The 54,026-nt window shown below is 34.4% G+C and overlaps 4 protein-coding genes across 5 annotated transcripts; 3 read left to right on the top strand and 1 right to left on the bottom strand.

The window, feature by feature from the left end:
- Positions 1-22: 22 nt before the first annotated feature.
- On the bottom strand, positions 23-4,880 carry LOC115971153 (histone deacetylase 2). Its single transcript, XM_031090881.1, has 13 exons — positions 4,619-4,880; positions 4,494-4,549; positions 3,223-3,340; positions 2,935-2,997; positions 2,507-2,575; positions 2,253-2,419; positions 2,064-2,128; positions 1,938-1,984; positions 1,513-1,557; positions 1,372-1,422; positions 1,110-1,196; positions 872-959; positions 23-320 (listed from the first exon to the last, which is right to left on the bottom strand). The coding sequence occupies exons 1-13, from the start codon at positions 4,847-4,849 to the stop codon at positions 229-231; spliced, it is 1,179 nt and encodes a 392-aa protein (XP_030946741.1). The 5' UTR covers positions 4,850-4,880; the 3' UTR covers positions 23-228.
- Positions 4,881-16,145: 11,265 nt separating this feature from the next.
- Positions 16,146-19,705, top strand: LOC115971137 (calcineurin B-like protein 9). 2 transcript variants are annotated; one of them, XM_031090854.1, is made up of 10 exons: positions 16,146-16,316; positions 16,421-16,586; positions 16,934-17,016; positions 17,601-17,660; positions 18,395-18,503; positions 18,593-18,645; positions 18,792-18,872; positions 18,958-19,070; positions 19,216-19,308; positions 19,397-19,705. In XM_031090854.1, exons 1-9 carry the CDS (start codon positions 16,296-16,298, stop codon positions 19,268-19,270), a joined length of 741 nt encoding a protein of 246 aa, XP_030946714.1. In that variant the 5' UTR covers positions 16,146-16,295; the 3' UTR covers positions 19,271-19,308; positions 19,397-19,705. The 2 variants fall into 2 exon arrangements, with proteins under 2 accessions (XP_030946714.1, XP_030946705.1); XM_031090845.1 differs by having other exon boundaries at positions 19,216-19,705.
- Positions 19,706-28,569: 8,864 nt separating this feature from the next.
- Positions 28,570-32,757, top strand: LOC115977920 (calcineurin B-like protein 9). The gene is made up of 10 exons (XM_031099950.1): positions 28,570-28,643; positions 29,918-30,092; positions 30,560-30,642; positions 31,320-31,379; positions 31,702-31,810; positions 31,901-31,953; positions 32,071-32,151; positions 32,233-32,345; positions 32,492-32,590; positions 32,683-32,757. Exons 1-9 carry the CDS (start codon positions 28,641-28,643, stop codon positions 32,550-32,552), a joined length of 738 nt encoding a protein of 245 aa, XP_030955810.1. The 5' UTR covers positions 28,570-28,640; the 3' UTR covers positions 32,553-32,590; positions 32,683-32,757.
- An 8,231-nt stretch (positions 32,758-40,988) lies between these two features.
- On the top strand, positions 40,989-50,001 carry LOC115975011 (calcineurin B-like protein 10). The gene is made up of 10 exons (XM_031095639.1): positions 40,989-41,112; positions 41,231-41,405; positions 47,629-47,711; positions 48,319-48,378; positions 48,741-48,849; positions 48,939-48,991; positions 49,109-49,189; positions 49,271-49,383; positions 49,524-49,622; positions 49,724-50,001. The coding sequence occupies exons 1-9, from the start codon at positions 41,101-41,103 to the stop codon at positions 49,582-49,584; spliced, it is 747 nt and encodes a 248-aa protein (XP_030951499.1). The 5' UTR covers positions 40,989-41,100; the 3' UTR covers positions 49,585-49,622; positions 49,724-50,001.
- Positions 50,002-54,026: the final 4,025 nt, after the last annotated feature.

Raw genomic sequence — 54,026 nt, 5'->3', positions numbered from 1 at the left:
AAAATGTTCACTAAGACAATAATAATGCCTACAATTCTCACTTATTTACTAGATGTTGCTCTCAATATACAGTCCTACCAGTAAGTATCAACAGAATGAAGACAAAAAGAGGACTAATCACAATTTGTAATAATTATTTACAACCATAAGATTTAGTGATCAACTACACAAACTGATTTTGGATGCATATTTGCCTGGAAACTCATGCCACGAACAGTGATGAATACTTCAGGCGTTCTTACCCAAATCTATCAGGGATTTCTTTGAAAGGTTGATCATGGAATCTGCTATAACTCTGGCACTTGACTTCATGTAACCACCTGAACACATGCAAGGCTAAATGAGCAAATAAACATACCAAACTTTCCAAGAGGCTAAGTTGAGTTGAGTTGAGTTTTCTTTTAAATCACAACAGACGAGAAAGTAACCAGCTACAAAGACCTGGTGAACCATTTATTTCCTTTCTTTTTTCCCCTTTTAAGACAAGAGACAGGAGAAAGTATCCTACAATGGCAACATTTGTGGATCACCCATGGAGTGACACAACAAATTATTTAATTTAATGGAAATTCCAAAGACAACCCCTTCACAGTCACAGGTTCTAAGTGCTATATGCACACAAAGAAGTGCTGGTCAATCAGGAAAATCTATTAACCCTCTGCAGGTATTGGGTCGTCTTCCTCTTCTTCTTCTTCTTCTTCTTCTTTTTTTGTGGTTTTTTTTTTTGGGGGGGGGGGGGGGAGTTTGTCTAGGCCAAGATCACATAAACATACAAGTACAGAGGAAAATTAATATAAGGTTGTGGGCTTTGCTAAAATAAGCCACTCTCTTCCATCCTATAACACATTTGAGAAAGAGATTGAGATTGGACCTGATGTGAGCATGACAATTGGAATGTTCCTCTCACGAGCAAACCTAAAAACTTTTTCATCCCTATTGGCAATCCCATCAGGACTGATCTGCACAAAGAAGCAAACTTACAACATATAGGAAATAGGTGAATGTAACAACTCTGTATGCATATATATTAAGGACTTATTCTTGTTTTTATACACACTTAAGGGAGATATCAATTTTGTGCTGACCAAATGGATCCAAGGAAAAATTACCTTCAATCTGCCTAAAGGATCTCCATCTAGAATATCAGTTCCAGCATTGTAAACCACCAACTCAGGATCAAACGTATGCCCAGCAACCTAATATCCACATAAAAAAATCTCAGAGATGCAAGAAATGTAATCCAGGAGGCTCTAGGTCATTAATAATGGGAAGCTTTAATGTAGCACACGCTGATAGGCCAATATCTCCTCATAGTATTATATACGAAGACAGAAGAGGGCATGTTGAAGACAGAAATGGGAACATATATACCTCCAGTGCTTCATCTAATTTCTTCAAGTACTCATTTGTTGTGGTCCCACTCTATTCACATTCAGTAAAAGAAACAATTACAGTAGGTCAAGAACAAAAGCAACTACAATCTAATTTTACCATGAGAGCATGACTGCTTACCGCTACTTCAACCTTCTGATCAATGTATCTCCTTGCCTCATAATCCTAATGAACAAAAAGATTTAGAGGAAAGAAATGATGTAGGAGTTATCAGTATATGTTTAACTAAAATTAATACATAATCCACAAATAGTAATATAGGAACAGATGGAGCCAAAAATTAATCACAGAGACCAATAAATAAGTTTGATAGAAAAAGAAAAGAAAAGATCTCATGCTTTATTCTCTAGTCCCAAGGCAGTGGACTACACAAAGGTAGGGTACACTATTTCTCCCTACCCTTGAACATCAGCTAAACAATGTTCCAGCAGGGTAGCTGGCACCATATAGTAAACAAATGAGATTAATATTTTAAAGGAGGTAATAGAGAGGAAACAGAGGTTTGATCTAAAAACTCTAGTAAAAATTTACAGAAGGCAACTTACAAATGGATATATGCCAGGATTGTACATATCCAGTATATAGACTCGTCCTGTTAGTAAAAATTCTATCATCAATATTCCAAAAGACAGTGAAACTGAACCACCATGAGGAAAAATAAGTAACCATACTGTCATTGGCAAAATCCAGTTCATGGCCATTTCCTTGATGTGCATCAAGATCAATTATCATCACCCTGTAGAAATAGCAACAACAAGGAGAAAGTCCCAGCTCCAATTTAATTTCAAATGTGAATTAAAATTCCTAACTTATAATTACAAGGGCTGCAACTATTTCATCTGAACTGCAACTCTTGGTACCTTGATATGTTTAACTGAACAAAGGCATAGTGTATGCAAAGAGAAACGTCTGCATAGGCACAAAATCCACCTCCTTTTTCCCCACAACAGTGATGAAACCCCCCTCCTACATTGATGGCCCATCCTCGTTCTTTTGCAAGCTTTGCTGCCAAAATAGTCCCTCCCACCTGCAGCAATGATCTACATAACCCAATTCTGCAGGAAACAATAACATGAACTATGAAAATTAAATCTCAGGTGGATGATGACTTTACCTGATTGCGAAATGGGTGAAGAACTTTCTGCTGCACAAGACAGTTGGGAAATAGTGCAACAGGAGGGACCTATAGTATGGTAGTTCAGATAAGCCGGTGATCTGAGCAAATAACAAAATAGTTTGCAACTACGAAACCCCAACTTAAACCAATAAATCATTAAAAAAACATAAAAAATTTAATTGGGAGGTCATGGATATCATAAAACCGCTGTCATGTGGAACCAAGACTATCTGTATTCTTTCACCTAGCACTAAATCAGTGTTATCTTTTTAACAAGTTCATGGAAGTCATCTCCAAAAAAATCACATCTTTTTTTTCTTTAATAAAATTTAGGAAAAGCATACGATCTTCAATAAAACAAATTAGCACTCATAAGAAAGTATTTATAGATAACAAATTAGACAAGGTTGGATACTACACATTACCTCAATTATCATGGCTACATTTGCACTACTCTTAAGACTATTCAAGTATGATTCGGAATGCACCTGTTCAACAAGAACTGATCAGCTAACATACAGATACCAGAAATAATGCATGCTACTCATCTTACACTAATGGGCATCCCAAAAACTTCTTTTTACTCAAGTTGCACATCTCAAGTAATACCATCAGTTTAAAAGATCAAGAAATACAATATACAATAGCATGCTTTGAAGTATTTGGTAGGTCCAATCCCAAATTCACAATGTCCATGCTAACAAGGAAATTACCACAAGGAGATCATCCTTTGAAGCTTCCAGAGGCTCAACAATACAACTTCTGTGCAAAGCACCATCAGAGACAAGGAATCGACATATGCGACCCCATTTAGTTGAATCAAACGGGTGCCTACATAAATTAAATGTAGAAACAAGGCCAAGATTATAATTAACAACTCAGATCCACACTTAAGAACAAAGCTATGAAGATTCTATTTTTTTTTTTTCAATGGCCAAATTAGCTCACAAATGATCAACTCATATTCACGTAAAAATTATGCAATAAAGCATGCCATACTATTTCTACAGCTAGGGCAACAATTAATAAAGTTTATCAACGACTATTTAACATATAAAGAAACAGTGTACTGCTGATTATAAAGTATTATGCACACGGTTTTAAGCCCACAGTTGACATACTAAAAAGATTTTGAGTAAACTTGTCAAATTATTGGTCAAATCTCTTAATCCCCCATCCTCTTGGGACCACTCAGTCATTACCAGAAACAATAGAGGTCATTTTCTTAGGATAAGATGACTTAGTTTCCAATCTGATGCACACCAAATGATCAATATTTTAGAACCCAACACAGTTGGTTTTCTGCCTAAGATCTATAAACTGCTATAATAGGACTTGCAGTCGTTCTCCAGAAAATAAACGGGCCAAGAAAATCATTGGCATGAAGCACCAAAGATTAATGCTTTCAAGTGTAGAACTAATTCAATACTGTATAAAAATTCCCTACTTTCAAGTGATATGGATGCAAATTTTTTCACAAAAAATTCACAAATGCTAAGTTAGTCGATTGTGAGTGATGGAGAAAAAATGGTGGGTCCATAAATGTCAATTGTGTCTTTAGCATTGTTGTTACTTTTATGGTACACCCATCACAACTTGCCATCTTAGCAGTTGTGGAATTTGTTTTGTCATTAGACTTACTCATTCTATATCATCTCAACCAATTTCAAGAGCTCACAAATGCCAAACCTTTGCCTCAAAGATTCCATTTTGTTTTCAAAAGATTTAGGATTTGTGTATTTCCCATCTCCATCCTAATAGCCCCAGTTTTCAATTTGCAAATTAAGCATAAGAAGTGGTGCTAAAGTTTATTACTTTGATATATTTATCAACTAACACATTTATCATACTACCTAAAAATTCATTATCATAAAAATATAAAATTTAGATTAAAAAAAAAAAAAAAAGGCTAAATCAGCAAATATCAAATGCTAAACAAAAATCTCACAAACATGAGAGATCCAAAGAGCTTCTTCGTTCTTACAGCTTCTCTATGCCGAGAAATGCTATATCATACGACGCCGCGTAAATCACAGGAACCTGATTGATCAAACAACCTTAGTCCAATAAAACACACACGTAGGAATATATGAATGTATAGGGTTTTACCTTGGAGAGAGGAACATCGAAGTAGAGCTTGCTTTTGAGAATTCGGCTTCGGCGAAGAGTTTCTTCGTCGCTATCGGACGAAGCAGAAGCTGAGGACGACATTGTTGTTAGAAGATAGCGACACAGAGAGACTGAGAGAGTTTGATTCTGAGGAAGAACGCGAAAAATGGCCACCGATTCGCACAGATTCCGAGTTGACTCGGTTGGAATCGGTGTGACTCGGTAATTCATGTTTTTTCCGACTCGGATTGACACTGTTTTATTTGGCGGTTTTCTAATTGTGGATCTTTGTAAGGCACGTGATCATCGAGTTGACTAATCGGACGGTTATTATTTATGAGGTGTACTGCACGTTTTGAGTGGCGCGTGGGTTTTGAAAACGGGAATTGTGATGAATAGCAAGCTTGGCTCTACGTGTCTATTTGGATGACGTGTCACTTGGTGTATGGTGACGTAGTTGGTTACTTGATTATCTAGACTGATACCAGCCCAGCAAAGCCCAGCCCACCAATATTGGCGATTTGGTGGGTTGTTAGCTGGATCGGACCTTGTTTATTTGGGCTAGGTTGGCCTATCAAGTTTTAAAATTAAAAAAAAAAAAAAAAACAAATTTACTGGTTTTATTTTTAGTTTAGCTTGTTTACTCCCTAAAGGCATATAAATAATGCTACATCATTATGAATCTCTCTCTATCTTTCTCTAAAATGATATTTTAAATAAACGCGGGTGAGGGATATAGTGGTTGACCTTCTTCTTCTTGCCATTAGTATTTAAATTCAATTGATCGAGTTGCAATTTGCCCTAGAGTCACGAGGTCATTCATGACACTGATGACAAGGTTTATATCGTAAGTGGGAAGTGACTAACCACATGTTCTCACCTTTTTATCACGCACAAAAAAAAAAAAAGTCATTTTAAATAACGTGACAATTGGCACTATATTGAAATTGTAAAAATTAAACCCTCTTAATGAAATGAACCGTCTCCATTTGCTTTAAAATTGAGAAAGTCATTTCTTATTTGGGTCAACAAGCAAGGGCCATATTGTTGGCAGTGTCCAAAGCTAATTTTTTGGGCTTGCCAATGTTATTTTTGAAGGAGATGCTCTCCACGTTATCCAACTCATTCTTTGACCAGCTTCTCTTCCTCAATGTCTATTGTGTCTTATTATAGAGGATATTATGTCAGTTTTTGTGTTTGGCCACACGATTGGCATTTTTATCATGTTCTTAATCTTAGATATACTCATCAAGCAACTCACATAATTGTTAGTTGAGTTTCCATATGTCATGTACAAGGAACCATTCCCATTGTAATTCCAAAAAGTTTTTTGGTATGTTCTTGGGAGATAAATGGGGGAAGGTTCCTCCCCTTCCATTTAAAATGAAGTTTCTTATTTATTAAAATGTTCAGTTAATGCCTTAACGGGTATCTTTAGAACATTAATTAATCAACAATTTTAGGATAATATTGATATCATTTTTATAAAAAATATAAAAAGTGTCAAAAATATCAGTTATTTCTTCATTTTCTATAAGAAGTTTTTAAAAAATATTTCATAAATAAATACCTTTAGAATATTTGTTAACAAAATTCTTTATTAAGAAAAAGAAGAAGAAGATTATGACGACGAGGATGATGATGATGAGAAGAGATGGAGACATCTCATGTTGTCAAATTGTGAATTTTGTCCATGTATACAAGGCAAAATTGTACAATATAGTGAAAGACATGGGAGAGGCTCTGTACTTCAGTACTTGTAACCAGCTACAAGTACAAAGAAACCACATTCAGTGTTAACAAACCTAGGGAACACGTAACTTTTTTTTGATTTTATTATCAAACCAACGCAATAATTGGATCACGTATACGCTAATTGTTAAGTAGTCAAAATTAAGATCGTTGTGGTACATGCATATATGCCGTATACTGGAACCTTTCACAGGATTAAGCATTTGTCCAAATTAATGAAAACTCAATTTGATATAATTGTAGGATCAAGCATTTGTCCAAATCAATGAAAACACAATTTTATCAAATACGATTAGAGTTAAATATGGGAGTCTGTCTAATTGATAGGTATGTCTGCAAACATTGATGCCTACTTGTTTTGAAAATGGACTTTTCGTCTAAATTTGTTGTGGCTGTTTTTTGGGTGCAGTTTCCCCGACGTGTGTTGATGGAGGAAAAGCTGTACTCTATTTCGTAGCTTTTCTATTATTTTTTTATCATAGAAAAAATATTTGTTCTAAACTAGTTAGAAGTTATCTTCTTTCAATGAATCATATGACTTGATTAAATAAGTATATATTTATAGTTTTATAAGTTACCACGAGATGAATGAGAAAAAAAATAGCTCCAAACTAGCTTAGATTTTGGAACCAAACTTTGTTCTCCTTCATATATCAACTACAAGCCAAAGTTAATTTCCACCAAACCACTTAATTAAGAAGGATACCACCATCAAAGCATCTAATTCTACCACCAAACTAGTCCCTAAAACTCAGCATCCGTATTCAACTTAATCAATCAAGATTCGGAGGAATCCAATCAAACTTTCATAGGCACCACCAAGCTATTAGATTTGGCATTGAGCATAAAATTCAATGGCTCTATGCAAACAGAGTGAAGGAGACAACACAGATTGAGAAGATGCTAGAAAAATTGGAATCCAATCAAACTTTCATAGGCACCACCAAGCTATTAGATTTGGCATTGAGCATAAAGTTCAATGGCTCTATGCAAACAGAGTGAAGGAGACAACACAGATTGAGAAGATGCTAGAAAAAATGAATTGTTTCTAACTTTTTATCAAGTCAAAGACTCCAATGCGCTTTTCCTAATAGCTATTATATCTATACTATACTAATTATGAATTGCCAAAATTTTCCTACTTATCTGTTTTCTATCAAATCTGAAAAATGATAAAACAATTGATCATTCGACGTGACAAAATTTAATCCACTTATTTTATTGACGGGAATTTCGCCCACATCCGATCCCAAAATCCAATCCACTTATTTCATTGTGAAGGGATAATTTTTTAAGAACTTCACAAGAGAGTTATTATAAGAACTCTAAAGAGTCCTTATAATCCATGTCTCAAACTCCTTTCAAAATTTCAATTATTAGATTTTAGCAATCTAATCTCAAACTTGTCTAGCTTATACTTTTTTTTTTTTTTGAGGAACTTGTCTAGCTTATACTTGATTTAACAAATTCAAACTCTTTCTAAAAGTTAATGACGAATTAATTGATTTTAGCTAAACATAATCGATACTATCTTCAGATTTGTGAAAACTAAATCTTCACTAATAAACATCATCGATACTATCTTCAGATTTGTGAAAACTAAATCTTCACTAATAAATATCCTGTATTAATTTCACAAACAAATCAAAAAGATACTTATCTTTTCCCTTATCAACAAATTAGTTAGAAGCAAGAGTCTTACACTCATATTGTTGAGTTGTTTGTTGAGCAGGGCGAAAGGGTATAGTCAAAGTTGTTGTTAGCAGTTTTTAGTTGCTTTTGATTTGTTTTTACTGCTGGTATATTGTGTTTGCTGTTTAGATTCTTTAGAAGCCGCGAGTACTTTGTAAGCTTGTTTTGGGTTGAACAAAATAATCAATAAAATATGGGGGAAAAAAATCAAACTCAATCCTAATTCAATTAGTTAATTAACCTAAACTTCTGTCGAATAATTTACTGTAAGCAGTTCACTAATCAAATTTTGAATTCTCAAAAAGTTGAAAATAAGGCTGGTTCATGTGGGTCAACCCAGTGAACCACTCACATTAAAATATTTTAAATGCATAAGACCCGAATTTGTGATAAAATATTTTGTATGCATTAGACAGGAGGAGGTTATGATATAACCTCTTTTTTTTTTTTTTTGAGAAACAAGGTTATGATAAAACCTAGCTAGTATGTTATATATTTATATATATAATAAGTTGTGGTATGACCCAGTATGCTTTATATATATAATAAGTTATTATATGACCTAGTGTGCTATATATATAATGAATTAAATTAAATGAACTTAAGGTGCTGATTAAAAATTTAATTTCTTCAATATAGTTCTCACATTATAACATACCGATGTACCATACCGATATTGTAACATAGAAAATGCATGGGACCACCAGTCACCAATCGTTAATTTATTATATTTCCTTACAGCTCCTTTCTTCCTTAGCCGATCTGGTCAGCAAATGCATAATATTCCAAAAGAATTAACTTTACACGCAAACAGTACCTACGACTACGAGCCGACCACACAATGAGTGCAAGACCCGTGTGGTAGCTGACAATCAAATGAATCAAATCTCAATCTTATCGACTAGTGTGTTCATTGTTACCATTTGAAGATCATGATCTGTTTATGAAAGAATTAACTTTACACGCAAACGGTACATACGACTACGAGCCACCCACACAATGAGTGCAAGACCCGTGTGGTAACTGGCAATCAAATGAATCAAATCTCAATCTTATCGACTAGTGTGTTCATTGTTACCATTTGAAGATCATGATCTGTTTATGGATAGAATTTATATATTATTTTATCTTTCTAGTAATGGGACGGTCGAAAATGGACTTATCAAGAACTTTGTAATTCAACTAACACTCCATGCCATTTTTAACGAAGATATACAAAGTCAAAGATTCAAATCCTTTCTCTCCTCCCCTCTCCCAGGTTATTGCACACTTCTGCAAGATCATTTTCAATATAATAAAAGTAACAAATGTCTAATAAGTCAATCGCATATTTTAAATACCACAAGGACTTAAATTGTTGATTTTACGTTATATTTAGGGTCTGTTTGGATTGAACTTATTTTTGCTAAAACTGAAAACTAAAACTGAAAACACTGTAGCAAAATAATTTTTAAATGTGTGAATAGTATCGTGTGACCCATTTTTAATGAAAAAATTGCTAAAAAGTGAAATTTATGAGTCCGTGAACAGTGCACAGATGTACTATTCACTGCTGACTTGGTCAACAACTGCAACTGAAGAAAAAAAAAAAAAAAATGCAGACAAAACGCAAACGCCATTTTCAGTCCAATCCAAACCACACCTTAGATGTTTTGATAAATGAAATGATAATGACCCATCTCACATAAATTTCTCTGCATTTATGATTTAACCCTTCGAGCTTTGCATTTTTCTTTTTTCTCAATGATTGATATGAATAAAAGGGAAGAAGGGTAATATTCTAATCCTATAAGCATTTAATAGTTAATACCTACAATTTGTGGCATAAAGTTTTCTTTGTACTTCAAAATATATTAAAGGGATTAAAAATAGTTAAATAGCAGGATAAATTCTTTTGAATGTTGTTGATGGTTATTTTTGTGAAAGATTAACCTTGCCTTTTGCTTAACAACATAACAATTGTAAGGACTCGATTCGTAACGAACCGTAGCAGTGTTGGGTTCGCGCGTAAAAAGGCCCAAACAATATCATTTGTAGAGCGTGGGTTTGGAAGGTTAGGCCTTAGTCACCAGGTGGTGGGTTTTTCGTGGTGTTCATGCGTGGTTAAGTTTTCTTCACCCCTGGAATCTTTCTCCTGGAGGTGGGCTGGGAGGCTCTGGTTTTTTGCCATTTTTCCCAGCCCCTTCCCTAGGACACTTATTTTCCCTTTTATACTGGCCTGTGTTCGCTGTCCTTCGTCCACGTGTAGGGTCAAACTTTCCTAGACTGATACTTGTCCCATCAGCCTATACCCAAAGTCGTTGGGGGTGGTTGTAAAAGCCAAAGAATGCGGCTCTGTCAGGTGCAGAGCATTGAATGGCAGTAAGGGCAGCTTTCCCCGGATATTTTAGATTTCCTTTCAAATTTAGTCCTATACCGTTTTTGCCCCTCTCTTCGGTGGGACTTTGGGTTTGCCGAGGACTGAGCGGTTCTCGGCGGTATCTTAAGGCTATCCTATACTCTACATTATTGGCCTTAGGCCACAGCTCTCTTCGGCTTGGGCCTTTGGACTCCCTACGAGTAAACGGGCCCGGCTCATAAACTATTGGGCCCCACAATAGCCCCTCAAAACCCTGCTGTCCGACCTTTGAGTTGGAAAGGTGGGTTTTGGTAATACCGAGCCGTTATTATGGCTCATTTAATTTAGCCCTTCATTGATGCTGGCGGTTCTCCACCTGCCCAGAAAATATATCGGTTTACAGGGTGTTCCCCTTAATTTACTCTCGACACGCTCCTGCCGTTTGGCTGTCCAAGACGTGCTTTTAATGACTTCCCTTTACGAGACTCATTTACATTCGACGGTTCGTCTGATGAGGTGGGGAAGCGGAACGGACACATCTTTGTTTTCAAATTCTTTTGGAAACCCGAACGAATTTAATACCTTCTGTTTTGCCCTTCCTATAAGAAGACAAGTAGGAGGCTATCACTTTCGTACAGAGACCCTTTTATCTTTCTGAGATCTGAAACCCTTAGCCTTCCTTAGCGTTTACTTAACCCAACAGTTATACACCAAATCATAATACGTTCACTATAACGAGTGATGAAGGAACTATACCCCTCCTCAAAGCATCATGTTCTAATAAAGCTCGAAATGGCTCGGTCAGGGCAAGGATGGCGGAGACTTAAGACTTGTCTCACCTTCCTTTCAGCCAAAATCTGAAGCAGAGACTCGTCACGTCAAACTTCCGACGTGACTGAGTCGAGGACACCCATTATCAGTACCAACCGCTCTCTCATGAGCATACCTAACATGGCACCAATGTGTTAGGAGTCAGGACTGAGGCAGGGACCAAGTGCCCCTGCTTCTTTCTCTCTTCGTTCACTGGTGTCTCCTTTCGCCTCTCTTTCTTAGTCTTCCCAGCACCAGATCCATCCTGGCGCTTTTCCTTCTCCCTCTTTTACTCATTCTTCTTTCTTTTCATCTCTTCCCTCTTCTTCTCCTCCTTCTTTTCGTTCATCTCCTCCATCTTCTTCATTCATCTCCTCCATCTTCTTCTGAGGAAGGTCCTTCTCTCGATATGGGCGCTACTGAGGCAGGGTTAGGAAAGACTTCGGAAACGAGTTTAAAAAGAGATCTAACTGTTTACCCAATGTATTGCTTTTTTTATGATTTTGGCAATCTATATTTTGTATAGGCTTGTTTAAGCCCCTCTTTGTACGTTGTAATACATCTTTACATTAATAAAAATTGTTATCATTTTGCTTTACATGTTCTATCTCTATATTCTCGAAATAATAACGCAATGCAAAGATATACACCCTTGTGAATTCTTTTTATTTTTAAACCGTGACCGACGTCTAGGACCAAAGCCTCAGTTAAATAAAAAAGGTCTTGCTCGGCGTTTATAAAAACAGTCCGGTTTAATAATACTGAATCGAACGAATGATACTTAGGGTTGAAACTCCCATTAGTCAGGAAAAGAAAGGGCATTATGATGAGCTTACTAAGTCGGCCCGGCACAATACCGCCGACCTTAGAATACACTAATTGGGGCCCTAATCTTTTATTTGAAGAAAAGTGCGTTATTATGAATTTGCAAGTGCTGTTCGGCGCAATAATATAGCATTTGAATCGATGACACTTAGGGCCAAAATGCTTGCTAAGAAAAAGACATCACCATAACCTTAATAGAGTTGTTTGGCACAACAATGCCGACCTGTAAAAAAAACGATACTTACCCCAAAATTGGCCGAGATGGTAGCTCAATGCACGATGCAGTGTAGGAAGTAACCATCCGAGGACATATCACCCACAAAATGACCAGCCCCCTAGGCTACTTAATAGTGACACGTTTCAACATTTTCTTAACACTCCTATTGGCATTAACCTTTTACAGTTTTTGAGCCGAGGACTGAGCGACTTAGAATTGTTATTAAGTAGCCAACCTTACAAAAACTCAATCTTCTTCTCATCCAAGAAATTGGCTGCCAAGGTAGTTGGTTTCCCCATAGGCTTGAGTCCGAGGACTATGCAATGCCTTGGTTCTGTCCAAAACCTAGTTTTCCCCATCCAGGTAGTTGGTTTTCCCATAGACTTGAGTCCGAGGACTATCCAATGCCTTGGTTCTGTCCAAAACCTAGTTTTCCTCATCCAGGTAGTTGGTTTTCCCATAGGCTTGAGTCCGAGGACTATCCAATGCCTTGGTTCTGTCCAAAACCTAGTTTTCCTCATCCAGGTAGTTGGTTTTCCCATAGGCTTGAGTCCGAGGACTATGCAATGCCTTGGTTCTGTCCAAAACCCAGTTTTCCTCATCCAGGTAGTTGGTTTTCCCATAGGCTTGAGTCCGAGGACTATGCAATGCCTTGGTTCTGTCCAAAACCAGTTTTCCTCATCCAGGTAGTTGGTTTTCCCATAGGCTTGAGTCCAAGGACTATGCAATGCCTTGGTTCTGTCCAAAACCCAGTTTTCCTCATCCAGGTAGTTGGTTTTCCCATAGGCTTGAGTCCGAGGACTATGCAATGCCTTGGTTCTGTCCAAAACCCAGTTTTCCTCATCCAGGTAGTTGGTTTTCCCATAGGCTTGAGTCCGAGGACTATGCAATGCCTTAGTTCTGTCCAAAACCCAGTTTTCCTCATCCAGGTAGTTGGTTTTCCCATAGGCTTGAGTCCGAGGACGATGCAATGCCTTGGTTCTGTTCAAAACCCAGTTTTCCTCATCCAGGTAGTTGGTTTTCCCATAGGCTTGAGTCCGAGGACAATGCAATGCCTTGGTTCTGTCCAAAACCCAGTTTTCCTCATCCAGGTAGTTGGTTTTCCCATAGGCTTGAGTCCGAGGACGATGCAATGCCTTGGTTCTGTCCAAAACCTAGTTTTCCTCATCCAGGTAGTTGGTTTTCCCATAGGCTTGAGTCCGAGGACTATGCAATGCCTTGGTTCTGTCCAAAACCTAGTTTTCTTTTAGCGCTGGACCTTGGCTTTAGGGGAGTTAGCTCCCTAGCCAAGCCCCTAGAATTATCCGTGCGATTAACGCTACCAAGCGTAGCCCCTAGCTAAGAAGCATAGCCCCTAGCGGAACTTTACCCTAAAACTCTATAACCAGTTGTCAGAAATGACAAGGGAACTCTCTCGACCCACCGCCTATGCCAACACACAAGCCTTTCCCACAGACGGCGCCAATTGTAAGGACTCGATTCGTAACGAACCGTAGCAGTGTTGGGTTCGCGCGTAAAAAGGCCCAAACAATATCATTTGTAGAGCGTGGGTTTGGAAGGCTAGGCCTTAGTCACCAGGTGGTGGGTTTTTCGTGGTGTTCATGCGTGGTTAAGTTTTCTTCACCCCTGGAATCTTTCTCCTGGAGGTGGGCTGAGAGGCTCTGGTTTTTGGCCATTTTTCCCAGCCCCTTCCCTAGGACACTTATTTTCCCTTTTATACTGGCCTGTGTTCGCTGTCCTTCGTCCACGTGTAGGGTCAAACTTTCCTAGACTGATACTTGTCCCATCAGCCCATACCCAAAGTCGTTGGGGGTGGTTGTAAAAGCCAAAGAATGCGGCTCTGTCAGGTGCAGAGTATTGAATGGCAGTAAGGGCAGCTTTCCCCGGATATTTTAGATTTCCTTTCAAACTTAGTCCTATACCGTTTTTGCCCCTCTTTTCGATGGGACTTTGGGTTTGCCGAGGACTGAGCGGTTCTCGGCGGTATCTTAAGGCTATCCTATACTCTACATTATTGGCCTTGGGCCACAGCTCTCTTCGGCTTGGGCCTTTGGACTCCCTACGAGTAAACGGGCCCGGCCCATAAACTATTGGGCCCCACAACAATTATTCAATTAATAGCTTTGATCCTTAAGCAAAATATGACCCTAGGGATGTCCCAAATTTGATATAAAACCTTGTCATCAAGTCTTACATTAACAACTCTTATTACTACCTCAACCTAAGGGAGTTAATCTCATACTGGAGGCTGTATCGATTTGACCAGTGGAACGATATATTTCGGTACCGGTCAATACTGGTGTACCGTATCGAGTTTAACGTTATTATATATATATATATATATATATATATGGAGGTATGTGTGTGTATTATAATAAATATAAAAGTTTACCATAAAACATTACCTCAATTCAGAACAAATTATTCATGATTTTAGACTTTAGCATCAATTAAAAGAAGAAAAAAAACACAATATAAAAAATAGAAAGCTTAATTGTTCAATGCATACTAAGAAAACAAATAATGCTAATAAGTTAATGCAAATAAGTTACCATTCTGCCCTTATAAAAATTCAAAAATTACAAAACTAAAAAAAAAAAGAGCTTTTTTTTGTACTAGCTGGTACACTCAGTACTGGCAGGTATTATCCGAAATTGACCGATATGATTGGTATATAGCCGATATTTAAACCGGTATGAAACGTTGACGTTTTGATATCAATATAGTACATAACAGCTGGTATCGTTATGATATCGACTACACTGCCTCAACCACCAGACTTACATTACTCAAAGTCTAAGTCATATAAGAGCAAGATAATATAAATGGTGTCTTGGTGTACGGATAGCACAATAAAGTCCCCTCTCTCTCTCTTCTTTACCACCTCTCTTAAATTCTTCATCCTGCTGTATGTATGAAATGATTAAGACTTAAAACATTATTCATATTTTCCTATCTTTTTCTTGTCTAGCACTTTTGGGCTTCTTTTTGCGATTCTTCACTAGCCTTTACTTGACAAGTATAGCGAATTTTAAGCTTGACTCTCTTTGTTACTCTTATTGAACCCAAGGGGTGTTTGGGCCAATTTCCATTAGGCCAACAAATCTCTTACTTTGGAATAATGCTCCTTATGGAGAGAGCATTACTTTCAAAATAATTTTCCTATCGATATCAACCTAAGAAGCAACAATGAATGCAATAATAAATTCAAAAGTATAATCAATAAGGTAGGGATCATCAAAACAACAAACCATTTAATATAAAGATATTTTCGATATTGTTTATTTGAATTTTGAAGGAACAACTTTTATTTTTATGTCTCTCTAAATTTATAGTTATCACTTAGATTTCAGTTAGACTGAAACTTTTGTTGCCCTAGTTCGATTCTCACTTAAGTAAAAAAAAAAAAAAAAAAACCTCTAATAAAATGTAATGATAGAGTAATCATCTTGCAGCAAATGTATCCATATCCTAAACCGATCTATATCAAGAACAAAGAATTACAGAATTTTCCTCTGGACCAAGTAGAAAGGACAAGTTTTTCCCAAAAAAAAAAAAAAAAAGTGGGAAGGACAAGTCTGCTTGGAGTTAAATATTAATATATGGACTTTTTCTAGTGCCACCCACACACGAGTCGTATGTTGAATGGGGTAGAGAATTGGGAAAACGATGGCGTCAGAACTCAAAACGTGGGGAACAAATCCACAGAATAAAAAGACATTGGCATCAACCTCGACGGAATCCCAAGTTTCCATCCATCAATAATTCTCTAAAAAATTATTAAATATTTTGAGCGGTATAAACATATATTTTGTCATTAATTAAATTTACAGTAAAATTTATAATTTATTTGAAATAAGAAATCACGCATTTATGGCACTATCTATTTGTCAATAATTACCCCACTTCTCTTTGTCATTCCTTAATTACTTTATTTCCTCTTACATCGTTTCCTACAAATCTGAATCTATTCAAATGTACGAAGTACAACTACCAACTCATCAGACTCAGACCTCATCAAACACGCACAGCTTTGTGCAATCATGGAAATGATGGATTACTCGGTAATAATAATATTATAGCACCTTAGTTTTGCAGTTGGGTTTGTTTTGAGAGACTTTTTACTGTTTTGTATGCAATATGAACGTGTGTTTTGTTTATTGATCAGGGATCGAGTTCTTTGACAATTGGCGAGCGTATCTGTGCGGCGTTTATACCGCTTATAGCGATATTTGAGGTTTTGATATTCGCTTTCTCCGATTGCTTTGAGCCCCGGCAACCACGCCTCAAGAAATGCGCCGGAGAGATACCTCGTTTAGCTAATGAAACCATCTGTAAGGACTTTGAAGTTCCTTCAATCCATTTCATGACTTTTTTTAAAAACTTTATTTAATAATCATACGACTTGTTTAGATAACTCAACTAGTCATAAATACTACATGTGAATGTAACGGGTCAAAAGAGATTCCTTCAAACTATGTCTAAAAAAAAAAAAATGTAATTTTGAATTGATGGATTTGCTATTTTGCTTCATCGGATATCTCTAATTGTGAGTGTTTTGAAGGAGAAAATCTTTTGTGAGACTGTCTTCTCATTAGACAATTTTTCGTTTTGAAGAGGTTGTTGGAATGTGCAATGTGGGTTTTGAATGGTTGTTTGTGGTTGTTTGTTAATGATGCAGTTACTATGAATGAAGTTGAGGCATTATATGAGCTGTTTAAGAAGTTGAGTAGTTCAATCATCGATGATGGGATGATTCACAAGGTAAATAGATTTTGATTGTTGGGAATTCGTCTGTTTAAGAAGTTGAGTATTTGGTCTGTGATTGCCATAAGTTACTTTTTGTTTCAATTTGATTAGTATTTTCACAAGAAGTAATGTGTTTGTGTGTTTTTGGGATGAAAATTGAAAATACTGCTTGTGTTGTGTTAGTTTATGATTAACCAAGGGGTAGTATGGTTTTTCCCTTTTCATGGGTAATCAGCTGACAAATTCATTGATAGATAGCATAATTAGGGTGACCCAAATTATGAAAAGTAAAGCTAATACTTCAGATTGAATGGACCAATATGCGTCTCTTGCTTGGACTTTTATTGGGGGGTTAAGGCTTGGTTAAGAGGAGGAAAGGTCAAGTGTTTCTGGAGTCAGTGAGACAAATCTATCCTTAAAAATTGGGTTTTTTCTAATGATATGAACTAATTTTTCTTATGAAAGAACAATCATCTTCCAATTTGAGTATGCAGTGGCATTCATTGATAATTTATGTACACATTAACATTTATCACAGTCACTAGGTTTAATTTTTATCAATGGTTGTATAGCTATAATTTATATTTGTTATCTTGTAGGAAGAGCTTCAATTAGCACTGTTCCAAACTCCAAGTGGTGAGAATCTTTTTGTGGACAGGGTAAATGGACTGGAACAACTTTTATCTTCTTCTTCTACTCTCTTCCCCTTCTGTTGTGAGCATTTGGGAATTGATTCAAATTTATTGGTTGGTTCCTTGGTGGTATGAAACTATGATAGTAGTAACAATTCAACAGTTGAACTATATACTGATAATTTTTAGTGGAACAAAATCCACATTGAAGATTCTTTTTTTCAAAAGAACTTGTCCAATGCTTTAGCTGTAACCTCCAGATAAAAAACTTGTCTTATGCTTGGCACTGTTCAAAACTCCAAGCGGTGAGAATCTTTTTTTGTGGACAGGGTAAATGGACTGGAACAACTTCTACTTCCTCTTCTCTCTTTCCCTTCGGTTGTGAGCATTTTGGGCATTGCTTCAAATTTATTGCTTGACAATTCAACAATTGAACTATAGTAAATTTTTGCAATGTTTTTAGTAGAGGATTATTTTTTTACTCTTTGATCCTTTGATTTTTTTTTTTTTTTTTTTAAAAGTCGCGTTTACTAGTTGCAGCTGTTTTTTATACAGTTACTAGTTGTTAAATTTTGAACCTATGGTGGCACGCTTGATGCTAGATCCATTTATTTTCTATCTAGTTACTGAAATTACATGCCAACATCTACACAAAAACTTGAGAAATTAAATGTTCTTTGTTTTCTCGTGATGTGAATCCATAACAACCAATTCCTTTCTTTATTAGTATATATATTCAACTACTTTTTGTGCTTTTCTAGATTTTTGATCTTTTTGATGAAAGGAAAAATGGTGTCATTGAATTTGACGAATTTGTCCATGCACTCAGTGTCTTCCATCCCAATGCTCCCATGGAAGACAAAATTGATTGTAAGTGTTCAAGAGACAATCTTTGTTTTATACAATTGAGTGCAATTCATGGATCTATCCAATCTTTGTTTCTTGTTGAGTTCTTGCAGTTGCATTCAGGCTGTATGATCTGAGACAAACTGGGTTTATTGAGCGAGAAGAAGTAAGTATACTCTGTAGTCTTTGGTTCTATAACAATTATTGTCAAAAACTAAATTGTAAGCCATTTTATGTTCCTGAAGGTACTGATTTTTGAAACCTTGAGTGCATATGTAATATTTTAGCTAAGCAGCCTTTGGTTGATATCAGGTTAAGCAAATGGTAATTGCCATTTTGATGGAATCTGATATGATATTGTCAGATGATCTTCTTGAGGCTATCATTGACAAGGTAAGCAAGCATATATCCAAATTTGATTGTTCTAATTTTTGTCATTGTTTGGAACATACTAGTACTCATAAGATCACTGTTGCAGACATTTGCAGATGCTGATGCCGACAAGGATGGTAGAATCAATAGCGAAGAGTGGAAGGATTTTGTTTTTAGAAACCCAAACCTCTTGAAGAACATGACTCTTCCTTATTTGAAGTATGCAACTTGCACCCTTACATGCGATTTTACCCCCAATTAATTCTTTTACTCTTCTTTGAATCTATGTGCCCAACTATATTGTTGATTCCATAAATCTTGAAGAAGTACTGACTGTGCTTGTTAATATTTGTACATACTGCAGGGATCTGACAACGATATTTCCGAGTTTTGTTTTTAACACAAAGGTTGAAGACTGAGAACCTAAAGTTTTTCCATCAACAGAGTCCTTATAAAGGTGTTCTAAGCTATAGTTCCATGCAGTGTTACTTTGATTGGCAAATTCAATGAATTTTGCTAATAAAAATTGTTTTGAATCATGACAGATTGTTCATCATTGTTCATTACCCCTAAAAAGGGGTAGCCGCTATGCTTTCTTTGGTGCAAAAAGGCCAGGAGAAGCTTTATAATTAAGCAGCACCATTCAAAGCATGCATTGTTCAGCCTGCAAAGAACTTACTCTTGTAATTAGTTTGTATGGCATTGTTGCCTCAAACTTTAGCCTTTTGGTTACCTTGTGTGTGTGTGTGTGTTTTTTTTTATCCTTGGGTAATCAAATGCTGCTGATTGTGTACAGAATTTGTCTCGATTCGTATAATGTTTATCTGATGCAATTTAAATTAGAGCTTGAAGAAGTCTTTCTTTAGTGCTTTTGGATGACCATTTTGCTGATTTGCTAATTTGTTTGAAGTTGGTTAAAGTATAATTTTTTTTTTTTTTTTTAAACTGGTTAAAGTATAATTATTCACAGAAAAAGTAAGGTTAAAAAAAAAAAAAAAAGGCGAAAACTACATTTTCGTCCCTATATTTTCACGTGTGCATTTTCCATTTGCCATGTGTGCATTTTTAGTCTCTGATGTAACGGCAGGGACAAAAACGAGACGCGTTTTTTAGGATAGGAGCTAAAAGCAGTGAAAATAAAAGTTAGGGACCAAAGTGGAAATTGCATGAAAATGTAAGGACGAAAATGTGGTTTTCGCCATTAAAAAACTTAGACATAGTGTGCGTTTGGGAACTGAGTCTGCATCCAGTGTTTTTGCGTTTCACATTTTCCTTTCCTTTTTTTTTTTGATGCACGCGTTTCACTGTTTCAAGAAATAAGAGTACTGTTCATGCACTGTTCACGGGATCCACAATCACTTTATTCAGAAAAAAAAATTAAAAATGGGTCTCACAAAACTATTCACACATTTAAAAATGATTTTACTACAGTATTTTCAGTTTTCAGTTTTCAGCAAAATAAGTTGTATCCAAACGGACTCATAATCAAATATACTAACCGATCAATTAAAGCATGGCCAATATGTCGAATTCATCCTGAATATTCCTTGATTTTCTTATAGATCATGTTCTCTTTTGTGGGCCTTTGTATATGTGAAAAATTACATTTTCATTGCATATATCTCAAATTTTTGTTTTAGTTTATTTTATGGATATCTCATGAATTTGGGGATTATTTACACGTTTTCTAGCCTTAAAATAAATCACTTCTCAAATCATTGACATTGCGTCTTCAATTATTTTCTAGCTATGTCACTTTACTGACTTAGTCCCTTACGTAATACTAATAGATTCCTTGAATTATTCACCATTTTTTATTGCTGAAGGTGAATTATTCACCATTTTTTATTGCTAAAGGTGAATTATTCACTATTTTTTATTACCAATCTAGAACTAATTGAACTTCTATGGTATTTTAATGCTGCACGGCTCATCATAGGGATTGAGAATGTTAGAGGCTGTTTGGATGGCCTATTTCTGTAACTCAATTCTCAGTTTCCATAATTCATAACTCAAAAATGGTGGAACTCATAGCTCAATATCTGTTTGGCGTACGATAACTCTGTTTCCATCACTCAATTATTTGATTTTTGAGTTATGAGTTATGGAAACTGAAAGCACATTTTAGCTGTTTTTAGTTTCCAAAACTCATAACTCAATGACATTTCCGTAAATAACACTACATGGAGGGACCCACTGTTAGTCAAAGTCGCAACTTTTGATCATCTTTTTTTTTTCTTCACTAGGTTCGGTGTGTGCGTTCATTTTTTTTTTTTTTTTTGGGTTCAGTGAGTTTGGGTACTGGCAAAAAAAAAAAATTGCACCGAGTGACAATTATGGGACCCACAAATAGTGTGAAAAATATTGAGTGATGGAAAGTGAGTGATGGTGCCAAACGGGTGTGAAAAATTAAGTGATGAGTTATGAGTGATGAGTTATGGATATTAAGTGATGAAAAAAATTCATCCAAACAGCCTCTTAATCTCTTCCTTTATAAATATGACATGTAGTTATAGGTTATGGCTGCATGTTGAACTAAACATGTGATAGAGCACAAAAAAAATTATTTAATCTTTACCCAAAAAAGTACAACACGGCAAAGCTTCTTACTAAAATTCCAAAATACAAGCTTTTCAAAGACTCTATTTAAACATTGAAAATTTTTGTTTGGAACATACCAAATGTTAGGTTCTAAGGATTTATGATCTAAATATATTAGAACTTCAATATGTAATGTTGATAAACCATGATCAAAACTTAGAGTCTAGATTTAAGCTGCTCAAAGTAATTTATGTGTAAAGTTGGAATTGAGTAATTGCAAAAAATTACTGTTCAAATTCTGCAAGGCTCGATTGATCGAAAATTAAACTCGATCGATCGAAGCTCGTGTAGAATGCTTTTTTTGCAGAATTTCCAACTCAGCCAAAGCCCATATGACATGTGGAGTTTTATGTTTTGCTTTAAGTATAAAAGGAAAAACTCTAGCCACATTTTAGAGGTTGTTGATATGCTATGTGTGTGAATCTCTTGTGAAATCTAAAGGTGTTTGCCTTTATATACACTTAGAGTTATGAAGATCAAGATTGATGTCGAGAGCTTAGTGATCGCTTCAGTTGCTGCATAAAATGCTTAAAGAAAAACACAAGTGGGAGTACTTGTGGTTGCTGTAAATCCAAGAAAGAAGTAATCTGTGGACTCGAAGCTGTCACGTGGTCGTGATAATAAGTTTTCTACTCGAGATAGCAATAGAATGTTAGTGGTCTAAGTCGCTATTGTAAAACTTCAATTCTTTCATAGTGTATCTGTTTTACCTTGAGGCTAAGTTAAATCTTCCCCAGGTTTTTACCGATTTGGTTTTCTTGGGTTATCAAATCATGTGTTATTTATTTTCCATATTATTTACATGATATGATTTACTTGTGTTAACCTAGATTTGAATAATTTACCTAAGTAATCACTTAGCTAAATAACTAAGTTAAACAACTTGTGTTTTAAGGGGTCTAAAGACGTACAAGTGGTATCAGAGCGGGTTAGCTCTAGCATTTAGATCCTTTGATCTAAGAGTTGATTCTTGACCCCTGTTGTCATGGAACACGGTCACTCTCTTGTGATCTCACCTCATTTTGATGGGAACAACTATGCCTATTGGAAAGTAAGGATGAAAGCATTCTAGAAATTTATTGATGAGAGAATCTGGAATTCCATTGAATATGGATGAGAGAAGCCCACTACTCCTGTTAGTGAGTGGCAAACTTCCGAGAAAGAAGCAGCCACTTTTAATAGTAAAGTCATGAATGCTATTTATAATGCTGTTTCTAAAGAGGAATTCAATAGAATCTCTAATGTTGAGATTGCTCATATTGCATGGAATATTCTCCAAACTGTGCATAAAGGCACAAAGGCAGTTAAGATTAACAAACTACAGCAGTTAACTACTAGATTTGAAAGTATTAGATTGTCTGATGATGAATGTTTTGATGAATTCTATATACTAAACTGAATGATACTGTTAACTCTGCTTATAATTTGAGTGAAATCTATGATCAACCTAAGATTGTTAAAAAGATACTTAGATCCTTGACTGAAGACTTTAGACCCAAAGTGACTGCCATAACTGAAAGCAAATATTTGGACTCCATCCCTGTTGATGAACTTGTAGGATCTTTCCAGTCCTATAAGTTAGACCTACCCAAGACAAATAAATCCAAATCAATGGCTCTTAAGTCAGTTGATGATGTTGATAAGAATGGATTTGATGATGAACTCTCTGATACAGAGATTGCATATCTTGCCAAGAACTTTAGAAATTTTCTTAGAAAAAATAACGGAAGGACAAGAAGTAAAAATAATGCTGAACCTAGGAATTTTAGGAGGAATGAACCCACTAAAGCAAACAATACTGATAAACCTAAAGAGAAAGTAAGTCAAACCTTTAATAATTCTATGGGTCAATAATGTTTTGGTTGTTAAGGGTATGGTCATGTGAAATTAGAATGTCCTACATTCTAGAGATAAAAGGGTAAAACTATGATTGTAACCCTTAGTGATGATGAAATTTCTGATAATGAGTTTGGTAATGATGTGGATGGAAACTTCATTGCTTTCACAACTACTGTTATAGTTGGTGAAAGTGTTGTGGTTGATGAGAACCCTTCTGATAGGGAACTCTCTAAGAATGCTAATCTGTAAGAAGTCTATAATAAGTTTTGCAAGGTTGCTGCAAAGGATGCAATGAATATTGATTTAGGTTTACAGAAAATTGCTTCTCTTGAACTTGATAAGAAAAATTTGCTCTTGAAATTGTTTGATGCTAATGAATTTCTTGATAAGGTGAAGACTGAGAACATGTTATTACTTGATAAAGTTAAGAATTTGGAACTTGAATTATCTGTTGCTAGAGAACAAACAAATAGGTATGCTAATTCTAAACTTGAACACATGTTGAGTATTCAGAAGTCTCTCTTAGACAAAACTAATCTAGGTTTTTAAGATAGCATCTTTGTGCCTAAGACTCATTCCACAAACTTTGTTTCTTCTTCTGAGCATTCCACTAGTGAAATTGTCAAACCAGTAGAAGTTACACCTTCTAAGAAGACTAGGGTTTATCTTAAAGAGTCTAAACTTAAAAATCCTACCATTCCTAAGAATAAGGAGCATGATAGACCTTTATGGGTTTGTTATTTTTGTGGAAAGATTGGACACATTCGTCCAAACTGTTTCAAATTGCAAATTGCTAAGCGAGTAAATAAATCAAAAGTATCTGTACCTCAAGCACAAGATCCCATGGTACTTATTGGTGAGTTGGTAAAGACTTTAAACCTTTATTCCAATCCTGGAGTTGCTCAACATTATAATATGAATAATAACTCCAATACAAGAGTTTCATTTAAAAAGTTTTGGATGCAAAATGCTCGATCTAATTAAGTCTTTCTAACATGGTCCTTGTGTTTTATCTCACTATTCTTTGTGACCATTCTTCTTTGTTATTTTTGTTTTCTTTGTTTTTAAGATTTGCATTGCATAACATTCATGCATTTCTTGCTAGTTTATTTTTGTTAATTCTTTTCAAAATTAAAAAAGGGGGGGGGGGGAGGAAGGAAAAATGTGTTTTGCATTATTTTTCTTAGATTTAAAATCAAGGCTGGTCACATTATCTTTACATAATATGTCTATGTAACTTGTTTAGCTTGGATGAGCTTATTTTATTGCACCTTGCTAGTTTTAGCTTTGTAGTGCATGTTGTGTAGGAGTTATTTATAGTTTTTGATCACTTGATATTGATCTTGAAGTCACATGCTTTTGATTGTAAGGACTAAATAATTCTAAGAGAAAGGCATAAATAACCATTTCATCACTGTTTACTAGCCAATCATGAACATCTTAATGCATAACATATGATTTTGTACTCAAGAAAGTGTAGTACATGTACAAAAAGAACATAAGGTGTAGCCTTGGTTTAAATAATAAAATTGGTGTGTACATCATTGGTTATAATAAAATTCAAATTGAAATAAAATTGGTGTGTATATTATGAGGCAAAACAAGAAACTTATATGATTGCAAGCTTGTTTTCTAGGAGATGTGAAAGCTATATGATGTAACTCTTTAGGTAATAGTCACTTTCAAACTTATGTGATGAATTTTATAGAAATTGTGATTGATCACTATTTACTTATCACTTTACATGTATCTCAAGCTATTCTAGTTACACGCATTGTGGTCATCCAAGATTAAAAGTTCATTGATTTTAATGCAAAATGTGTTTAATGTCTGAGTTTTGAGGACAAATTGATTGAAAATCTTGTTTTTGGAAGATCTGGGTTGAATTCAAGGGTTTTTGAAAAACTTTTCATCTTATACTCATGCATTCTATTCATAAAATATTGTGCTTTGAGGAGTTTCTGCATTAAAATGCTCTTTTTCCAAAAAAATTGATTTTTCCAGATTTTCGATCAATTGAACCTGTTGCTCGATCGATCGAAATTGCGATAAAAAATTTGGTTTGAATCTGCCTGGCTCGATCGCTACTCAATTGATACTAGATTGATCGAATGTGATTTTCGATCGATCGAATCTAATTTTCAACCGATTGAAAATCGGTCAGAGTGCTTTTTAAAATAAGCTTTTCTCACGTGTTCTTCACTTGATTCAAATTTTTCAAAAAGGCTTTTTGCTCTCTCTCTTCGACCGATCTAGTTTAATTGATTTTTTTATTGTTTTCTTCCAAATTTTTCTCAAGGTTTTTGTCTTCTTGTGCCGGTATGACATTTCTACCCTTTCTTTTTCGTTTTATTCCCATATTTCATGCATTTTAAGGGATATTTTCGGACCTATAGGAATTTGGGGTTTTTGATTTTTGAGTTGGTTTCTTTCCAAATTGATCATTGGGATTTTGTTCTAAGATGATGTAAACATGTTTCCCTTACTTTAATTTGATTAATTTGGTGAGTTGAGAACAATTTGAAATTCTAGGGCTTGAAACTACTTGAAATTAAGAATTTTGTTCAATTGGACTGTAATTGGTAAAATTGACTTGTGAAATTGATTGATTGTGTCATTATATGATGATTTCTATCTAATGTAATGATTAATTACTCAATTTGGTTAAATTTTTGAAAGTGGGTTTTCAAAATTTGAAGTTTTTGTTCTAAACTCTATGTTCAAGTCAAATTCTTGATTTATGAAGTATAATTGAATTGTTCTCAATGCATTAGAGCATGCATCATTTGTTAATTTTGTTCATGCATCATATAGATTGATATTTTCAATTGTTGTTTTCTCTCTAACCCTGTCTGATGCAGTCTGCCCTTGGTTTTCTTTGTGTTTCTTTCTTTGGTTTCTTTTCTATCTTTCCTTTCCTTTCCTTAGCATCATGGTTAGGAAGACTAGAGCCAATAAGAAAACCACCTCCACCTTTACCCCAATCTTTGATAGTGAGCGGTTTCGGTTTGAGAAAAACCAAGAGGCCTATGACAAGTTAAACATTTTTAGGTCTGTGTGGGCTAAGAGGAATGTTGTGTTAGATGAGTTAGACCCTGAAATTAGGAGAAAGTTTGAGCATAGGGGTTGGCTCCCTTTGTTAGATATTTCTCATCCTCCTCCGGCTGCCTTGATTAGAGAGTTCTATTCAAATCTCTCTGTCCACTCCGATGATTCCAACAATCAATATGTGATGAGTTGGATAAGGGGTGAAGAGTATACTATTACTCCTTCAGTAGTGGCCTCTGCTCTTGGGGTACTTTTAGTACTACAACTAGTCTACCCTTATGATGAGACCCCTCCTCTTGATGACATTATGTCATATCTCACTGGTACTTCCATTCAGTGAGGTACTGATCCTCGGATTACCTCTCATGGGCTTACTAAGATTCATTATTTGTTTTTCTAGATTTCTTGTCATTCCATCTGGCCCATCTCTGACTGGCACACCATTCCTATTGAGAGATGTGCATTTTTGTATGCCCTTGTGACTGATACTCCTATGAGTTTTCCTACTCTTTTTATTCGATCCTTGGTTGAGGTTTATAGGAGTAGTTCTACAGCACATGGTATTTTCTTTCCTGTTTTTATACATCGGATTTTGTTACATCTAGGATAAGATGAGTTTCCTGCTTTTGAGCCTATACACATTATAGCTCTCATAGGTGCTACCTTCCTTAGGCAAAGAGCAGCTTAGATGAAAGCTAGCTCTAAATGCCTAGAGTAGAGTCTTCCTTAGGTGCTGCACCTCCTCCTCCTCCTCCTTCAGGTGATCCCACAGCTGAGGAGTATGTCGATCCCATTGCTGCAGTTGATCCTCTACCTTTTACTTCAGGTGATTCTAGCATTCATAGTATGTTGGATACTGTCATGATCATTCAGGCGGCTCATAAAACTTCTCAATTCAGTCCTTCTGTTAAATAGCCATCCATTTTTGCCGTTAACACCTAAAACCGACACTATTTTGGATTGATTTTAAATTTTATTTATTTATTTCTTAATTTTTTTTTAAAAACATTAATTAATAAAAAACCAAAAATTAAAAATAAAACCAAACCCCAAAGTTTTTCCATCGAGCAAGGGAGAGAAGGGGATGATAACTAAGAAGTCATAGGAAGGTGAGAGGACGATTATGAAACAAATTAACAGAGTAGCTTTGGTGAATTGAGGTTTGGAGGCCAACGATGAGGTAGTGGAGACAGCGGCAGTAGATGCAGTGGATGTCGGAGAGCTAGGAGTTGACTATGTGGGGAGTATGGGTGACGAAGGTTTTGATTTGGTCGAAGTTGAGTGCGACTTTGAATAGGTCATGGGTGTGTGTCTTGGTTCACTTCATGGTCGAAAATATTCATGGCCATGGTGGTGAAAATGAAAAAGGAATTCTGGGTTTTGGTTTCAGAAGTGTGAGAGTGAAAATATAGAGTGGTGGGAGAGTATATAGAAGAAAAGGTGTAGAGAGAGATGATTGCAAGTGATCTATTAGAATTTGATAGAAATGGTTGGGATTTGTATAAATTTTGTTAGGATTTTCGTTGTTGACTTATTGGGTATGGAAGCCATTGATGAGAGCTGGGTAGAGATGTTTGGGGTTTGGCCCGTTTGGTTTTATTTATTTATTTATTTTTATTTAAATTAAGAAAAAATAATTAATTAAAATTTAAAATCAGTTCAAAATGGGTCATTTTCAGGTTGTAAACGGAAAAATGGATTGTTATTTAACAGAAGACTGAATTGAAAATCTTTGAAACTTAGAGGACTGAAATGACTGAATGCAAACTTAAATGACTGAAATGAAAAGTTGTGAAACTCAGAGGGTGAGTTTTACATTTTGGCTTACATTATATAATTAGAGTACTACTACAAAAAGACTTAACTTTTGTAGTGGTAAACTGTGAAATCCATTTAAATGGTCAACTACTTATGAAATTTAAAATTTTAAAAACAAAATTGTAAAATATGGAAGATTGGTAGATTTTCCCATTAAAAAATTAGTTAAATACTAATACAAAGCCCAAGTTGATGGATGACAGCCAAGCATTTGGTACAAGTATTTGACACTTTATACTTTGAGTCTTTGATAGCCAACCGTTCATCATCTCATTTGCAAAGAAATAGCAGACTTCAGAAGACCCAAAATGCAAAAACAACAAAAATGGAGAGAGAGAGAGAGAGAGAGAGAGAGAGAGAGAGAGAGAGAGAGAGAGAGAGAGAGAGAGAAGAAGAAGAAGAAGAAGAAGAAATGGAGATGTAAGCTCAAGATTTGACTGCATCTCACCATAGTTGAGAGAAGCTTCAACAATCTCAACTACGATGGTAAGCATCCCCAAAAAAAAAAAAAAAAAAAATCTAACTTGGTTAAACCTCTAAGAACCATCCACGGTTTTCAAAACCGGAAGGTTCAACCACGGTTCATAGGTTGCTTTTTCTACATATGCCAGTTTTGAGAGCTAAAAGAACCGTTTTAATGAAAAGTTTTCGGTTAACCCGTTCGGACCATACGGTTCAGTTCGGGTTTCAAAAGGAAGCAGGGTAATATTCTAACCCTATAAGAATTAAACACCTACTAAGTGGCATATAATTTTCTTTGTACTTAATTCTTTGATATTATGGTATCTTTTTTCATAGGGATAAGTCAATTAGGAAGAAATGGCGCTAGAACTCAAAATAAAAGAGTCGTCGGCGTACGGAATCACAAGTCCCGTCATCAATCAATTCATTTCTCTTTCTCCTTTCCTTCCTCATCTTTTTCTCTTTACATCATCACCTGCAAATCTCCATCCATTAAAATATATATGTACGAGGTACAACTTCAAACTCTAACACAACAGACCTCGTTGAACCAAACATGGATTACTTAGTAAATACCACCTACTTTCGTCGTTGGTTTTATGGCTTGTTTGGAAGTTTAAAAAAGGAGGGGGAGTAGAGTAGAGGGAGGGAAAGTAATTCAATTACCTTGTTTGGAAGTTTTTTAAGAAAGGAGGGGGAGGAGTTTGGAGGGGTTTAGAGGGGCTTCAACCATCTCTAACCCCTCATTTTTAAGTAGAGTAGATAAATTATTGACTAGATAAATTTTCCAATTTACCATTTCTAAATTAATAATAGACCAATGTTGCAAGTCCATTTTCAAATAGGGGTAAATTCGTCTATTTTAATCATTTCCTCTTCTCTCCATCCTAATTTTTAAAACATCCAAATAAGGGAAAGAGCTAATTACTCCCTTCTCCCTTACTAATTTTAAAAACATTCAAACAAGGGGAAGGGGAACCATTACCCTCTACTCTACTTTCCACTATTCTCCTCCCCTCTACTCCCCTCTACTCTCCTCCCTCTCTAAACTTCCAAACAAGCCATTAGTTTTTATTATTGTTGGGGGTGGCTTACTGTTTTTCATGCAATAAATTTCGGTCCGGTTAACAAATTCCGTTTTTAAAAAAATTTTATCGAGAATTGAAAAAGTTGTCAAAACTAGTATACTATTGACACACGTTAGTAAAATCCATAATATATATATATATATATATATATATATATATATATATATATATATATATATATATGAATGATGTGTTTTGTTTATTGTACAGGAATCAAGTTCTTTGACAATATGCGAGCGTGTCTGTGTGGTGTTTGTACCGCTTATAGCCATTTTTGAGTGTTTGATATTCGCTTTCAAGGGTTGGTTCAAGTGCAGGCCACCATGCCTCCAGAACTGCGGGAACCACTTTGAAGAGATAGCTTGCTTAGCCAACGAAACCATCTGTAAGTGCTTTTTGAAAGTTCTTCCAACTCGTTGAGTGGTAGTCTATGTTATTTTTTGATGGTGCTATTTGTTTAGATAATTTAACATGTCATTTAGAATTTATTTTACTGTATGTACTCATGTTACAATTCATTATAATACAAAATTTGTATTACATTTTTTTGCATCTGCAAAAACAAAAGTATATTATATTTCATTATAATATTAATTATTCTTAAAATTTTTAATTGTTTATCGTTTTTTTGCATACAATAATCACCATCCACCATCTTTCTTCACCGTCAATAAATGAAAAGAAATAATAAAAATTTATTTTGCATGAACTACTACTATAACTTGTATATTTGCAAAAGCATTAGCATAACTAGTTTATAATCTGATGTAGGTGATTTTTGGGTTTTATTGACTATATTTTCGACTTTATGTTATTTTATATGAGCTAATGCATATGCTCTTAATGATGCAGTTACTGTGAATGAAGTTGAGGCATTATACGAGCTGTTTAAGAAGTTGAGTAGTTCAATTATTGACGATGGGTTGATTCAAAAGGTAAATAGATTTTGATTGTTGGGAATTGGTCTGGTTGTGTTATTTTTTGCTGGATGATGCATTTCAGGGATTCCTTTCCTTTTTTTTTTTTCATTTGGCCTGTGATTGCCATAAGTTACTTTTTATTTAAGATGAGTATTTAAGCTTAGAAGTTCACATATGACTTATGTGTGTGTGTTTTTTGGATGAAAATAAAACTTATTGTTGTGTCTAAATGGAGAGGTAGTATGGTTTTTCCCTTTTCATGAGTAATTAGTTGACAAGTTCAGGGATACATGGTATAATTAGGATGACCAAGTTATGAAAATTGAAATTAATACTTCAGATTGGACTTTTACGGGTTGGTGGGGGGTTAAGGCTTGGTTTAGAGGAGGATTTGGTTTAGTGTTTCTTGAGTCAGTGAGACAAATCTATCCAAAAAAATTTAGGTTTGGCTGATGATGTGAACTTATTTTTTTATGAAAGAGAAAGAGAGAGAGAAAAGAAGAAGCAGAAAGGGCATACATAATCAATTGGCACTTAAAACTTATATACATGATCATCACCCAAATTTAGTATGCAGTGGGGTTGATTGATAGTTTGTGGACACATTAACATTGATCACATATTCACAAGGTTTAGGTTTAATTTTAATCAATAGTTGTATATAGTTATAATTTATGTTTGTTATCTTGTAGGAAGAGCTTCATTTAGCACTGTTCAAAACTCCAAGCGATGAAAATCTCTTTCTGGACAGGGTAAATGGACTGTAACAACTTTTATCTTTTTCTTCTACCCTCTTCCCCTTCTGTTGTGAGCATTTTGCTTCAAATTTATTGCTTGGTCGTATTAAACTATGATAGCAGTAACAATTCAACAATTGAACTATAGTAATAGTTTGTAGTGGAATAAAAGCCACATTGAAAAAAAAAAAGGCTTTTATAAGATAACAAGTTTCCCTTGTTACTGGTAAAGAGTTTGTCTATTGCTTTGCTGTAAGCTCCGGACAAAAGAGATTTTACGTGTGAATATTAGTTTCTCTCTCTAAAATATATTAAACTATTACTTGTGCTCTTCTAGGTTTTTGATCTTTTTGATGAAAAGAAAAATGGTGTCATTGAATTTGACGAATTTGTCCATGCACTCAGTGTCTTCCATCCCAATGCTCCCATGGAAGAAAAAATTGATTGTTAGGTGTTCAAGAGACAATCTTTTGTTTTATACAGTCAACTGCAATTCATGGGTCCATCAATCTGTGTTTCTTGTTGAGTTCTTGCAGTTGCATTCAGGCCGAATGATCTGAGACAAACTGGGTTTATAGAGCGAGAAGAAGTAAGTATACTTTGTAGGCTTTGGTTCTATAGCAATTTTTTTCAAAGACTAATGCCTAAGCCATTTTATGTTCCCCAAAGGTTCTTTTAGCTAAAGGCAGCCTTTGGTTGATATCAGGTTAAGCAAATGGTAATTGTCATTTTAATGGAATCTGGTATAACATTGTCAGATGATCTTCTTGAGGCTATCATTGACAGTGTAAGAATTTATCTAAATTTGATTATTCTAACTTATGTCATTGTTTGGAACACACTAGTACTCATAAGATCACTCTTGCAGACATTTGCAGATGCTGATGCTGACAAGGATGATAGAATCAATACCGAAGAGTGGAAGGATTTTGTTCTTAGAAACGCAAACCTCTTGAAGAACATGACACTACCTTATTTGATGTATCCATGTCTTTACATTATATTTCTGTCCCCCAATTAATTCATTTACTCCTGGCCTCTTTGAATCTATGGGCCTGCCCAACTATTTTGTTGATTCCAGAAATCTTATACTGACTGTGCTTGTTAATATTTGTAACATACTCCAGGGATCTGAGTGTGGCAACAGTATTTCCAAGTTTCACTTATAACACAAGGATTGAAGATTGAGAACCTGAAGTTTTTTCACCAAAGGAGTCCTTAGAAAGGTGTTCTAAACTGAAGTCCCATGCACTATTGCTCTGATTTGGCAAATTCAATGGATTTTGCTTTTAAAAAAAACTTTTTTTATTTATGACAGATTGTTCATCTTCGTTCATTATTGCTAAAAGGGAGCAGCCACCGTGTTTCTTTGGGCAAGAAAGGCCAGGATGGTGGCATTAGTTAGAAAATTATGATTAAACCCACCAGCTAGGCAGTTCAGTGCACATAGAAATTACTCTTGTAATTAGTTTGTAACTTTGTATGGTATTGTTGCCTCAAATTTTAGCCTTTTTGGTTGGTGAAAATAGCTAAATACCACGTTTTTACAAACTTTGTGGCAATCTAGCATTGTATTGAAAATATTTAACAATCTACCACTTTTTCAATACTTAAACTTAATAAAATCGAGTTTTAAACAGTACTCGAGTTCAGTGAACTCAAGTTCCTAGTGAGTTTGCCAGCGTGGCACTGGCTAAAGGTGTGCATGGGTTCGGTTGGGTCGGGTTAGGGGAATTTTTTGACTCAACCCACCATGGTAGGTAAAAAAAAATTCAACCCATGGGTTGGGTCAGGTTGAACCCATGGGTTGGACAATTTTTTTTATTACTATTATTATTAAATTGAGCAGAAAAAAAATATCATACTTACCACCTGAGTTGATAAATATACATTAATATATAAACTAATATTCTAACTTAGTTGTAAACAAAATATGTCTAAATATCCAACTGAGTTGATAAACAAAATATAAATGAACTAGTATCTTAATTCACTTATAAACAAAATATACATGAGTTCCTAACTCAGTTATAAACAAAACGTATTTAACTTTTTTTTTATTAATTATATAATATATTTATATATATATATATATATATATTAAAAGAACTAATAGGATTTTATATAATATATGATAGTAGGAATTGAGGAAATGCTCTACAGTTGGTTTTTTTTTTTTAATTCATTAAATATATATTAAAATATGGGTGGGTCGGGTCAGGTCGGATTTGGCGGGTTTGTAATTTTATGACCCAAACCCAACCCGACCCGCTATAAAAAAAATTTTGTAATCCAACCCAACCACCAAGCCCTAAAAACCGACCCAACCCGACAAGTTGGGTTGGGTCAGGTTGGGTTTGGTGGGTTGGTGGATTTTCTGCACACCCCTAGCATTGGCTGAGCTGAAATTTTGCACATTAAAAATTCCACCTGAAACTTGATGGTGCTAAACTCGAGTTCTGTGTTGAGTAAAATTGAGTTTCTTGCACTTAAGTACTGTGTTATTTACATACACAGTACCCGAGCTCCTTAAACACAAGTCTGGCTCGGGTACTTTACTCCACCCTACTCGTTTTCATAGAACTCGAGTCCAAATCGGTTACTTAACCATCAAACTCGAGCACTATGTAAATTTAACTCCCTCTCCGTCTCAGTTTTTAATCTCACTCAGTATATCTCTCAATCTCCCTCTCGCTCTCAATCTCCCTTTCACACTCTCCCTCTCACTCTCAATCTCGCTCTCACACTCTTCCTCTCTATCTTAGTTTTTAATCTCACTCACTCACTAGCCCATTACAATTTGCAAAACCAAAATTTGCATATTTCTTTTGCTTGTATTTGTTTTGGGGATGGAGGAAGCACATGCAACCTCTATTATAGTGTTGATATGCCATGAAAGTCTGACAGAGTCTTGTTTACAGGTCTTAATTTTTGATATATCACAAATCCTGGATCTACCACACATTTTTGGACAATATATTCCCAAATAACTCCTCACACACCAATCATCCTTTTGGTTGAACCAAAATCAAGCTCAGATACTAAATAGCCAAAACAAATTTAACATTTAAAGTTTGAACATGGAAATGGCTAACAATCTCTTCAGCAACCAAAATTTCCATTAACAAGAATTTTCTCAACTTTGTTAGCCCACTAAATATTAAACTATACATATTATATGAAACTATCACAAAATTTTTACGGAGTTGTATAGATGCTTCTTTACTTGCAAGATGCTGTGATAAAAAATTGCAAGAATACAACAGGATTTTATTTTATTTATTTATTTATTTATTTTGGTTTCTCCCTGGGATTTTGCAAACATTGAACTACTACGATTGCTGGAATTTTCTCTCGCAGTTTCTGTGTAACAGCAACACGAACAGTCATCACTCCTGCAGCTGGTCCTATTATCCTTACTTTGACTATTGGTTCCTTAATTGCCACCAGTTCAAGAGATCTACCAACTGCCCCTACCAGATAGGGCCTGATTTCTTCAAGAACCTGAAATGGACAAGACAAGTATGATAGACAAAACATTGAAACAAGAACCTAAAAAATAGAGAAAGTGGAGGGTTGGAAAGGGGGGAGGGAGGATGAATTTGCAACCCCGCCATTAGAGTAAGGAACATAAAAGCAAGCTTTGACAACAACTCAAGAACAAAACCTACATATGTCACAGATGGCAGGGATTCCACATAGCAGTTCAACTATCAAAGAACAGATTTAGTAGATTTAGCAAAAATTCTGAAATTCACTATTTAAGATCACACTCAACCCAAAAGAGAATCCTACAATGAGAAACTCCTAGAAGCACAATTCTTATACCATTCAGACGGTTTCCTATTACTTCCCCGAACAAGCTCTCTCTTTTTCTCTCCTCTTTCTTAGTTTTCTCTCTTATTTTCTGATATCTCACCCATAAATGTCCAACCCCTCTTTCTTCTCCTCGTCCTCTATTTATAGGCTTCCTTAGTGGTTTGCTTTGATTACGTTAGGTGGTTTTTCGTGTAAGTGGAGCCCTTTGGGATTATTCCTGACACAAAGAAGGTCTCACTTTGGGAATGGATGTGTTGGTTTTGGATCTCGCAATAGATGCCGGATGTTGTTCGGCGGGCAACCTCCTCTAAGGCATTACTGAGATACCTTAGAACAGGCTCCGAGCAACACTGGATCCTAAGGTTGAAATAGTTCACAGTTACCTTAGGCCAAGCAGTGTGCATTGGGCCCACTAAATGACCTTTATTCGATCTACGACCCATGGGCCACCAATCAATGAGCTAGTGGATTGATGACCATACAAATATCTTTCAAAGTAATTAAAAATAGGATAAGTTTTAATATGAATCTTATATTTGTGATTGACATCATTCAAAAGTACAACTAATAATGAATAGAGGTGGTATCTCATGCGCTAGGCGCATGAGAGATTTTTCCTAAGGTATAAGGTAGTACATCATCAAAATGACAAATCATTTAATGTAAAGACATTTTTTAATAGTTAATTCAATAAGTAAAGGGTTTTTATTTATTTATTTATTTTTACCAGGGTATAAACTTATGTTTGAAATTTTATCTACAACGAAAGAACTTCATAAATATATATATATATATATATTAATAGACAAAGTTGGGAGAAAATCCAATTAGAGTTTAATTTTGTGTTACGTGTCCTATCTAATCTAAGCTTTTAAATTTTTGTGCCAAATGAGTTAATTTAGTGTAAAAATTAAATTTTAATTAATTCAATATATGTGTGTTAAAATACTTAGTATTCTAAAAATAAATTTAGAGTTTAATTTTACACTACATGTCCCATTTAGTTTAAATTTTTTCAATTTTTGTACCAAGTGAGCTGAATGATTTTTATACACTTAGGTTCGAAATTTTATCTACACCAAAAGAACTTCACTAATATAATGATGATAGATAATAATCATCGTAGGTTTTAGTTAGTTCAATCGGTAAAGTTTCCGATAGTTGAATAAAAAATCTGAGTTCAATCTTTACTTAATTTGATGATAAAAAACTATTATTAGCTAAAAAGTTATCATTAAGAACGAATGTCATAAGTTAAAATTTTCTTAAAAAGAAGTAATAATAAGATCGGAGGCATCTTACGCATCTTCAATATCCTAGTATCCTACCCTATCTTATAACAATTAAAGAATTACATTTTTTTTTAATAGACATGACCTCTGAAGCACACATCACGCCTCTGAACTGCTTTGAAATGCAATATCTACTCCACCTACTTCACCTAAACGACGCCAGGAACATCCTTTATCAGCCGCTGGGCACCCGGGTCTCCATGATCACTCCTTCCCAGACACACCCGTGGCTGGAGTATCAACCAAGCTAGCACCTACCTTCTTCAAAAAAGCACTCATGCAAGACATGGCGGAGGAGGAGTCCATTCCCCTCCCTATCCTCGAGGACGACCTGGAGATGGAACACATAGAGGACGGGGTTGCGGCACCAACTGAACAGATTATCCCTTTGCTATCCCATGTTAGAGAGAAAATTTATGCTCCTTGGAAAAGCAGTATCATAGTCAAGGTGGCGGGTAAGTTGTTTGGTTACAAAGTTCTGCTTACACGTCTTACAGGTTTTTGGGTCATGAATTTTTCCTTGTTAAATTTACCTAGGCCACTGATTATCTAAATGTCTTAGAACGAGGTCCATGGTTCGTAGGCGAAAACTATCTGTCGGTGCATAAATGGGAACCCGAATTCCAGGCAGCAAAAGCCAAGGTGGCCTCCTTGGTTGCATGGATTCGGCTACCGGATTTACCCATTGAATTTTTTCATCCTGACATCTTACGCACTATAGGGAACAAGATAAGGAGATTCATTAAAATGGACACCATCACGAATACCGTTGCTAGAGGAAGTGGCGGTTCCAAGAATTTTTTTTTAAGGTGTTTCTTAAGAAGTATAAATTATACAATCTAATAAAAAAAGAAATTCATATATTGACAACAACAACAATAAAAAAAACATGCAAATCAGTTTACAATTTCCTTCTACAAGTTTTCATATTTTGAAATCATTGCATGATAGTCTCATTATCAATATTACAAGTTACATCTCTTTCAATGTACATAACCAAGCAATGTTATAATATATATATATATATATATATTTTTTTTTTTTCAGATTTTAGTTCAAATTTTTTTTGGGTTTTTTTTTTTTTTTTTTTGGCGAAAACCACATTTTCGTCCCTACATTTTTACTTGATTCCATTTTGGTCCCTAACTTTTTTTTCCACCGATTTTTGTCCCTATCCTAGAAAATGCGTCTCATTTTTATCCCTGCCGTTACATCAGAGATGGAAAATGCACACGTGGCAAACGGAGTGCACTGTTGGCACACTAAAAGCTAACGTGACCATTAAAATAAAAAAAGATGTTATTTGGCATTAAAAAATGCCACGTCAGCATCTAAATTTAAAAAAAAATTAATTTATTAATTTTAACTAAAAAAAAAATCAAAACAGAAATAAAAATCAAAATTCAAATGAATTAAGATCTAAAAGTATCTTGAACAAGAACACCAACCTAGACTTAAGATCTCAAAATTGAAAACTAAAAATCACGAATAACTCAAAAAATAAGATCACAAAATTAAACATAAGTACACACTAATCCATTGAATGTTCATACACCTTATACTCCTCCAAGGGAAGTTGCTGGATATTCCCAATAATGGACAAGCCACTGAGCGTACTAGCAAATGCAAAGCAAAAACCTAGAACTCAAGTGCCCGTTTCAGATTCGAAGCTCCAGCCTTGAAAGCGTCCCCGAATGCCAAATAAGCAAGTCGGGTCAAACGGGTCACGGACATACCTGAATCGATGATAACCCCACCGTTCCCAACTGGGTCGAGCTTGACCAACGAAGGTGTAACACCACGAACACGTCTCCATTCGACACTAATCCCCAGCAGCTCCAAGTAGTAAAAGGTGTTGTGCTTTGGGTTGAACAGCAAGGGAGTGAACTAGGCGGTTCGAGAATCAGTGGAGTCTCCAAAAACAATCGACGACTTGTTACGACAGAGTGGGAGGAGTTTGTGAGGTTTGAGAGAGGGGCTTGTGTTGGTGTACGATTCCATTGGTGGAGAGTGGAGTAGAGGACCAAATCTGCTTGAGGTTATATGATGTGCTGCTTGGATTTGAGGTCTGTGTTTGGTTTCTCAGAAAGTATAAGAAAATTTGGGTTTTGAGTTTTGAGTTTTGGGGGCCGAAAATCTGGGTTTGATTTAGTGTTTGGGGGCCAAAAATTTGGATTTGATTTTTGTGTTTGATGTTTTGGTGGTGTGGGGGTTTGAAATATGAGTTTGAATTTAAATTTTTGAATCTAGGTTTGAATCTGGGTTTGAATTTAATTTTTTGGGTTTTAAATTTGCTGGGTTTCTGTTCTTGTTCAAATATTTAATGTGTTTATGTTTAATTTATCAATTTTATCTGGGTTTGTCAAGAATGTTGGCATAAATTCTAATTCTTGGTTTTAGCTCTGAGGTTCGAATTTTCTGGGTTTTAAATTTTGTTTTCATGTTTAATTTTTTGTTCATGTTTAATTTGATGCGGATCTATAGTTTAATTTTCTGTTCTTATTTTTTGGGTTTGTGATTTTTGGATTTTAATTTTGTGTTCGTACATCTGGGTTTGTGTTCTTGTTGTTATTGTTCAAGACACACTTAAATCTCAATTCATGTAATTTTTTATTTTTATTTCTATTTTTAATTTCTTTATTTAGTTAAAATTAATAAATTAATTTTTTTAATGACGTGGCATTTTTAAATGCCAAATAACATTTTTTTATTATTATTTTAATGGTCACGTCAGCTTTTAGTGTGCCAACAGTGCACTCCGTTTGTTATGTGTTCATTTTCCGTCTCTGATGTAATGGCAATGACAAAAACGAGACGCATTTTCTAGTATAAGGATTAAAATTGGTGGAAAAAAAGTTAGGGATCAAATTGGGAATTGCGTGAAAATGTAGGGACGAAAATGTGGTTTTTGCCTTTTTTTTTTTTTTTTTTGCTTGAAAGCCCCAATCATCAATATCAATCATTCAATCAATCAATATATATATATATAAGCATAGACCTTATACAGGAGAGAATGAGGTTCTGACATGTGGCACACTCTAAAAGAATTGAAATACTCTTAAACCACATAAGAGATAAGAACAAATTAATTATTGACTTTTTGTTTTATTTAGTTCAACATTTTAAGACATTTCTAATTAAAAAATAAGTATTTTTTGTATCATTTAGTTGAATGTTTCATGATTTTTTATCTTTCACATTAAATAGAACAAATTATGAAGTAAAGTTTAATTTAACGGGGGCAAAGTTGTCATTGTCGTTGTTTTTTTCTTTTTCTTTTTCTTTTTTTTCAAGTGCCGCTGCCTAAGAGGATATGCTGGCGAAATGGGGAGTGTCTCAATCTAAGTGAGAAATCTTATACTATACATCCCCCACCTTTTTGTGGAAATGACTATACTAGGACTCAACGGGTACTGTTTCATCCCGGAGTTGTTGCTGTCATGGGCGGAGCCATGTTGAAGGGTGGGGGGCCATGGACCCCCCAAAATTTTGAAATTTTTTAAAATATATATATAATTATTTTAATGTTTTCAAAATTTAGTCTACAAAAATAAGAATTAGCCCCCCTAAGTATTTGAATTAGTACAATGATGCTTTAAAAAAAATAACTGGTCTAATAGTTATAGAGACAACTTTATTTTTTGCAATTATATTTTTTATTGTAAAATGTGCTTTTATATCTGTTAAATATTTGAAAAAGTTTGGCACCAAACATGTTTGAATTTATCTTTTTCAACCTGTTATGTGGCGATTAACAAGTCATTGACTCATTAAAAAATTATTGTCACTAAAACTACACATGAAATATTTCTTTAGTTGCCACATAATGGGTCAAAGCAAAATAGTTTTAAATATGTTTGGACCCTAATTTGTTTCTCCAAGTTTTGGATCATTCTTGTTTTTGAAAATTACATTAGGTCAATTGAATAATTTTACTTACATTAGTATAAAATTTGATAATTTTTATAGAAAATGAAACTTTTTAAGAATTTCACTATGAAAATTGTGAAAATGTATTTTATTAATTTTATGAAAGATAGCCATCAGACATAATTTTGATTGAAAATGTTAAGCTCTTTTTTTGTTGGGTGTGTGTATATATATAACTTATCAAATAAAAAAGTTTTGTGTATATAATAAAAAAAAAAGCATGTATATTTATGTGTGTGTATGAAATTATCTTGATAAATATATTAGTGTTACAACTTAGCCCCAAACAAAAATTTCTAACTCGGTCCCTGCTTGCTGTCAATAGTCGTCCAACAGTCTTGCTTTTTGTTTTTGTTCCAGCTGTTGGGCTCTCATTGGGTTTTTTTTTGTAGTTTTTGGGTTGTTGTGTTGTTGCTCTCTGAGCTCTGTTTTAATGGTACGTGTTGTTGTATGGGTCTGTAGTCGTGGTGTGTATTGTCTCTGTCTTTCTTTCTTTTTTTTTTGGTAAACGAGGGAGATAGAACCCGAGTTAAAGATATACAATGACATTGACTGCCACTAGGCTACAATCCATTCATTTCTCTTTGTCCTTTCCTTCCTCACCTTCCTTATCTCTCTGTCTTTACATCATTACCTGCAAATCTGTACGGGGTATAACTTCAAACTCTGACTCAACAGACCTCGCCAAACCAAACATGGATTATTCAGTAAATACCACCTACTTTCGCCGTTGGTTTTAGTTTTTAATTTTTTATTATTGTTGGGGTGGCTCACCGTTTTTCATGCAATAATATATACGAATGATGTGTCTTGTTTATTGTACAGGGATCGAGTTCTTTAACAATATGCGAGTGTGTCAGTGTGGCGTGTACACCGCTTATAGCCATATTTGAGCGTCTGATATTCACTTTCAAGGGTTGCTTCGAGTGCAGGCCACCACGCCTACAGAACTGCGGGAACCGCTTTGAAGAGATAGCTCGCTTAGCCAGCGAAACCATTTGTAAGCGCTTTTTGGAAGTACTTCCAACTCATTTCGTCGCAGTCTATATATGATATATGTTATTTTTTAATGGTACGATTTGTTTAGATAATTTAACATCTATTAGTTTAATATTTAATCTATTGTATATACTCCTGTTAGAGCTTGTAAACTCACAAAAGATTACTCAAACAGTCTCTAAATTACTATTTATGAGCAAAAATTTGTTTGCTAACGAATAGTGGCTCTCTTGATTTAATGGCCTACCATTCCTTAGCAAAACAATTTATGAGAATAAAAAATTCAACTACTCAAGTAAAATATTCATTTTTTTACTTAATATTCACAACTGCTACACAACTCATCCCAAATTCTCTCTCTCTCAATCGTCTTTGATCTCAAGAGGGAGACACAATCAAAACAAAGAGAAAATACAATATTTCATACAAAATAAAACTAATCAAACTAGAACCAAAAATAAAAATAAAAATAAAAAACATGTAGAACACCGATATTACCAATATGGTGATTAAGCTGCATGTTCTTAGAAGTGGGAAGGAGGATGAGCGGCGATGGAGCGAACCAAGCGGCGTGCATGAATGCAAATTTAATAGGCCAACTCTCTCTAATCTTTGTTCTTTGCCGGTGATCTATGTGTGTATGAGAGAGAGAATTTGTCTATGTGAGATAGAGGGAGAGAAATTTGTGTGGGTAAGAGAAAGAGGGAGAAGTGGAGATATGTTCAAAATGTTCTGGTGATCAAGAACTAGAAAAACAAAAAGTCAAAAAAAGAAGAAGTGAAGGTAGATATAGGGGTAGGTGTACGTGTGTGGAAGAGAAAAAAAAGAAAAGAAAAAACTAAAGTAAAAAAGGAAAAATAATATAAAGAATAAGTGTGCGTTTCACATTGATGAAAGTTATGAGCTTATTTTACTATTTATCTTATTTTTGTTACTATTTATGAACTCTATTACACTTTTTAGTAATATTTATGAGTCTTACTGTACTATTTTAGCTAACTTTTACATTTATTTACAGTAGTACTTTCAGCAAAAAAATTTCTGTTTCAGTAAAATAAGTGGATCCTAAACAGACCCTAAGAAATCAAAATTGAGAAATGTTACCACAATATTTTCACAATACTTTCACAATAAATTTTAAGTGATAGATTGTTATTAGTTGATATTGGCGAGTAAAAAGATAATGTAAGTGGTGGGTCCAAATTAGAACTAGTAATAACTGGTGTGCTATCGTATGCAACCAAAAATAAAACCTATACTCCTAAAAAATCTGTAGTAGTGCGAGTAATGATCATTCTCACAGAGAAAAAACGTATAAATGAAAAAAAAAATAAAAAAAAATAAAAAAAAAAAGAAAAAAAGGAAAAATAATATAAAGAATAAGTGTGCGTTTCACATTGATGAAAGTTATGAGCTTATTTTACTATTTATCTTATTTTTGCTACTATTTATGAACTCTATTACACTTTTTGGTAATATTTATGAGTCTTACTGTACTATTTTAGCTAACTTTTACCTTTATTTACAGTAGTACTTTCAGTAAAAAAATTTCTGTTTCAATAAAATAAGTGGATCCTAAACAGACCCTAAGAAATCAAAATTGAGAAATGTTACCACAATATTTTCACAATACTTTCACAATAAATTTTAAGTGACAGATTGTTATTAGTTGATATTGGCGAGTAAAAAAATAATTTAAGTGGTGGGTCCAAATTAGAACTAGTAATAACTGGTGTGCTATCGCATGCAACCAAAAATAAAACTTATACTCCTAAAAAATATGCAGTAGTGCGAGTAATGATCGTTCCCACAGAGAGTATCTAGCCTAGTTTTGTACTACGTGAACAAGGAGGGGGGGTTTGAGTATAATGAAAACAATTTTAAGAGGAAAAAAAAGGAACAATTCAAATTAAAGTATCAAAATTGATCAAAAGAACAAACCTTGGTCTAAGTCAACATCCACCATTGAAATTTTACAACTGATCATCGATGCAAATAGATATGTTCAAAATGTTCTGGTGATTAAGAACTAGAAAAAACAAAAAGTCAAAAAAAAAAAGTGAAGGTAGATATAGGGGTAGATGTACGTGTGTGGAAGAGAAAAAAAGAAATGAAAAAACCTATAAATGAAAAAAAAAAAAAAAACTAAAGAAAAAAAGGAAAAATAATATAAAGAATAAGTGTGCGTTTCAGATTGATGAAAGTTATCAGTTTATTTTACTATTTATCTTATTTTTGCTACTATTTATGAACTCTATTACACTTTTTGGTAATTGTGGGACCCAAATGATTTATGGGCCAGGCCCATCTACCCGGGGAGAATCTGAAGTCCCAAGCCGAGGAGGGCTATGGCCCAAGCTCGACAAAATAACCTGTGGATATCGCCGAGGACAGCTCAGTCCTCGGCAGACCCAAAGTCCCCCCCCTGAAAGAAGGGTAAAAACGGTATAGGACTGAAACCAGGAAGAAAGATCTAAAATATCCAGGGAAAGCTGCCCTTACTGCCATTCAATGCTCTGAACCTGACAGGGCCGCATTCTTTGGCTTTTACAACCACCCCCAACGACTTTGAATATGGGCTGATGGGACAAGTATCAATCTTGAAAAGGTTGACCCTATACGTGGACGAAGGACAATGAACGCAGGCGAATATAAAAGGAAAAACAAGTAACCTAAAGGAGAGGTTGGGAAAAATGGCCAAAAACCAGAGCCTCCCAGCCCACCTCCAGGAGAAAGACTCCGGGGGTGAAGGAAAACTTAAACTCGTACGAACACCACGAAAAACCCACCGCCTGTCGATCAAGGCCTAGCCTTCCAAACCCACGCTCTACAAATGATATTGTTTGGGCCTTTTCACGTGCGAACCCGACACTGTTACGGTCCGCCACGAATCGCGTCCTTACAGTAATATTTATGAGTCTTACTGTATTATTTTAGCTAACTTTTACCTTGATTTACAGTAGTACTTTCAGCAAAAAAATTTCTGTTTCGGTAAAATAAATGAATCCCAAACAGACCCTAAGAAATCAAAATTGAGAAATGTTACCACAATATTTTCACATTACTTTCACAATAAATTTTAAGTGACAGATTGTTATTAGTTGATATTGGTGAGTAAAAAAATAACTTAAGTGGTGGGTCCAAATTAGAACTAGTAATAACTAGTGTGCTATCGCATGCAACCAAAAATAAAACCTATACTCCTAAAAAATATGTAGTAGTGCAAGTAATGATCGTTCCCACGGAGAGTATCTAGCCTAGTTTTGTACTACGTGAACAAGGAGGGGGGGTTTGAGTATAATGAAAACAATTTTAAGGGAAAAAAAAAAAGGAACAATTCAAATTAAAGTATCGAAATCAATCAAAAGAACAAAACTTGGTCTAAGTCAACATCCACCATCGAAATTTTACAACTGATCATTGATGCAAATATATATCAATTCACCCTTTGAATATTCACCGTTGGAACTATTTTCCTATCTCTCCTTAGTCGCAGTTAATTAGAAAACAAGCAATCTAATTAACCCTAACTACCAAACAACCCAAGACAAGCGTTAAAGGTTTAATCTAGTAGCAGCCTTAAGAATTAGAAAGATCGATGAAACTAAACAACACAAGTACAAGTGGTTGTATTTAATTTAGTCGAGCGTTCTTCCTAAGATCTAATAATTTTTGACACAATAAATCATTAAATCTTGGTTACTTCACAAATTAGAGAAATCAAACAATTACGGATTTGATATCTAACCTAGTAGTAGATTGCAACGAACAATAAACTAGTAGACCTCCTAGTAATTAAACGAGACCATCATGAAAATAGGCACAGAAGAACATCTAATATTCAAAGCATAAATTGAACAATAAAAACAAATTAGATCTCACAGTTTTATTGATTCCGAGGCTTCAATTTCCTTTGATCAAGTATAAAAGTTTAGCCACGCAGGGCCATGATGAAAACTCAAAGGAGTAGTTAGAGAAGAGGGGAGAGAGAGATGTATCTCAAGTCTGATTTTTCCTCCCCTTTATACACGTTAATTCCCCGTTTTCCAAGCCTACAAGATCTCCTAAAAATATTCTAAATATTATCCTAAAATAACAGCATCCAAATCTGACTAGTTAAAGAAAAATATAAAATAAATATAATAGAGTCCTAATATAACTAGGAAAGTGGTGTTTTCATCTGGACATTTCGTGCACCAGATCTGGAAACTTCCAAAAATAAACCGCATCAAATCCACGTATTAGAATTTCAGGCAAAGGAACATTCTAGAATGTCAACAGTGCAGGTGCAGCAAATTCAAGCCCGATTTCGACCTTGATGCAGCCAGTATCTCTCAAAACTCAAAACATGAAAGTTGTAGAGCTTTTTCTTGGAGTTCCATAGCATTTCGAATCATCTCAATCGGAGTTTAGATGAGAAAGTTATGCCCAGATTACAAAGTGATGTCGAAACTGTCTAAAATTGTCCAATTAGCTTCGTTTTGCACTTAATGCCTCCATTTGCATCCTAAATCAAAATATAAGAATAATGAGTACATTTAGGCACCAAATAAATATAAAAAACTAAACATTAATGGATAAAAATATGACATTTTGCATTCTCATCAATAACTTACCATATAAGATTTTGTTGTGAAAATATTGCGAAAAAATATTATAGACACAACACGTCTCATTAAAAAAAATATAAAATTGTTAATTTTGTTTGGAATTTGAAAAATATAGACTTTATGAATGAACTAAGAAATATTAAAAAAAAAAGAATAAAGAAATAATGAAGAAATAATATTTTAATGGAATAAAGAAAAAGATAGAGTCTATTGGAAAGCGTATTTGAAAAATTAAGTAGGTAAAAGGAAAAAGTTATTGTTCATTCTCTAAACCGTACAAAAATTTAGAAAGACTATTAGAGATGCTCTTATAGTTTGTTAGGGACATATTTTATGTAAATTGGTTAATCCTTTGACAAAACGCACTTTACTTGTAATTGGGTAGATCTAAGATAGGTTTAGTACTTCAAGAAACAAATGTTCAAGTTAAGAATTGAAACCATGCAAATCTAATCAAGAAACAAGTGAAGAAATTACTGTTCTTTAAAACTCAATAAAAGTCTCGACAAAATCCTTTCTATCGAGAATTAGTGTTGAAACTTGACAAATTTTTGACACAAACTATATCTGTCGAGAATTACGAAATTAGACTTTTCAGATCTGATTACACGCATATTCTTATGTATTTGTGTGGGGTTTCTTTTTTCACAACCCTAAACATATATAAGGATTATTTTAAAGGTCGTCATAAGACGATGCAAAAATAATACATGCAAATAATGCCCTAGTTCATTATTCTCTCTGTAGAAGCTACTGCATCTTTACGCCAAAAGTTTTGTGACCAAGGAATTTCCTGATCTTCATTGTTGATGAATTGAAGAACTTTGCAACCAACAATCTTCTTCAAGTTGGTGAGTTAGTCACATACTAGGATCTATGCATTATTAGTTAGTCATGTATTGAGATTCGTGCATTGAATGAAAAGATTGTCCACTACAATACAAGTCCAATTGGGTACTGGGGTAAGAGTTCAACTGTAAATTGGTATTTCATGATAGGCCAAAGGGTTTGGTAAGGTTTCTTATACTTGTAACCACTTATGATTAATAATAGTAGGTTTTTGGGAGTAGTGACCTTAAATTCATCTGGTGGGGTTTTGCTTCAGTGATTTTCCCTATTTATAAACAAATCACTTGTGTCAAATTTATTTTCCGTTACATTTAGTTTAGTTGATGATTTGTTTGTGCTATCACGCTATTACATGTAATTTGACTAATTAATTAATTTGGGTAATTAATTAATTTGTAAATAGGTCAATTCATTTTAACCCAACATAGTTCATTGTAATATAGGATTTGTATTACACTTTTCTACGACTGCAAAAAAAGTATATTCTATATAAGGATTATAATATCAATTGTTCTAAAAAAATTTAATTGTTTCTCTTTCTATATATGTATACAATAATCACCATCTACCATCTTCCTTTACCATCAATAAATGTAAAGAAATAATAAAAATTTATTTTGTATAAACTATAGTAAGTTGTATATTTGCAAAAGCATTAGCATAACTAGTTTATAATCTGATGTGGGTATTTTTGGGCTTCACTGACTATATTTTCAGCTTTATGCTATTTTATATGAGCTAATGCATATGCTCTTAATGATGCAGTTACTGTGAATGAAGTTGAGGCATTATACGAGCTGTTTAAGAAGTTGAGTAGTTCAATTATTGACGATGGGTTGATTCAAAAGGTAAGTAGATTTTGATTCTTGGGAATTGGTCTGGTTGTGTTATTTTTTGCTGGATGATGCATTTCAGGGATTTCTTTTTTCTTTTCTTTTTTTCTTATTTCTTCCTTCAACTAGTGTGTGTGTGTTTTTTGGATGAAAATAAAACTTATTGTGTCTAAATGGAGAGGTAGTACATGGTTTTTCCCTTTTCATGAGTAATTAGTTGACAAGTTCAGTGATACATGGTATAATTAGGATGATCAAGTTATGAAAATTGAGATTAATACTTCAGATTGGACTTTTATTGGGTTAGTGGGGGTTAAGGCTTGGTTGAGAGGAGGATTTAGTTTAGTGTTTCTTGAGTCAGTGAGACAAATCTATCCAAAAAAATTTAGGTTTGGCTGATGATGTGAACTTATTTTTTTATGAAAGAGGGAGGAAAAAAGAAAGGGCAGAAAGGGCATACATAATTTATTGACACTTAACACTTATATACATGATCATCATCCAATTTGAGTATGCAGTGGCCTTGATTGATAGTTTATGGACACATTAACGTTGATCACATATTCACAAGGTTTTAATCAATAGTTGTATATAGTTATAATTTATGTTTGTTATCTTGTAGGAAGAGCTTCATTTAGCACTGTTCAAAACTCCAAGCGGTGAAAATCTCTTTCTGGACAGGGTAAATGGACTGTAATAACTTTTGTCTTTCTTCTTCTTCTACTCTCTTCCCCTTCTATTGTGAGCATTTTGCTTCGAATTTATTGCTTGGTGGTATTAAACAATTTAAACTATGATAGTAGTAACAATTCAACAATTGAACTGTAGTAATAGTTTGTAGTGGAATAAAAGCCACATTGAAAAAAAAAAAAAAATAAAAGCTTTTATAAAGATAACAAGTTTCCCTTGGTACTGGTTAAGAAACAGAGTTTGTCTATTGCTTAACTGTCAGCTCCGGATAAAAGAGATTTTACATGTGAATATTAGTATCTCTCTCTCTCTCTCTCTCTAAAATATATTCAACTATTACTTGTGCTCTTCTAGGTTTTTTATCTATTTGATGAAAAGAAAAATGGTGTCATTGAATTTGACGAATTTGTCCATGCACTCAGTGTCTTCCATCCCAATGCTCCCATGGAAGAAAAAATTGATTGTAAGTGTTCAAGAGACAATCTTTTGTTTTATACAGTCAACTGCAATTCATGGATCCATCAATCTGTGTTTCTTGTTGAGTTCTTGCAGTTGCATTCAGGCTGTATGATCTGAGACAAACTGGGTTTATAGAGCGAGAAGAAGTAAGTATACTTTGTAGTCTTTGGTTCTATAGCAATTTTTTTCGAAGACCAATGCCTAAGCCATTTTATGTTCCCCAAAGGTTCTTTTAGCTAAAAGCACCCTTTGGTTGATATCAGGTTAAGGCAATGGTAGTTGTCACTTTAATGGAATCTGATATAACATTGTCAGATGATCTTCTTGAGGCTATCATGGACAGTGTAAGAATATATCTAAATTGGATCATTCTAACTTATGTCATTGTTTGAAACACACTAGTACTCATAAGATCACTCTTGCAGACATTTGCAGATGCTGATGCTGACAAGGATGATAGAATCAATTCCGAAGAGTGGAAGGATTTTGTTCTTAGAAACCCAAACGTCTTGAAGAACATGACACTACCTTATTTGAAGTATCCATGTCTTTACAATATATTTCTGTCCCCTAATTAATTCATTTACTCCTCTTTGAATCTATGTGCCTGCCCAACTATTTTGTTGATTCCAGAAATCTTATACTGACTGTGCTTGGTATATTTGTAACATACTCTAGGGATCTGAGTCTGGCAACAATATTTCCAAGTTTCACTTTTAACACAAGGATTGAAGATTGAGAACCTGAAGTTTTTTCACCAAAGGAGTCCTTAGAAAGGTGTTCTAAACTTAAAAGTGCCATGCACTATTGCTCTGATTTGGAAAATTCAATGGATTTTGCTTTTTTTTTTTTTTTTTAACCTTTTTGATTTATGACAGATTGTTCATCATCGTTCATTATTGCTAAAAGGGAGCAGCCACCGTGTTTCTTTGGGGCAAGAGAGGCCAGGATGGTGGCATTAGTTAGAAAATTATGATTAAACCCACCAGCTAGGCAGTTCAGTTCACATAGAACTTACTCTTGTAGTTAGTTTGTAACTTTGTATGGTATTGTTGCCTCAAATTTTTGCCTTTTGGTTAGCTTGTGTATGCTCTTTTTCTTGGTAATCAAATGCTGCTGATTGTGTACAAAATCTATCTCAATTCGTGAATTACTCTCTGATGCAATTTATTAGAGCGTGAAGTAGTCTTTCCAATGCATTTGGATGACCATTTTGCTGATTTTGATGATTTTTTATTTGCTGAAAATTAATTAAAATTTAATTGTACCAAAAATCAATGAGGTTTTAATAATCTGTATATAAGCAAATAAACTATGAATTAAGCATGGCCAATATGTCAAATCCATTATCCATCCTAAATGTTTCATGAATTTGGGGGATTATTGACACATCTTCTGGCCTTAATATGAATCAGTTCTCAAATCAATTCAACGTCACTTCAAAATTCAAATAGGTTTCTATGTCAATTTGCTGACTTAGTACTCTGTCTCCCCCTATCAGGACATGGTACCAACTACCACGTTTTACTAAATAGATTCCTTGAATTATTCATCATTTCTAATTGACAACGTTGGACTAGGCTTCACCAGTCCGTTTGATATGTGTATTTAAATAATAATTTTCAATTTTTTTGAAAATACGTGTAAATAAAAAAGTATGTAAAAATACGTGTAATGTTATTTAAAAACTAAAAATATGTGTTTAAGTTAATGTACCAAACATGCCCTAAACTTCTATGGTATATTAATGCTGCATCGCTACTCACCTGGTTTAAGTGTATAATAAATTAATAATTCATTAATTTTGTAACAAGTACCTGGTTTAAGTGTATAATAAATTAATAATTCATTAATTTTGTAACAAGTCACTGTCATTTAGATGGGCTAGTATTGTTTGCCACTCTTGAAAGCTTTTTCCGTAGCAATGTCAACTTGTCCTTCCAAAAATATGATACAGGTGGAAGAGGTAAGAAGAGATAATCACTGTTAGGGACATATTTTATATAATTGGCTAATCCTTTGAAAAAATGCACTTTACTTGTAATTTGATAGATCTAGGATGAGTTTAAGACTTCAAGAAACATGTTGTTCAAGTCAAGTGTTAAAATCATGAAGATCTGACCAAGAAACAAGTGAAGAAGAGCTGTTCATTAAAACTTGACAGCAATCTCAACAAAAAGACTTCTATCGAGGATGAGTTTAAGACTTCAAGAAACATGTTATTTAAGTCAAGTGTTAAAGCTATGAAAATCTGACCAAGAAACAAGTAAAGAAGAGTTGTTCATTAAAACTCGACAGCAATCTCGACACAAGCTGTATCTGTCGAGAATTATGAAATCAGACTTTTCAGATCTGATTACATGCATATGCTTATGTATTTGTGTAGGGTTTCTTTTTTCACAACCCTAGACATATATAAGGATTATTTTAAAGGTCGTCGCGCATGCATTGTGCGACCAGAGGCAGAAATTGCTCTAGTTCATCATTCTCTCTGAAGAAGCTACTGCATCTTTACGCCAAGGATTTTGTGACCAAGGAGTTTCTTGATCTTCATTGTTGATGAACTAAAGAACTTTGCAGCCAACAATCTTCTTTAAGTTGGTGAGTTAGTCATGTACTGGGATTCGTGCATTGAATAGAGAGATTACCTCTACAATACAAGTCCAATTAGGTATTGGAGTAATGGTTCAACTATAAGTTGGTATTTCGGGATAGGCCAAAGGGTTTGGTAAGATTCTTTATACTTGTAACCGCTTGTGATTGATAATAGTGGATTCTCAGGAGTGGTGACCTTAAATTCACTCAATGGGGTTTTGCCTCAGTGGTTTTCTCCATTCGTAAACAAATCAGCTGTGTCAAATTTAATTTCCACTGCATTTAGTTATTTGGTGATTTGTTTGTGCTACCACGCCATTACATGTAATTTGACTAATTAATTAACTTTGGTAATTAATTAATTTGCAAGGGGTCAATTCATTTTAACCCAACAATCACGAAAAATAATATAAACAATGCCTTGGATACACATTTCTCCCACATTATATATACAGAGACTACACTGGCAACCATCAATAAGATTATAAGACTACCATCAATAACACTACACTACACTGGATAAAAGCTTTATAGCTATAGGTAGGTATGAGCTCCACACCTACCCAACTGCATGCTAATTCTTCCCTAGGACACACACCAAACACAAATTACCACACCTAGTAAATGCTAATTTATTTTCAAGACATGACCAACTTGACTAGAAGTTTTTTCCCTAATGAACTTTTGGTATTATTGGAGTACCAAAGCTATTATAACTAGTAGCAAACCCAAACGATGCGTAAAAAAATGTAACATAATTATTTTATAAAAATATAATGTAATATTTGTAAGATAAATAATGCATGTGTTATTTAAAAATATTTTATATTTTTATAAGTTTTATGTAATGAAACATATAATATAATGTATTTTGCATTCAACAACAATACATAGTGATATGTGTGTGTGTGTGTGTGTGTGTGAAAAATGTAATTTAATAAAAAGATTTAAATTACATAATTATAATATTTTTTATATAAATTGAGAATATATTATAAAAAATATTTTTTTTAAATATACCATAATTGGCTGACTAATTTGAACATATCCAAGAATATTTTTAAGGAAAAAAAAAATACACCCACATTCTATGGAACACATATAACATGTTACATTAATTAAGGTTAAATTATTATATAAGTTTAGAATTGTAGTATTTTTTTTTTTTTAAATTCCAAATATAAGTAAAGGATATATTATTGAAAATTGAATTTAAAAATAATCTTTTGAATATTTATATTTTTTATTGCTTTTTAGGGCCTATATTTTTAATTTCTAATACCTATTTTGTTTCTATTTTTTAACCATTAAACTAAATAGTTTGGTCCAAATAGAATAAAATTTCATATCTTTAAATCCAAAAATTAAAGAAAAAAAAATCAATTTAAGGCCTAATTAGTCCAAAATGGACCGAAGTAAACTAAATGGACCGAAGTGAACCAAAATGGACCCAAGTAAAACTAATGGACCAAATAGACCTAATTAAGTAGACCGAATAAGACCGAAGTGGACCAAATATACTAAAGTGGATCGGAATGGACCTAAGTAAACCTAATGGACCGAAGTAGACCTAATGGACTGAATAGACCGAATTGGATCTAATAAGACCGATTTTAACTGAAAGTGGACCTAAATGGACTGAATAGACTGAATAAGATCGATTTCGACCAAAGTAGACCTAAGTGGACTGAATTTGACTGAAATTGGACTAAATTAGAATTTTTAAGATTCTTAAAAAAATAATTAAATAAATATTAAAAAAATGGTTTAAAATTTAATCATTTAATTTTGACTATACTTGTCAAATTAGTTATTCATATTAAAATTATTTTCAATTTAATTCATTATTTAAATGTTCTTGGATAGGTTCATTATTTAACTCTTATTTTGCTCATATTAAATTTATAACCTCACCATTTTTTTGTCCAATTAAAACTACATTTTAACCTACTTTCCATAAAAATTAAAATAAACTGATGTGAAATAAATGTGCAACATTGGTGGACGATCAATAAATCCAATGTAAGTCCTCTCCAGGTTTGAGTCCCCTGGCAACAGTCCTCCTTGGTGGGCGATTTATAAGTCCAATGTAAGTCCTCTTTAAGACCTATGGCTTGCCCTAACCCTAATATGGGATAGCCTCCCCTCACCTAAACTTTTTTTTACCCAAAAAAAAAAAAGTGCATATATATATATATATATATTTATTTATTTATATATTTCTTTTTTCATTTTCATAGGGTCATTCAATCATAGCTTGGTGGGGCGTGAGTTACACCCAAAACGTCACTCGACCTAAAGATGTCGAATGGATGGTGGAGAATATCGATGCCGGTTGAGATTGCTTGGAAAGTCGATCAAAGTATTGTTGTTGGATTTGTCAATTTAAACTGTCATATATTCATGGTTTAAAAAACCGAACTAAGGGCAAAATCGGATTTGCTTCTGGTTCCCGGTTTTTACCGATTTTTTATCGGTTTTGGGCATTTTTACTAGACCAGACTAGTACCCGGCTCCCAGTTAAATCAGTCAGACCTGTCAGTTTGGTCCTATTTTTAAAACCATGCATATATTACATAATAGTAG

This window comes from Quercus lobata, chromosome 2 (genome assembly GCF_001633185.2).
Source record: "Quercus lobata isolate SW786 chromosome 2, ValleyOak3.0 Primary Assembly, whole genome shotgun sequence".
In the NCBI taxonomy this organism is placed as follows: domain Eukaryota; kingdom Viridiplantae; phylum Streptophyta; class Magnoliopsida; order Fagales; family Fagaceae; genus Quercus; species Quercus lobata.
This window is presented reverse-complemented; position numbering and strand designations above follow the sequence as displayed.

What these genes read in the sequence shown, in the direction of transcription:
- LOC115971153 (XM_031090881.1), bottom strand. Translation starts at nt 4,849, where the DNA reads ATGAATTACCGAGTCACACCGATTCCAACCGAGTCAACTCGGAATCTG. An exon ending in TTCACCCATTTCGCAATCAG is followed by an intron (nt 2,420 to 2,506) that starts GTAAAGTCATCA and finishes TCATTGCTGCAG; the next exon opens with GTGGGAGGGACTATTTTGGC. An exon ending in ATCAGAAGGTTGAAGTAGCG is followed by an intron (nt 1,423 to 1,512) that starts GTAAGCAGTCAT and finishes GAATGTGAATAG; the next exon opens with AGTGGGACCACAACAAATGA.
- LOC115971137 (XM_031090854.1), top strand. Translation starts at nt 16,296, where the DNA reads ATGGAAATGATGGATTACTCG. An exon ending in TGGAAATGATGGATTACTCG is followed by an intron (nt 16,317 to 16,420) that starts GTAATAATAATA and finishes TTTATTGATCAG; the next exon opens with GGATCGAGTTCTTTGACAAT. An exon ending in ATGATGGGATGATTCACAAG is followed by an intron (nt 17,017 to 17,600) that starts GTAAATAGATTT and finishes GTTATCTTGTAG; the next exon opens with GAAGAGCTTCAATTAGCACT.
- LOC115977920 (XM_031099950.1), top strand. An exon ending in AAAATCTCTTTCTGGACAGG is followed by an intron (nt 31,380 to 31,701) that starts GTAAATGGACTG and finishes GTGCTCTTCTAG; the next exon opens with GTTTTTGATCTTTTTGATGA. An exon ending in ATGACACTACCTTATTTGAT is followed by an intron (nt 32,346 to 32,491) that starts GTATCCATGTCT and finishes AACATACTCCAG; the next exon opens with GGATCTGAGTGTGGCAACAG.
- LOC115975011 (XM_031095639.1), top strand. An exon ending in ACGATGGGTTGATTCAAAAG is followed by an intron (nt 47,712 to 48,318) that starts GTAAGTAGATTT and finishes GTTATCTTGTAG; the next exon opens with GAAGAGCTTCATTTAGCACT. An exon ending in TTGAGGCTATCATGGACAGT is followed by an intron (nt 49,190 to 49,270) that starts GTAAGAATATAT and finishes TCACTCTTGCAG; the next exon opens with ACATTTGCAGATGCTGATGC.